The 72089-nt window shown below is 39.3% G+C and overlaps 4 protein-coding genes and 2 long non-coding RNA genes across 7 annotated transcripts; all 6 read left to right on the forward strand.

The window, feature by feature from the left end:
• Window positions 1-31107: 31107 nt before the first annotated feature.
• Window positions 31108-33096, forward strand: LOC104440108. The gene is made up of 5 exons (XM_039309869.1): window positions 31108-31447; window positions 31574-31656; window positions 31995-32073; window positions 32220-32330; window positions 32481-33096. The coding sequence occupies exons 1-5, from the start codon at window positions 31108-31110 to the stop codon at window positions 33026-33028; spliced, it is 1161 nt and encodes a 386-aa protein (XP_039165803.1). The 3' UTR covers window positions 33029-33096.
• A 607-nt stretch (window positions 33097-33703) lies between these two features.
• On the forward strand, window positions 33704-37174 carry LOC104440198 (ankyrin repeat-containing protein ITN1-like). The gene is made up of 3 exons (XM_010053166.3): window positions 33704-33746; window positions 35425-35882; window positions 36430-37174. Exons 2-3 carry the CDS (start codon window positions 35430-35432, stop codon window positions 37048-37050), a joined length of 1074 nt encoding a protein of 357 aa, XP_010051468.2. The 5' UTR covers window positions 33704-33746; window positions 35425-35429; the 3' UTR covers window positions 37051-37174.
• An 11294-nt stretch (window positions 37175-48468) lies between these two features.
• On the forward strand, window positions 48469-49905 carry LOC120291429. Of its 2 annotated transcripts, none has more exons than XR_005549467.1 (3): window positions 48469-48596; window positions 48771-48822; window positions 49729-49905. It is a non-coding gene; the product is annotated as an uncharacterized LOC120291429 (long non-coding RNA). The 2 variants fall into 2 exon arrangements; XR_005549468.1 differs by having other exon boundaries at window positions 48471-48596; window positions 48698-48822.
• A 2809-nt stretch (window positions 49906-52714) lies between these two features.
• Window positions 52715-53740, forward strand: LOC108958743. The gene is made up of 3 exons (XM_039309870.1): window positions 52715-52772; window positions 52974-53024; window positions 53172-53740. The coding sequence occupies exons 1-3, from the start codon at window positions 52715-52717 to the stop codon at window positions 53738-53740; spliced, it is 678 nt and encodes a 225-aa protein (XP_039165804.1).
• Window positions 53741-54221: 481 nt separating this feature from the next.
• On the forward strand, window positions 54222-56602 carry LOC120291374. The gene is made up of 3 exons (XR_005549381.1): window positions 54222-54324; window positions 54665-54712; window positions 56538-56602. It is a non-coding gene; the product is annotated as an uncharacterized LOC120291374 (long non-coding RNA).
• Window positions 56603-60674: 4072 nt separating this feature from the next.
• On the forward strand, window positions 60675-61259 carry LOC120292019 (ankyrin repeat-containing protein ITN1-like). Its single transcript, XM_039309871.1, has one exon. It carries the CDS (start codon window positions 60675-60677, stop codon window positions 61257-61259), a length of 585 nt encoding a protein of 194 aa, XP_039165805.1.
• Window positions 61260-72089: the final 10830 nt, after the last annotated feature.

Consider the following 72089-nt stretch of genomic DNA (forward strand, 5'->3'; position numbering starts at 1 on the left):
TGACATGTGAAAGATGTTGTGCACTTGCGCCAATCTTGGCGGCAATGCAAGACGATATGCTAAGGTCTCAATTCTCTAAAGAATTTCAAACGAGCATACGTACCTCGAACTTAGTTTCCCTTTCTTGCCAAAGCGCGAAGTTCCCTTCATTGGTGACACCTTCAGAAAAACATGGGCAGAAGAACAGCCCAAGTGTCATAACTTGGCACGGGAGGACACTTAAGTGCCATAACTTCAAAATGGTACACTTGAGTGCCAGTTTGGAAGTTAAATGGAACACTAAAGTGTTACTCCGGCGAGAATCTGGCCAAATGGCTTACGTGGCAATTTTCCGGCGAGTTTGGTCCAAAATGGCGTCGTTTTGCACGCTGATGTGGCGAGAAAATGCAAAAACGACGCCATTTCGTGTCTGACGTGTAAATAATAATATAAAAGTTAATTAAATTAAATTTAAACTTAATTTTATTTAAAATATTCAAAAAAATTAAATAAATTAAGAAAAATTAAAATTAAAAAAAAGGGGGAGGTCGAAGGGGGCGGGCGAGGGCCGAGCCCTCGCCGCCTCCCCGCCGTCGCTAGGAAGGGTCGGCGATGGAAGGGGGAGGGTCGGCCGGGGTTGTCGGCCCCGGCCGACCGGGGCGGCGAGGGCTGCGAGCCCTCGTCGGATCGCGACGAGGGCCGCGACCCTCGCCCTAGATCTGGCAAGGGCTCGCGGGCCCTCGCCGCCGGCCGGCCGGCCTCGCCGGCCCTTGGCCGGGCCCGGCGACCTCGGCCGACCCTCCCCACTCCGTCGCGGCCCTTCCCGGCGGCGGGGGAGGCGGTGACGGCCCACGAGCCCTCGCCGGATCTCGGGCGAGGGCTACGACCCTCACCCCAGATCTGGGGGAGGGCTCGCGTGGGGCGAGGGTCACGGGCCCTCGCCGCCTCCCTGCCGCCATCGGAACCCTCGCCGGCGACGGGGGGCGGCAAACCCCGGCCGACCCTCCCCTCCGTCGCCGGCCCTTCTCGGCGACGGCGGGGAGGCAGCGGCGGCGAGGCTCAACCCTCATCCGCCCCCTTCGACCTCCCCTCCCCCCTTTTTTTAAATTTTTGTTAATATTTTTAATTTTTGAATATTTTAAATAAAATTAAGTTTAAATTTAATTTAATTAATTTTTATATTATTATTTACACGTCGACATGAAACGACGTCATTTTTGCATTTTTTTCGCCACGTTAGCATGCAAAACCACGCCGTTTTGGACCAAAATCGCTAGAAAATTGCCACGTCAGCCATTTGGCCAGATTTTCGCCAGTGAGTAGCACTTAAGTGTTCCATTTTACTCCAATATTGGCACCTAAGTGTACCATTTCAAAGTTATGGCACTTAAGTGTCCCTCCGTACCAAGTTATGGCACTCCAGGTGTCTCAACCTCGGAAAACATGTTCACCAACTTGGAATTCCAATAGTCTCCGACTTATCTGCGTAACTTTTATGTCCATTCTGAGCGGTCTTTAATCTGCCTCTGATCATTGCCACGGCATCCACTAACTGCTGGACCAACTCTGGGCCTATGATCTTCCTTTCCCCAACTTCATCTCAACACATCGGTATCTTGTACACTCTGCCATACAATGCTTCGAATGGAGCTATTTGTATGCTCTGCTGATAACTATTGTTGTAGGCAAATTCCACTAGGTGTAGTTGATCTTCCCAACTTCCTTTAAAGTCTAGTACACAGGCTCTTAGCTTGTCCTAGAGGGTTTGAATTGTCCTCTTAGACTGGCCATCCGTCTGAGGATGATATGCCGTACTGTACTGCAACTTAGTACCTAAGGCATTTTGTAAGCTCCTCTAAAAAGCAGTGGTAAATCTCAGATCTTTGTCTAAAGTTATCGTAACTGGTACTCCATGCGGTCGAACTATCTGACGCACGTATAGATCTGCGTGTATGTCCAAACTGAGGTCCTTTCGAACTACAATAAAGTGAGCCGACTTTGTCAGTTTGTCAACCACTACCAAAATCGAATCATTTCCTCTTTGACTCCTCGGTATTCCAATCACGAAATCCATCGTGATATGCTCCCATTTCCACTTTGGGATTTCGAGAGGTTGCAGAAGTCCTCCCGACTTACAATGTTGAGCTTTAACCTGCTGACATGTCAAACATTTGGCGACATGCTTGGCGATGTCCGCCTTCATACTTGACCACCAATTGACGTAGATTCTGATACATCTTGGTACTACTAGAATGAATGCTGTAACTGCTACGATGTGCTTCTGACAAGATATCCTCTCTAAGCTTCACATCGTTAGGTATAACCAAACGTTCTTGGAACCTCAGTATTCCTTCATCAGAAATCTGAAAGTCATCATTTCTTTTCTCAAAGTCTTCATGTAGAATCTTCTTCACATCATAATTTGTTGGTTGGAGTAATTTGATTTTGACCTGGACATCCGGTTCAATTCTAAGGGTGGCCATAAGACTTGAAAGGTGGTCTACCTCAAATTTGAATAATGAATCTCGAGCTCTCTCAATTAGATTCCACTCCTTAATCAATATCTGAGCAACTGAAGATTTTTGGCTCAAAGCATCGGCGACTTTGTTCGCCTTTCCCGGGTGATATAAGATATCATAATCGTAGTCCTTCAGTAATTCCATCCATCGGCGCTGTCTCATGTTCAACTCCTTCTGAGAGAAGAGGTACTTGAGACTTTGATGGTCCGTGAAGATTTGAAATTTTTCTCCGCACAAATAGTCTCTCCAAATTTTCAGGGCAAAGATAATCGCCACGAACTCTAAGTCGTGCGTCAATAATTCTGTTCATGAGGCCTCAACCGACGAGAAGTGTATGCAACAGCTCGGCCATGTTGCATCAGCACGCAACCCAGTCCTCTAAACGACACATCACTATAGATCTCGAATCCTTCAAGACCAGATGGAATGGTCTGAACAGGTGCGGTAGTTAGCTTTTGCTTAAGCTCTTGAAAATTACTCTCGCACTTGTCTGTCCACACAAATTTTTCTTCTTTCTTCAAGAGTTTCGTCAGTGGTGACGCTAATGATGAGAACCCTTCCACAAACTGTCTATAATAACCCACCAAACCCAGAAAACTTCTAATCTCTATCACGGTAGTCGGTCTAGGCCAATTAATCACGGATTTAATCTTGCTTGGGTGCACAGAGATTCATTCGCCTAAAATCACATGTCCTAAGAAAGCAACACGAGTTAACAAAAAGTCGCACTTGCTGAACTTGGCATACAGCTGATGGACTTTTAGGGTGCGTGCATGACAAAATTTCTGGAACATAAATCAATTTTCTGGCAAGAAATTGATTTCTCAATTTCTATTCCATGGACAAGTTTCTGAGTAAAGAAACGTGTTTGATAATAATTCAAAATTTCTATTTCTAAAAAACAAATTCGTTCGATAACAGAATAAAATTTCTATTTCATGGAGTGGTAATGACCGGCGTCCGGTGGTCGGAGTCCAACATTCGGCAACCGGCGTTCGGTGACCGGCGACGAGCGGTCGAAGTCCGAAGTCCGATGCTCTGCGTCCGGCGCCAAGTCTGGTGACCGGCGACGAGTGCCCCAAGTCCGGAGTCTAGCACCTGAGTCTGGCGATCGGCAACCGAAATCCAACATCCGAAGTTCGACGTCTAACATCTGACCTCTGGAGTTCGGCGAGGTGGCCGTGGGCCGGAGTCGCGGCGGGTGGCGGGCGCCGACATCCGACAATCGGTGGCGAGCGGCGGACGGTCGCCGATGAATATTCGGTGGTTGGTGGTAAGCCTCGGCATCCAATGATTGGCGATGAGCAGCCAACGATTGGTGGGCATCCAGCATCCAGCGACCGACGGTTGGCAACGCGCGGCTGGAGTGTGGTGGCCGCCAGTCGAGGGCTAGTGGCCGGAGCCGGTGGCGGTCGGCCAGCAATGGGCGGTGAGCATTTGGCATCCCACGGGCAACAAGTGGGTGATGGGTGGTGACAATAGTGAACGATGAGAAAAATTTTGATTTCTCATTTTTGTTCCAAAAATAGAAAAGCTAAAAATTTTAATTTCTGATTTCTGCTCCAAATCTATTTCTAGAATATAAATCAGTTCTAAAAATAGAAAAATGAAATTACGTTACCAAATGGATTTTTGTTTCAAATCTGATTTGGGGAACATAAAAACAGAAATTTTGTCATGCGCGCCCTTAGCGTCTGAAGCACTAATCACTTCTCGAGTACACCGAATATCATTGATGAACACGATCATGAACCGATCTAGATATTCCTTGAATATTCGGTTCATCAAATCTATGAAGGCAGCAAGAGCATTCGTCAACTTGAATGGCATCACTGTGAACTCATAGTGACCATACCAAGTACGAAATGCTGACTTGGGAACGTCCTCCTTCTTGATCCTCAGCTGATGATATCCTGTCCTCAAGTCGATTTTTGAAAAGATCGATGCTCTTTGTAATTGATCAAACAAATCATTGATCATCGGGAGTGGATACTTGTTTTTAATCGTTACCTGATTGAGTTGGCGATAGTCGATGCACAAGTGCAACGAACCATCTTTCTTCTTGACAAATAGAACTGGTGCTCCCCAATGTGATGCACTGGGACGAATAAATCCTTTATCCAATAGCTCTTATATTTGCTCCTTTAATTCCTTCAACTCAGATAACACAATCCGGTAAAGAGCCTTAGAAATTAGCTATGTCCCGAGTGCTAACTCGATCACGAACTCAATTTCTCGCTTTAGCGATAATCCTAGCAATTCCTTTGGAAAAACATCGGGAAATTCTTGCACCACGACAATGTCTTCCATCTTCAGCTCCTCAACTGTCGTATCCATAAAACTTGCCAAGTAACCTTGGCAACCCTCATCTAATAAACGAGTTGCCTCAGGTGACGAGATCAAGATAATCGAGGGTCCTCCTCGATTACCGGCAAACTCGAAGCTCTCACCCTCTAACGGGTCAAACTGAATTGACTTGCGATAACAGTCCATTTTAGCTCGTTGCTTGGTGAGCTAGTCCATGCCAATTATCAAATCGAAGTCATACATGGCTAGGACTAACAAGTCTATTTTCCCCTTGTGCTCACCAATTTCTAACTTGCAACCAGAACAACCCAAAGTAGCTATCACCTTATCCTTCAATGGTGTAGATATGCTAACAACAGATTCTAATAATGCATGATTCAATCCTATCAACTTAACATACTGCTCGATAATAAAGGAATGAGTTGCTCTTGAGTCGAATAAAGCATAAGCAGGATAGTCATTCAATGTAACCATACCTGTGATCACGTCAAGCGTAGCCTCTGCTTGACCTTGAGTGATGGCATACATCATACCTTGAACTGATGGTCTCAGCTGTCCTTCTTGTGGTGCATTCTACGGCCCATACCCTCTGATTTGACCCATAGGTGGCGGCAGCAGCAATTGCGGTTGTCCTCTTGGTCGCCTAGGACAATCTCTAGCTAGGTGAACCTGCTTGGCCCTGACTTGCCAACTCCACCCTTCGAGGGCACTAGTTCGGTCCATGTCGCCTTCCACAAGCATGACACAAATCATTCATGCTTGGCCCTGACTTGCCAACTCCACCCTTCCTACTAGGCGAGATCTGAAATCTTCCTCCGACCATAGGCCTCTTCCAATGTCGAATTGCATCTTTATTATAATTAAATCTCGACCCAGATGTGACGGCTCTTTCATTCTAATCTCTCTCAATCATCTGGGCCCTCTCGTATAAATCATTGTAACTCCTCAAATTCAGCGAAATCAATGTACTTCTCAAGTCCGGCCTGAATTTGTCTCTGAACCTTCTCACTCGATTCGCTGGATTCTCGATTAGTTTAGGAGCATATTGCGATAGTTTAGCGAACTTCACCTCGTATTGATCGACAGTTAGGGAGCCTTGGCGAAGACGTTGAAACTCTGCCATTTTCATCTCTCGCAGTCTCTGAAAAATATTTACCATTAAAAGCCTCAAGGAAGGCATTCCATTTCGGGATGACACCTTTTGGAAATACTGCTCCTTGAGTGGTTCTCCACCAAGTATTTGCAACTCCCTCAAAGTTAGTTAGTTGCAAGAACTACCTTTTTAGTTTCATTGCACATCAATAGTGCAAAAGCCTTCTCAAGTTTTTGGATCCACAAAGCAGCAACTTCGAGGTCTCCTGCCCTAGTGAACTGAGGTGGATTCAACCTCAAGAATTGTTCCACCAGCTTGTGAATCGGTCTCCCAATGACTACGATTCTTGGCGGACCTTCAATAGGTGCGGCGGCAGGTGCAGCGACAAGTGCAACAACGAGGGTGGCTTCAGCGGCAGTGGCAATAGTAGCAATAGCGGTGGCTACAACGGCGGTAGCTTGATTCTAAGCCTGCTACCCAATCAAGTCCCTCATAGTTTCTAGTGACTGCAAAATCCCATCTACTCAGGGATCTCCAAGGTTTGCTACCCCAGCACCAACAGGACATGGTGCTACACCACTCGCGCTAGCCTGTGTTGGCGCTCAACCTCGGCTTCCTCAGGTACCGACTCTGGTTGGCATTCCACCTCGAGTCACAGTCCTAACGGCCCTTTTGGTAAGAGTTCGCTACTCCCGATTACTCATGGCTCAGCTTTAAATATTGAAGCCTACTTCTAATTCCATACTAAATTAGAAACAGAGTGATCTAAACCACAATAAATTTTACCAAACAACTATCCTAGACATGCATCAGTCATGAATTTAAAGGCATCTTCTACTTGCTATCCCATAAACCATCGCATCTTATCACTTCAATCCCTAACCATTGCTCTGATACCACTAAACTGGGATGTCACGCCCCGATCCTCGGGCACACACCCATCCCTTACCTGGTCGATTAAATAGCGACGTCCCAAGACGTATCGCCGACCCTTTCATTTTATATACGCATGCGGAAGCATATAAATAATCCCAAAACAATAAAACAATGTGATAGGAAAGTAGAACCATTTTTTCACAAAAGATCTTTTATAAACACAGATTTATACGCAGAAGCCTACAAAAAGGGAATCGACTTTCACCAAAATAGAATTGCCCTATGACTAGCTAGTCAGACAAGGACGCCTATTCTTCGGGCTTCACCTTCTAACTTCGGGCCTCGGGTCCACCACCAATGTCAACTAGGGACCTGAAAATTGTTATACAATAACCAGTGAGACAATGTCTGAGCAAGTTCAACCCCCTAAGACCTTATTAGGAAGAAAATACACCTTAGGGACTGCTTAAGCACAACCACGAGTCAGAGAACTTACCTTGGCCTCAGTCTCCTTCCTACAAGTCAATATCATTTAATATTTCAATAAATCATATCAACCATCAAATCACTCAACCAGATTGAATCATCGATCAATCGATCCAGTCGATTACATGTCACCACGACCATCTCTTGGTCAGTCCCATTCAATACTATATATGAATCCGATCAAAATCGAGGACTCCTCATTGTAATTGAAATATAGATAGTATATTATCCTATCTCCATATGACATATAGCGCCATCGAGCGAGTATGCATAACGTTCTATCTCCAAAATGACGTATAGAGTCATCGAGCTGTTATAAAATACCTGTGCATAACGTTCTATCTCCAAGACGACATATAGAGTCATCGAGCCGTTATAACACACCGTTGAATCATACCGTCCTTTCTCTAACATGACATATAGAGTCACTGAGTCGGTATACAAGCAATTCCTTCTCAAGATGACATATAGAGTCATCGAGCTAATATAGTATAACGTCCATTCTTCAAGATGACATACGAATCATTGAGCTGTTATAGTATTTTTGTTTTGGAGACAACCAATTTACCATTTTATCATACTCGATAGAAATACACATGTGTGAGTACATAGCTGACCTTAGCCAAAATACAAGATTTTCACTTTTGAACCTCTCACTATTTTCGTAGTCCAAAAATAGACTTTTGGCGCTGTAGACCGACGCCCGGTAATTTTTCAGTTAATTACCAAATTTAATTAATTTAGGAATCAAATCTTAAAATCACAATTAAATCAATTCATCATAAATTAGAGCTCAAATAATTAAACGAACCACACCACAACACTTGGCATAAAATTCCGATCACCAGGCTATCTCGGGTTAATTTTTGAAAAATAAATAAATAATTAAATAATTACGAGAATATTAAATAAATAGCAATAAATCTAACTTATGCCCATAATGCCTAATTGGATGCTGAAACGAACTCGAAAAAATTCCAAGGTTCGTTTATTAAATAATAGAATGTGTCTACTCGCTAAGTACACTAACTGACCACCTAACATGCATAGACAATTAATTAAATTAACTAATCTAATCTAATCTATATACCTAATCCATCTTAGCTTAAACTACTCAACCCCTAAGCATAATTAATCTACTAAGCGAGAATTAGTGAGTTCAACTCACTTGTTTGGCGAGCTGGTCGGTTCAAATCAACGAGAACCCAATGGGGAACAACTAACTCCAAAGCGGGCCTAGCTTTCGAGGCTAGGAACAACCTCAAAATGGGCTTAGACCACGGCTGGAAACCCACAACTTTTGCTTATGATTTGAGCTGCAAAAGAGAGAAACTAAGGCTGAAAGGGGTGGCAAGGATCGGCGAAGGTAGCAAGGACTGGTTTCAGGTCTAAAAGGAACTCGGCGGGCCTCCGATGGCGGCCCACGGTGGTCCAAATGTCCACAACCTGTTGGATGCACGGCTAGGTTGAGATGCGCGGTGGAGGTGAAGCAGCAGCGGTGCGTCGGTGAGGCGGAGAAGGCAATGGGCGGCGTGTGGCTCTGGGGCAACTTCGGTGGGCTTCTTCAGTGGCTGCTGGTTTCGAAAAGCTCCAAGGGAGAGAGAAGGAAGGCTGGCCGGTTGTCTTGAGGGAGAAGGAGGAAGAGATAGGGAACCAAGGGGGCCACAAGACTTATTCCTCCACCAACTTGTCCCCTTGACCAATTCTCAGCCAAGGCTAGCTTCCATGGCCACAAATCAATCACCATGGCTTTAAACACAACCCTTGAAGTGGTCCAAAAGGGCTAGGCAAGGGGGGCATACGAATTTGCTTGGAAATTCATCCAATTGAACTCTTATTCTTGCTCAAATCAATCAAATTCGGCCTCAATAAAATCAACCGACACCCCATCGATCAAATTTGTATTTTTCCTAACAAATTGATCCCATTTGCTTTCCAATTTCGTGGTCAAAATTTGTCCCTAGCTTTTTCTGGTCAAAAACGGTCTTAAGACGACTTTTTCCTAAAAAGTCTCTGGTTGCAAAAAAATCTTCTAAGACTGAGTCGATGTTCCTAGAATTAATTGTGACACGACAAAACTTTCAATTTCTGAAATCGGATTCAAATTCGCAGTTAATTTCACTATGGCGTATTTTTAGTGTGACCTAGCCTACCGGATAGTTTTCAAAACTTTTTAGTGCAAATGACCTGTGGTTGATTTTCTTCGAGCCACAATGAACCCATTCGACACATTGGCGACTCTCAGTTGTCGTGAAAATCTTGATGTTTCAAATACAGACATAGGGTACCAAAATGATAGAAAAATCAGTCTAGTGCCGGCTGAGGAGAATTTTCCAATTTAATGGAGTCACCCACGTTTAGCCACACATCTCGGTCGAACCAACCTATCTCTGATCTCTAATCAATTTACATCTGTGCCGTAATGATCTTGACAAATGAACACGGTTGCATAGCTGATTTCTAGTCGAATCCTCAAGTCTATTTGTCTTAAAATCCTTAATGACTTCCATAGGTAGTCTAGTTATCTCACGAGTGATCAACTCTGAGAATAGCATTATAGGTGCATCGATGAAATGCCCGATTTATTCAATTGAAAGTAGAATAAAAAATCTAGGATATCATAATATAAGACCGTCTCAAACATGCACGAGCCATAAAAGCACTTTCAAAGTATGCATATGGCACTCAAACACTTCGCAAACGTTTAGCGCCTCGAGAATCACATATCATCCCATACTACCATATTATCTCAAGTCCAATTATTAACCACATATAGCCGAAACCCTAAGGCTCTTCCAAAAACCTCCGATACATGGTTTCACTCCCTCAAGCACGGCATCCAAAATCTATCGGGCATCCAAAACCCATTGGGCATCGTTTCAATATAATACATCTCGTGAACGGCATACGATTGATGTGAGGGCATCCCATTGACTTGGGGGCATCATCCTGAAATCCATTGGTGACGATATTCCTCATATGACCACACAAATTAAGCATTCAAGTAATCATCTTTATCTTTCTCTTTAGTCTAAGTATGAATGCCCCACAGGCATGCCAAGCGATGTATAACTTAAGCCTGATTGTACATGCGACAATGAAGTATCGTGCATGAAACTAGAAGCGTGGCTTGACCCGTGATGCTCGAGTACCAACCTACGTCAAACCTGGATCGAATGATACACCTCAATATCGCCGAACTAAGAGAGTGACTCGGCCCGACGCATTTCCATGCACGTCCAAGAACCAACGCCATTCTCGATTTGATGGCTCGATGTGAACTCAAGCTTCGACCATGACCTATGGTCATCTATATGCAAAGATCACTTCACATAGCATTCATACAACCATTCATGGCATTCAAATATGAAGACCAAGCATAAATAGCAGTAGCAAACAATCCATAGCAACAATTACAGCAACCTAGCCTAAGTGAACATTTCCACAACTCACGGCAAACCCGAGCAATCTCAACCTTCACATACTTGTTCCTCATTCAATCTTGAGCCATATAACTCAAGCATATCATGAGCAAACCCTACAAAATTAATCACATGAGTTCCTCAACCTAGGATAGTCTTATTGTACTAAATGCGGTTCTACATCCGAGTAACATAACATAATAGCTTAGTTGACGTTTAGGAAATCTGCTTACAAACAACCAAGACAGAATGAGGGCTGTCGAGTGGTGGCTCGGCTCACGGACTGCAGTGAACGGCAGCAACTCATGGATGGCAACAACCAACAACGGCAGGGGCAACAGACAGCAGTGGCAGATGGCCAACGGTGTGCAAATGGCTCGCGAACAATGGTGACCGTGTGCAGCGGTGGTATGCGACTAGGCGGGCGAGCAGATGGGCATGGCCAATCGGAACGGTGAGGGAAAGGAAGAGAAAAAGGGATAGAGGAGAGGGGAAGGAGAGTTGGCTGACTAAGAGGGAGAGAGAGAGGGAGAGAAGGAGAAAAAGAAGAAGAAAATTGAAGGAGAAGCATGTCCATTACATTAAATGCTTCATGTATTTCTGTCCTTCTCTCATCATGACCCTAAGCTTGGGGAGCAAGAAGCAATTTTGGCCATCCATCAAGCCAAGAGACTTATCCAAGATCAAGGGTTAGGATTGCTTCTTGAAATTTCAATTATTGGCTAGACTCAAGGGGCAATTTGGTCCATTCTTCGTAGCCATTCCAAAGTGACGCCAATCTCAATGTCCATGGCTTGACAAATTTTGTCTCATCTCAATTTAACACTTAATAGGCTAAATTGGTCTCACCTATAAGTCTGTTAATGTCTATATCCTCAACTTAGCGCATTTCCTCAATTAATGCAGTAACGAGCTCACTAAAATCCTTTCAATTGGAAATGAATGCCTTGATTACATCTACAGTTGATACTTGCAATTGGACCAAGGCTAGCGGCTAAGTTTTGATCAAAAACGGCTTTAACGGACCTGCATGAATTTAGGTAGCATTGGCAGAATTCACACAACTGGACTCGAACTAAGTTTAACGTTTGTCTAGGGTTTTACGCATTACTTTCAATTGAGCTTTGTCAATCCATAAATGACCCTCGGTTGTCTTGTAATCGAGTAGGATCGATCAACCTGCCCTAACTCATGGTCGTTTGAGGTTAGATTAGGGTCGTTCACGAACAATACATTGACCCTGCGGCGTCACCCGCAATCAATATACACTTGAGCTGAATTAATCTATACCCGTCTTTTGATTGACTCTTGACAGCACATGATCGTCCACAACATTTTTATGGTTGAATGGTCCTTACATAGTCGAATACTCTAGTTTATCGCAACCTTGATCTTGAACTACCTTGCCCCTAATTAGCTAGTTAGCTCGTGAACAATCCCTAGGATTGATTCATGGCCTATCCTTATCATTGATGTACCAATCCCTAGTCCATCCCTCGCGATGTAAATAGAGGTTCGAATCGAGGATGTCACAACTCTCCTCCTAAAAGAAATTTCGTCCTCAAAATTTAAAGGCATACCTAATTTCTCAAATAAATGTGGATATCAGAGCTTGATTGATTCCTTACTTTCCCATGCAGCTCCTTCTATCCCGTGATGTTGCCAAATGACCTTCACTAAGGGAATTGTTTTATTCTGCAACACTTGCTTTTCTTTATTCGTGATCCGCCCAAGTTATTTAACATACGACACTCTGTCATTCATTTCAATATCTTCGAAGTTTAGTGTGGCACCTCGAACCCCCTTAGGTCGCCAGAGGCACCTAATGCTACACCTAATTTCATCTCTTAGAAGAAGCGTCGTAAATCATGGACATTTTTTTTTTTTGAAAATGGTCCCAGCGCGACTCATTAGCGGAAGCAAAATATAACATCACCATCTCCTCCATCAAACATGATACAATTGCACACTACTAATCATCATGAGAAAAGACAAAGCCACGACACTTTATTTACATATTTTCAAGATAGGTTTCCTTGGGTCGGTACATCAAAAGAAAGGCCAGGACATGAAGCCACACTCGGCCATAAACCCAAAAAGAAACACTCGACCCACTACGACTAATATGCAAGATCCCCCATCACTAGTGTCGGCTAACTATCCCAAAAAGTTTCAGCTCCTACTTGACACGCACGGGCCCTCACACCCATCCCGGTGCATCAGGCGGTGGCGGCGGCAACATCCCACGCATTGCCCCATCTCGTCGAACGTGGACGGATATGAACTCCTAGATGACAGGACCCTCAGCCAGGCCCACGTCATACATCACTAAGGCGCGAACTCGAATAAATGTCAGTCCAGGAATGGTGGGACAGTCGATCTCCACATACTCGACCTCTACATCGGAAGGAAGACCTAAAAGACGCCCCGCGTGACAGCAGGGAGCGGCATCCTGCTAATCTGAAATGTTGGTCCCCGAAGGGGTGAGTACAACCACTCAGTAGGTAAATGACCAATAAACCACACAACGCATCATGCCATGCAATCATCACAATCATAGCACCACATGTCATACAGGCATCCATGCACAACATACCGTGGCATCATGCATATGTCATCATACCTCATATACCATCATCATCATATAGACATCACCATCATATCATATACTTACCATCATCATGTCACACATGGCATCATCCTTACCATGCATCCATGCGTATAACATCATCACTATGTCACATGTACCATCATCATGTCATGCATCCATGCATGTAACATCATCATATCACATATACCATCATCATGTCATGCATCCATGGATGTAACATCATCATCATATCACATATACCATCATCATTGCCATGCATCCATGCATGTAACATCATCATCATATCACATATACCATCATCGTTGCCATGCATCCATGCATATATCCGCATCATCATGTCATGCATATATCACCATGCATCATATCATGCATATATCATCATGCATAATTCAATTTCAATTTTTATCTTGGACCGCCACATTTCTCTTTCCTAGGACCAATGTTTGCATCCCACATGTATCCAAGATACAATTCAGACCATCCGGCTCCCCCACTCTCCATGCATCTCGTACCCCAACTGGCATCACGAGGACCCTCCGGCATTCAGCCATTCAAGGCCACCGGGCAATCGGCCGCACCCTTCAAGCCAGGCATCTCGCACCCAAACCGGCATCGCGAGGTATCCCTCGGCACAATACCTGCCGAGCTTCCGGCTCCCCCACTCTCCGGGCATCTCGACACCTCTCGGTACTCCCGAGGCCCTCCGGTATCCGGTCATTCATGACCACCGGGCAATCGGCCGTACCCTTCTAGCCAGGCATCCCAACACTCCCGGGGCATCGTTGGCTCACACCTCCGACGGCCTTCTCATTTATCTCAATTCTTATCTTCAATTATAGTTCAATTATAACATGGCATGTGATGTGATGGCAATCAAGATCATATTCACCATTGAATTCATACATGCATCTCAAATCATTATCATACATGCAGCAAGACACCATCATCCATAACAATACAATTCATGGAGTCCATGCAATTTAAATGGTCCATATTTCATGCCTTTTACAAAATTCCAGCATGTACCATTTTTGAAAATATTTAAATTAAATATCCATATGCTTCTAAAAAATCATGAAATCAAGACATGTGATAGATAAGACAATAAGATAGTAATTTCATGAAAAGAACATGCCCAATAGAGTCCCACACAAGAAGATATAATTCACACAAATACAGCATGCAAATTCGGATAGAAACTGAATGTGCAGTTTCCGAAATAATTCGATTAAAATACCCGAACGACCTCCGAAAATTATGAAATTTTACCAGGTTATAGTTAAGACACTAAAGTATATTTTTAATCAAGACTTCTAGGCCATATTCGTTCTAGATAATTTTCTATAGTCGTCCGAAGCTTCTGGTTCTCATACCGAAACGTCCAGTGCAGTCATCTTCGAATTACCGAGTTTTTACCCACTTATTTTTCTTCGTTTCCTATGAAATTTGGATATGTTTCACTTCAAAAGGTCCCCTACAACTTTCATTAAGATATATAAGTCAAATTTCCAAATAATAGTCACCATATGGGTCCATGAAGTCTCGGGTGTCCAGTACCGCGTCTCCAGATTTACCGTCTTCAAGAGTAAGTCGATTCACTAGGCTACACTTGTTCATTTTACTTCAAATTTGAGTATGTTAGTATTTAAGATGTTCTATACAAGTTTCATGAAGAAGTCGAAGAGATATTCTTGATAAAAATCAACATGCAACCACAAATCTACCAAAAGGTCAGCAAAACAGTTCCAGATCTAGTGTCTCCGTAGGATGAGTGTTTAACCCGTTAAATATCCACCATTCTGTACCAAATTTTATTATGTTGTAGTTTAAGATGTTTGCTACAACTTTCATGTAGAAATAAAAGTCAAAATCGAACTCGAAACATGCATGCAAGCTCTCACAAGATTCTGGCTCAGGCGGTTCATACGAAAACAGCATGCAAACTCAAGAACAAGTCACATTCTAGCTTCGGTTTTGCCTATCCTATGATCCGAAACCTACCACCAACAAATCACACATGCAAGGCACACATGCAAGGGTGGAAATCAGTCCCAACTTGCCTCAAAGACCAAGCGGACAGCGGCACACCGGTGACGGACAGACGGCGTGCGGGCGGCGACGGGCGACTCCTTCTTCCTCTCGGCCTCACTCTCTCTCGCAACTCACTCTCTCTCTCTCTTTTCTCACTTGGCCGAATAACACCAACCGGCCACCCTCTCTCTCTCCTCTTCCTTTTATTTCCCCAAATCCTCATCATTAGCAATCATCACTTGCCACTTCCAATGGCCAATGCATGAAGGCCTCCTCTTGCCACTTGTCTTGACACATGCATAATGGGCTTTGAGCTTGGGCTTGGATTGGAAGAAGTGGGCCGGCCACTCCTCCCCCCTCATGGTCGACAGCCACACCTCCTTGGGCCCTAATTGGGCCGGCCATTCGGTCCACCAAAAGCTTAGGCCATTGGGCCTAAGGCCCAACCTAATTAAACCCACAATTCCACTTTCAATTATTCATCTTTAATTATTTCTTTCATAGATTTCAAATTTTAAATTCCACATGGCCAAGAATAAATCATCCTCATTAATTTATCCTATAATACTAATCTAAAAACTTATGAACACAAGCGCATATCACTTAGTCTTAAAAGGAGACTAATGGCTAAAGCATAAACCATAGGTAATTTCGTTACCTAATTATGGGCTTTAACACACCTTAGAGCTTGTCTTGAATTTTTGGGATGCCACATTTAGCACGTGCGTCGGATCCAGCTTATACTTTCTTAGTATGGATACATGGAACACGTCATACAATTGAGCAAGTCTGGGCGGAAGTGCTAACCTATAAGCTAAATTCCCTAGTCATTCTAAGATCTCAAAAGGTCCTACGTACCTCGCATAGGTGACATCTCAATAAAGACGTGGTCACTTACTTGGAATTCTAAAGGTCTACGTCGTCTATCGGTGTAACTTTTCTATTGACTTTAGACGGTTCGAAGTCTTTCTCTGATCACTTTCACTATGTTTGCTAACAGCTGGACTAACTTTGGGCCAGTGATCTTTCTTTCCCCGACCTCATCCCAATAGATGGGGTTCTGCAAGTGCATCCGTATAATGCTTCAAATGATGCCATCCCAATGGTCTGCTGCAATTGTTGTTGTAGGCGAATTCTATGAGATGTAGCTGCTTTTCCCATCTTCCTTTAAAATTGAGGACACACGCTTGTAGCATATCTTCGAGCGTTTGGATTGTCCTTTCTGACTAGCCATCCATTTGTGGATGATGAGCCCTGCTATACTATTGCTTTATTCCCATAACAATTTGAAGACTCTTCCAAAATATGGCAGTAAACTTAGGATCTCTATCCGAAGTAATTGTCACTGGCACTTCGTGAAAATGAATTATATGTCGGATATATAGCCTTGCATATTCTTCCAATGAGAAATCCTTCATACTGCCAAGAAATGAGCTAACTTGGTCAACCTGTTGACTATTACCCAAATAGAATCATGACCTCTTTGGCTTCTTGGAAGTCCCATAATGATTTCCATTATGATGTGTTCCCATTTCCATTCTGGGATTTCTAGTGGTTGTAACAATCCACCAAGCTTGCAATGTTATGCCTTTAGTTGCTGACACGTCAAACATTTGGCGACATATTTGGCGATATCAACTTTCATGCCATTCCACTAGTAATTTTGTTTGAGGTTCCAATACATCTTCATGTTAACTAGATAAATGCTATAGGTACTTCGATGAGCTTTTGATAGGATTTCTTCCTTTAGCTCTACATCATTGAGTACACACAAACGTCTACTGAATTTCAATACTTCATCTTCAGTTACTTGGAAATCTAACTTTTTCTTTTCTGAAATTCCTTCTTGAATTTTCTGGAGTTTGGGATTGTCTTGTTGTAATGCTTTGATCTTTTACCACACTTTTGGTTCAATTCTAAGGGTAGCTAAAAGACTAGAAAGTTGATTTACCTTGAATTTGTACTCTAGATCTTGAATTCCTTCGAGAAGATTCCATTCTCGAATCATCACTTGTACGATAGTTGATTTCCAATTGAGAGCGTCTGCTACCTTGTTGGTTTTCCCGAGATGGTAAAGAATATCACAGTTGCAATCCTAGAGAAGTTCCTTCCAACATCGTTGCCTCATATTTAGTTCTTCTTGGGAGAACAGGTACTTCAGAATTTGACGGTCTGTGTACATTGTGAAATTTTCTCCGTACAAGTAATGTCTCCAAATCTTCAAGGCAAAAATGATTACAGCCAATTCCAAATCATGGGTTGGATAATGCAACCTGTGTGGCCTTAATTATTTGGAAGCATAGGCAACTACTCTTCCATATTACATCAATACACATCCTAATCCTTTTGGAGAGGCATCATTGTAGATCTAATAACCCCCTAAACTAGATAGTATTGTTAGAATTGGGCTGTAGTCAGTTTCTGCTTAAGTTCTTGGAAGCTCCTCTCACACTTGGTTGTCCATTCAAACTGTACATCTTTCTTCAACAGTCTTGTCAAAGGAGTGGCTATACTGGAGAATATTTCCACAAATTGTTAGTAATATCTAGCCAAACCGAGGAAACTTTGAACTTCTATCATTATGGTCAATCTGGGCCAGCTTATAACTGCTTCAATTTTCGTCGGGTCCACTGCTATTTCTTCTTTGGATATTATGTGTCCAAGGAAAACTACTTGGCTTAGCCAGAACTTGCACTTACCGAACTTAGTGTAAAATACATATTCTCGGAGAGTCTGCAACACCATCCTCAAGTGTTGCTCATGCTCACTTGGATCCTTTGACTATATTAAAATATCGTCAATGAACACTATGATGAAACTATCCAAGTAAGTCCTGAACACTCTATTCATGAGGTCCATAAAAGTGGTTGGGACATTGGTTAATCCAAATGGCATCACTGTAAACTCATAGTGGCCATATTAGGCTCGAAACACTGTCTTTGGAATATCCTTCTTCTTGATCCTTAATTGGTGATAACTCAATCTCAACTCTGTCTTGGAGAACACTAACGCTCCTTGGAGTTGATCAAATAAATCATCAATCCTTGGCAATGGGTGCTTGTTCTTTATAATAGCTTGGTTGAGTTGCTTGTAATCGATGTAAAGACGCACAATCCATCCTTTTTCTTCACGAACAAAACTGGTGTACCCCATGGGGATGCACTAGTGAGGATGAACCATTTATCAAGCAATTCTTCCAATTACACCTTTAGTTCCTTAATTTTGACAATGCCATTCGGTATGGGGCCTTGGAAATCAACTCTGTTCCAAAGGCTAGCTCAATAACGAACTCTATTTCTCATTTTGCGGGCAATCCTAGCAATTCCTTTGGAAAGACCCACGGTGATATCTTCCATCCTTGGTTCGTCAATGGTCATATCCATCATTGTCACTAAAGAACTTTGGCAGCCTTCCTCCAGAAGTCAAGCTATCTTAAGTGCTGAAACTAAAGGTATGGAGGGTCCTCCTCCGTTTACTATGAACTTATATTTAGGATAGTTGGGGGGCTAAACTGAATCACCTTACTATGGCAGTCTATAATAGCTCGTTGCCTAGCGAGCCAATCCATCCCTATGATGACATCAAAGTCATACATAGCCAGAATAGATAAGTCTATGATTTCCCCATGACCACTTAAACTGATCTTACATCCTCGACACCCTATGATGGTCAACACTTCATCTCTCAACAGGGTAGAAACACTAAGAATCATTTCAAGTGGCTTAGATTCTAACCCAGTTAAATTTCCAACTACTCAACAACAAACGAATTGGTGGCTCTTGTATTAAATAATGCGTAAGCAACACGTTCTTATAAGGAGACCATACTTGTGATCACGGTCTGGGAGTTCTCAGCTTTTTTTTAGGTAAGAGCGTAAACTCTTCCTTGGGCTAGAGGTCGGTTGGGGCTATTCTGCGGTGTAGCTTCGAATTGTGGCCTCACTTGCTGATGTTACACTTGCAGCCCCGGCTAAAGCTGAGGGCAGTCCCTTATGCAATGGCCTTGTTGGCCACAACCAAATTAGGCACGAGAAGAGAAAGTGAGGTCCTGCGATGCACCTCAGCACATGTGCACACCGGCTTCCCACAAGCGTGCATGTACGCATACATACAAACTCACATAAGTATATACGGACGGCAAAGTACCAAAGAGTCGCATCATAAAAATATCATAAATATCTTCATTGTATAGTGTTTTTTCCCAACAATCAATCTGTTTTCTCCGACGGAACTGTGTAATGTGCCCAACTGTAAACATATTATGAAAAAATATTGCTGGGTTTGTTTTCTGTACATGTTGAGATCGCAAGCGTATTAACGAATGCTAATATCTCGAATCTTGGGTGCATGCTGCAAGCACATTGAGCTGCTGCTCTAGTCATCACATACACATTCATTTTGGGTGGATAGTGTTACTGATTGGTTCATCTTCATATCCGTTGAGTTGTTGATGTGGTCACCTTGTTGTGTTCGTACCAATGTGTTATGCTACAGATTATGTCTATTCTGTGCATGCTTGCTGTTCATATGCCCTGGTATGTGGAATTGTTCAATTGTGTCATTGATGTGCTGTTCATTCATGCTAAAGCAGTTACTGTACAAATTTCCTCTTTCATTTTTTTCTGTCTATTTTGGTGAGCCCCTAGTGTTATGACTGAAGAATTTAGAGTTGTAACAGCGTGTATACGCATTCAATTTGGATGGGCAGTGTTACTGATTGGTTCATCTTTGTATGCGTTGAGTTGTTGATGTGGTCGCGTTGAGTTGTTGATGTGGTCACGTTGTGTTTGTATCGATGTATGATGTGCTGTGTTACGGATTATGTCTATTATGTGCGTGCTTGCTGTTCATATGTCCTGGTGATGAGAATTATTTAATTGTGTCATTGATGTGCTGTTCGTTCATGCCAAGCGGTTGCTGTCCAGATTTACTCTTTCATTTTTTTCTGTTCCATTTTGGTGAGCCTCTAGTGTCGAGGCTGAACAATTCAGAGTTGTAACTGCCCAGTATGAGGAGACCATTGTTCAAATGCTTTTAGGTTTTTTTGTTTCGTAAAAACTGAATGTTGGTGTCTTTTAAGACATTTATGTGATTTCAAACTAATCTAAAGGAATAAAAAAATTTCTCGTAGAAAGTAAGTTATTAGCTACATTTCATAAGGAAACTGTTAATTTCACGAAGCTATATCATTGTCTGAAAATTTTTTTGCTAAATAAATGTCTTGCGTAGCAAAATTATTTTGTTCAAACGATCGGAAAAGAAAAATATAATATGATTTTTTTCATATGCACTCATCTACCAATAAAGAAATGTCTTGTGGAGCACAGTAATACCGTGACTATCTGAGGCCACCGCTGTATGCGAGTATCATCAGGGATAAAGACGCGATAGCCAAGCACCGCCGTGAAGTGAGCTGCCGGCAGAAGACTCGAAACAAGGAAAAACGCCAAAATAGGGAGTTATCAAGTCCGTCTCTGCAAGGGCAGTTTTTGGCCAAACCCGCGCTTCCATGGCAGTCACTGAGGTGCAGGACGAGCGTCAAGAATTTCGGGAATGGATGAATAAAGGTTTGAACGAGAACAGCAAGCTCTTGAACGAGGAGCTAACAACAGAGCCTCTCAGCCAAACTCGTCAGAGCTGATGCCGACGATCGCATGAGGTCGAGTTGGAGTTGGCAATGGTGGCGACGTTGCTCTAGAAACTCAGCTGGCGTTACAGTGAGGGAGCTCGGCGGAATGGTGAGGTGAAGGAGAAGAATCATCAGAGCTCCCTGACGCCGGTAGGAGAGCTCGTGAGATATAAAAGCCATAGAGAGGACCCTTCGGTCCTGTTGGCGTGTGTAGAGAAATCCAGGCGCGACAAAGGTGGAGGTCAGGAGAGGAAGAGAACCGGTTTCCATGAGTGATTCCAAGTCCGAGAGAATAAATGGAGAGGGAATTCGTCTCTCTCTCTCTCTCTCTCTCTCTCTCTCTCTCTCTCTGTGGACACTCAAAAAACCAACGTCATAAACATTGCAGAGGGGAGGGATTCTCTGGAATTTTGCGGAGAAGACGCACAATCAGGAGTTCCTTCCTCCTGTGGATCTCCTCCTCTGCGGCTGCATTCAATCTCGCCTACCCCCTGCAGATTTTACCATGACCAGATCTTCTCTCTGAACCTCCCTCTCCCGACTGCCACTCATGAGCACCTGCACTGCAAGAAATGAGGCACGCACCTGCGCGTGCGCACAGAGGGAGGGAGAGAGAGAGAGAGAGAGAGAGAGAGAGTTCTGAAGAATTATAAGCTGGGTTGGATCTGATGGGCTGGAGTGATGGGCTGAAAAGCCTAAAGTGATGTAATGAATGTGGATTTATACACACTAACTATTTTATATTTTATATTTTATATTTTATTATTATTGTTATTATTTTTTAGTAAAAGCAATGTTCAACTTACTGGCGAAAATTAAGGTGTCAACCATATTGAGCAGATCGTCGTAGAGGAACGAATAATTTTAGAGTAAGATCTTCCAAAAATAATAAATTTAAAATCTCATGAATTAGTTGGACTTTTCAAATTATTTAAAAGTCATTTGTTCGTTCGTTGCACAGAAAATCTTTCGGCGATGTTTTTTAAGGAAAGATAGTTGAGTATGAGGCTTGATTTCAAGTATCATGGACGTCAAGAGAAAAACTGTAATTACAGGAGTGCCAACTTAGTCGAATTAACATTTCCGCCTTTTGACTCAACCCATATATCATGACACCAGTTTTCTGAAAACCAAATCACCATCATATCTCTCAAGGTATTTGGAAAATTACCTAATCGGTCATAAACATATTTCACAAATATCAATTCAGTCATAAATTTTTGAATTTTACGAATTTAGTCACTAAATATTTACCTAAAATTCTAATGTAGTCATTCCAATTAATCTTCATCGGAAATCGTTGACATAGTGGTCTAGTAATCATTGCCCTTCTGTCGTCACATGAGTAATTTTCGGTGAAAATTGGCTAAAATGATTACATTAAAATTTCGAGTAATTATTTAAAATTAGGGAAAAAAACCATGAAAAACCCCAAACTTTGCCCAAAATGATAGATTTACCCCAAACTTTTTTTTGTGTTACAAAAAACTTTGAACTTCTATCGTGTAATACATTTACCCTCAAATTATAGGGCATTTTGGTCTTTTTACTTTTTTTTTTTTTACTTTTTTTTACTTTTTCTTCTTCCCTCCGGCCATGGCTGGCCGGCGGAGGGAAGCCGGCGTCCAGCAAGGGCTACCCTCACTTGCCGGCATCGGGCAAGGATCGCCCTCGCCTAGGGCTAGCTAGGGTCGCCCTCGCCGGCATCGGGCGAGGTGGCCCTCGCCCGGTGGGGTGAGGCCATCCTCGCCCGACGCTGGAGAGGGCCATCCTTGCCCGTTGCCGGCGAGGGCCACCCTCGCCTGCGTCAAGCGAGGGCGCGAGGGAGTAGCCCTCGCTGAACGCCGGTGGAGGGAAGAAGAAGAAAAAAGAAGAAGGAAAAACATAAAAAAATAAGACAAAAATGCCCTTGATGGGGTAAATATGTCACAATTTGAAAAGTTTGGGGTTTTTCACGTCACAAAAAAAAAAGTTTGGAGTAGATATGTCACTTTGGGCAAAGTTTAGGGCTTTTTGTGGTCTTTTCCCTTAAAATTAAATTGGCATCCATACAACATGTCTAAAACTAATTGGACAATTTCTCCCAAGAGATTTAGCGTGCATTTGGTTTGCAAAAATGTTCTAATAAAAACTGTCTTTTGTTTCATCTTCTACTTTCTTGAATGTAGGAGTTTTCAACGGGAATGCAAATTATATAAATATTTTTGGTGTCCTGTATAAAATAAGGTCAATTTTGGTCGTTTTCAATTTTAAGGTTCAAAGTTTAGAAAACACAACAACCAAAATATCCACAAAAAGTATTTTATTGAGAATTTTAGAGATGAAAACAATAAATTAGAGAATTTCAATTGTATAACTATATTTTGCATGAAAGCTATCTCTTTATAAAGATTCTACCTTAAATCAAATTGAAGTTCTTAACTATTGCTTTTGGGCTCGACAAAAGTGATGTACTCATTTTGCTGATGAATTATACGACTAAAGGCATGCAAATTAAGTTGCCCAAATAGTTTTCCAAGCCTAGGAAACATTTTAGCTTGATAAAGACTCAACTTCATCATGGTGTCAACTATCAAGGGATGGAATTAATTCAGAAAGAGGGATAGAGTCATCAAATTGAAATTTTTTACTTTTTCTTTTGGGCTTGACAAAAGTGAAGTGCTCAGTGAAGTGCTCATTTTGCTGATGAATGATACAAATAAAGGCTTGCAAATGAAATTGTCCAAATAGCTTTCCCAAGCCCAAGAACGAATTTAACTTGGTAAAGACTCAACTTGATCTTGGTGTCAAGTATCAAGGGATGGAATGAACGTTGTTGTAAAAGAGAGAGAGAGAGAGAGAGAGAGAGAGAGAGAGAGAGAGAGTTATCAAATTGAAGTTCTTTACTTTCTTTTTGTGCTCGACAAAAGTCAAAGGATCATTTTGCTGATGAATTATATGACTAAAGGCTTGCAAATTAAGTTGCCTGAATTGCTTTTCCAAGCCTAAGGAGCAATTTAACATGGTAAAGAGTCGACTTGATCATGGTGTCAATTGTCAAGAGATGGAATGAACTCTATTGTAAGCAAGAGGAACAGAGTCATCAAATTGAAGTTTTTCACTTTTGCTTTTGGGCTTGACAAAAGTGAGATGCTCATTTTGCTAATGAGTTATACGACTAAAGGCTTGCAAATTAAGTAGCCCAAATAGCTTTTACAAGCCCAAGAAGCAAGTTAACTTGATAAAGACTTAACTTGATAAAGACTCAACTTGATCATGGTGTCAACTATCAAGGGATGAAATGAACTCTCTAGTAAGAAAGAGAGATAGAGTCATCAAATTGACGTTCTTTACTTTATTTTTTGTGCTTGACAAAAGTGAGGTGCTCATTTTGCTGATGAATTACACGACTAAAGGCTTGCGAATTAAGTTGCCCAAATAGCTTTTCCAAGCCCAAGGAGCAAATTAACTTACTAAAGAGTCAACTTGACCATGGTGTCAACTGTCAAGGGATGGAATGAACTCCAAAGTAAGAAAAGGGGGATAGGGTCATCAAATTGAAGTTCTTTATTTTTGATTTTGGGTTTGACAAAAGTGAGATGCTCATTTTGCTAATGAGTTATACGACTAAAGACTTGCAAATTAAGTTGCCTAAATAGCTATTGCATGCCCAAGAAGCAATAACTTGGTAAAGACTCTACCTGATCATTGTGTCAATAGTCAAGGGATGAAATGAACTCTATAGTAAGAAATAGAGATAGAGTCATCAAATTGAAGTTCTTTACTTTCTTTTTTTTGCTTGACAAGAGTGAGGTGCTCATTTTGCCGATGAATTACACGACTAAAGGCTTGTGAATTAAGTTGCCCAAATAGCTTTTCCAAGCCCAAAGAGCATTCTGACAAAAAAAAAAAAAAAAAAAAAAGCCCAAGGAGCAACTTAACTTGGTAAAGAGTCAAGTTAATCATGGTATCAACTGTCAAGGAATGAAATGAACTCTAAAGTAAGAAAGAGGGACAGAGTCATCAAATTGAAGTTCTTTACTTTTGCTTTTGGGCTTGACAAAAATGAGGTGCTCATTTTGCTAATGAGTTATACGACTAAAGGCTTGCAAATTAAGTTGCCCAAATAGCTTTTGCAAGCCCAAGAAGCAACCTAACTTGGTAAAGACTCAACCTGATCATTGTGTCAATTTTCAAGGGATGAAATGAACTCTATAGTAAGAAATAGAGATAGATTCATCAAATTGAAGTTCTTTACTTTCTTTTTTATGCTTGACAAAAATGAGGTGCTCATTTTGCTGACGAATTACACGACTAAAGGCTTGCGAATTAAGTTGCCCGAATAGCTTTTCCAAGCCCAAGAAGCAACTTAACTTGGTAAAGAATCAACTTGATCATGGTGTTAACTGTCAAGGGATGAAATGAACTCTAAAGTAAGAAAGAGGGACAGAGTCATTAAATTGAAGTTCTTTACTTTTGCTTTTGGGCTTGACAAAAGTGAGGTGCTCATTTTGCTAATGAGTTATATGACTAAAGGCTTGCAAATTAAGTTGCCCAAATAGCTTTTGCTAGCCCAAGAAGCAACTTAACTTGGTAAACACTCAACTTGATCATAATGAACTCTATAGTAGGAAAGAGAGATAGAGTCATCAAATTGAAGTTCTTTACTTTCTTTTTTGTGCTTGACAAAAGTGAGGTCCTCATTTTATTGATGAATTACATGACTAAAGGCTTGCAAATTAAGTTGTCGGAATAGCTTTTCCAAGCCCAAGGAGCAACTTAACTTGGTAAAGAGTCAACTTGATCATGGTGTCAGCTGTTAAGAGATAGAATGAACTCTATAGTAAGAAAGAGAGACATAGTCATCAAATTGTAATTCTTTACTTTTGATTTTGGGCTTGACAAAAGTGAGGTGCTCATTTTGCTAATGAGTTATATGACTAAAGGCTTGCAAATTGAGTTGTCCAAATAGCTTTTGTAAGCCCAAGAAGCAACTCAACTTGGTAAAGACTCAACTGGATCTGGGTGTCAATTGTCAAGGGATAGAATGAACTCTATAATAAGAAAGAGGGATGGAGTCATCAAATTAAAGTTATTTACTTTTGCTTTTAGGCTTGACAAAGTGAGGTGCTCATTTTCTGATGAATTATACGACTAAAGGCTTGCAATTTAAGTTGCCCAAATAGCTTTCGAAGCCCAAGAAGCAACTTAACTTGGTAGAGACTCAACTTGATCATGATGTCAACTATCAATGGATGGAATGAACTCTATAGTAAGAAAGAGAGACAGAGTCATCAAATTGAAGTTCTTTACTTTTGCTTTTGGGCTTGACAAAAGTGAGGTGCTCATTTTGCTGAAGAATTATACGACTAAAAGCTTGCAAATTAAGTTGCCCAAAAAGCTTTCCCATGCCCAAGAAGCAACTTACCTTGGTAAAAACTTAAATTGATCATGGTGTCAACTGTCAATGGATAGAATGAACTCTATAGGAAGAAAGAGGGACATAATCATCTTAAAGTATTGGTTTCATTACTAAGGATTGAACCTAATGGTATGTGGCACAAGAACATGAGGCTACTTGCCCACTAGTCATCTTAAAGTAATTAATTAGCTACATTTGATATGAGAAAGCGATATCAGTGTTGAAAAACTATTAATAAATAAATGTCTTTTGTAGTAAATTTTTCTTTTTCAAAAGATTGAAAAAGAAATAATATGATTATTCGTATCCACTCATCTCACCAATAAAGACATGAAGGCCATCACAGAGATTTGTATATGCTATAAGCTAAACATTTTTTATTGACAAATACTATGTAAAGAAAGAATTATGTCGATTTCTTTTTCACTTTTCAATGATAATTATGACCAAAGAAACGTGCCAAGAGTCACCGGACCGTTGGCTAACGTTTATGCCTGGACTCATTATACTAGTCACACCGCTCTCGCTTTAATAGACGAGTATTAATAAGTATCTTAATAACATTTATTTTCTTCAATGTTAAGAGCATGTTTGAAACTTTTTTTTATTATAAAAATTTCCTATAGATGTTTAAGAAAACTTAATAAATGAAGAATTAAAACAACCTATATTTTTTACATCAATTACAGGCATGTAAGCATGTTTCTACTTTAATTTTCTTGTGCATTGGAAAAAGGTTCATTTTGAAAGCTAAGCTAGTAAGGTAATTATACCTCTACGTAATTATAGGGTAAAATTGTTGTTTCTGAAAACTTAACATTGATGGAGAAAATAAAATAAAATTACTCATAAATCATAATTAGACAAGAGTAATACATACACACACATACACCCATATACACAAACACATACATAGAGAAAATACCAAATAGTGTGTGTGTATGTATTTACCCTTGTCTAATTTTGATTTATGAGAATCACATTACAAGTATCACAAATATCTTCACCGTATAATATAATTTTTAATGATCAATTTGCTTTCTCTAGCTATTCTGTAACATAATACAAGGTGGTAGTTGTAAATAGGATAAGATATCCAAATAATTAAAATATTATCTTTATTGCAGAAATATAAAAAATAAGAGGATGTATATCGAAACCATAAACTCCAATTTAAAGATCTCTACCATGTGGGAGCACATAAAATTTTATGCGACATCAAAATTTCATTTATTTTTCATTTTGAGTTCAAATTTTTTCAGAATCTCCGCTATCATATATATACATGTTTTAATCTTAGGCCAAAGTCCAACTTACACTTGAGGGGAATATTTGAATGTTTATATATTGAACAATAGCTCCATTTATCTACATAAGCTTTTTCATTTGAATAGTTGGTAGCGGTTTTATAAGATATTATAGAGGTGTAAAAAAATGTTCATTGCAAGTACAAACAAATGACATGTACATATAGATAAATAGATCACTTCATTAAAAGATTACTATATTAATTTTGAAGGCATGATTAAATGCCACTTGTGTTGATTCACATTAAGTATGGCAAGTCACTCGCCCTACTAAAGAGTTTTGAGTGGGGATGGGATGAAACTTCCGATTCCACCTATAGGGCGAAAGAATATGCTCTGCCCCGCCCCAAGAACTAGCCCAAAGGGTGATCCTATATCTAAAATATGGAGAATGAGATTTCTAGTATTAACCTTGTTCCTTTACATAAATTGTATTATTTTTGTTTTATAATATTTCTCATTTTCAAAATTGCTTTCAATATAATTTAAATACTTCAAACCCTTTTCTCATCAATTTTTCGTGGAAATATTCCAAACTAAACTTTATGGTAATGGATCTAAGGATTCCAAATTCATATATATATATATATTTTTTCCCATATGATTTATTCAACTTGCAAATTTTTTCGAGAGTTCATAGAATTATGCTTGTTAAAGAATTTAATTGAAATTTTTTTATCTTGAAATTAATTGAACCTGCCCTGTCTTGTCCCAGCGCCACCCACCCCTATTTTACATGTAGCAGTATTTCCCGTTCCAACTAATAATTAAAAAAAAAAAATTAATGAAGTAATTACAGCTTACACCGGTGGAGTAAAAGAAATTTTCCACATGAGGCCTTATACAACTGTCGGTTTTGATGGTTAGTAAAGAGAGTGAGTGGTTAAAACTCTTAAATCAAGGATGGACAAAGATTGTTTGCGTAATTTTCTTTTTACACTCGCACTACATTCGCTAACATTTCATACAAATGATATAACTTCTTATCAAAAGAAGAGTGAAAAAAAAAAAAAAAAAACCAAAGAGCACCTCATTCGCAAGTATGATTAGCGTAAGCAACTCAGGCGATAAACTGGGAAAAGAGTGACCGTAAGGGGATAGAAATTATATAATATATTTATGCTTTCTGGCAAGATCCTACAGATACAAAAAGAGCGGGTGAACATGCATGATCTTCTGAGTCGTCCGCATCAAATGCATTCGAGTAGAAAATCCGTGGAAGCGCTGGCTTGTGTATAGCAGTCTTTTCCAGAGGTTGAGCCTAGCTCCGCTGACAAAGTAAGACGGCATGAAGGACACTGCTCTCGATACCGATCCCTTAGTATTGGCTGGACTGAACAGCGCAACCCTGTTGGCCTGTTAATCCACAGTGGCAACGAAAAACAGCGATTTTATCAACGGCCGAAGAGTATCCAAGGTATACTACTTCAATTCGGACTCCTATAGCCACGACCATCCATCTTAGGCTCAGGCGATACGGAGACTCCAGCGGGGATTCGTAAACGCCTAGTGATGACGAGTTTTCGTGGCTACCGCTCTCCCTGTTTTCTTTGTGTGTTTTCTTTTCCTCCGTATCTTCTGTTTCTCTCCAGATTTGGTTGGGCTGTTGCTTTCCATCCCAGCGAATGTTCAGTTTTGAGCAATCAGCGATGGTGGTAAGCTGGGCGTTCTATTCTAGCAAGAACAGGGCGAATCACAGCAGCGACACAGAAACAGAGCAGAACAGAGCAGAGTAATACCGTGGCTGTTCAAGGCCAATTCGATGATTACGGGAGGTGCCACTGTATGTGTGAGTATTATCAGGGATGATGGCACAAGAGAAAAGCACTGCCGTGAAGTGAGTCGCCGGCAGATGGCTCGAATCAAGGAAAAACGCCAAGACAAGGAATCCATCTCTGCCAGGGCAGTTTTAGGCAAAACCAGTGCTTCCATGGCACTCACTGAGGCGTGGGACGAGCGTCTGGAGCTTCAGGAAGGGATGAATAAAGGTTTGAACGAGAAGAGCAAGCTCTTGAACGGCAAAACTAGAGGATCCGAAAATGGAGCCTCTCGGCCAAACTCATCCGAGCCGACACCAGCGATCGCCTAAGGTCGAGTAGGAGTCAGAAACTATGGCGACGTTGTTCTGGAAGCTCAGATGATGTTACAGTGAGGGAGCTCCGCGGAATGGTGAGGTGAGGGAGAAGAATGATTAAAGCTCCCCGATGCCAGAGAGAGGACCCTTCGGTCCTGTTGGCGTGTGTAGAGGAATCCAGGAGAAAATAATCAGTGGTTCGTGAGCTCCACGTCATCTGCTGACGTGGCGCTCGCGTACCACCCAGATATCGACACGCGTCCTGTGAGGGACCCGCCGGAAAATGGAGAGGCTGGTTCTCTCGGCTGGCTTGGCTCGGCTCGCTGACAGAAGAAAGGACAGACAGCTCAGTGGGTCAATAAATGCGTAACACTCCCGCTCAAATAATCTCTCTCCTCACTTGAATTTGCTGGGTTTTTCTCGCTCTCTCCTCTCTCCTCACAAACAGATAACAATCGAGACCTCCTCTGTTTCTTCTCCGCGCATCCCACCCCTTCCACTTCCGCCTCCGTCTCCGGCTCCGGCTCCGGCTCCGCCTCCCCAAAAGCCTCGCCGCCATCTGCCTCTGGCACGTCGCCTCGTCCAAGAGCGCCGCCAGTCGCAGCTGTTCCCAACCCCCTCCACCTCCGATCGTTTCCAACGCGGAGATCGAGCACAAGTTTTGTGCTCGCGTTGGTCTCTCGGCAACTTCTGGACCTCCGTCCGATTGCGTCCCTCTGACGAACTCGTCATCAGCTTCGACTCCGTGCATTGCGTTTGTCAAGCCGCCGTTCCCCGCCGTCGCCCGGCGCTCGCTCGCTCGCTGGTCCTGTCGCTTCCTCCGTCTCTGCTTCGGCGCTCGCTCTTTGCTCCGTTGCTCGCTCCATCTCTGCTCCGGCGCCGCTTTCCTTAGCGCATTAATCTGCTTGGGCGGCCGAGATTTGGGGGATCCCATTTCTGCAACCACCTGCAGAGCAGCGTCGACGCCCTCCAGACTCTAGGATCTTCAAGATGATATGCTCGTTCCAATTATCTCAGACTCTAAGATCTTCATGCTAAAACAGTTAGATGAATATACGCCATGATCAACATGAGAACGCAAAAGTAATGGATGATGGGAATGCTTCTGTGCACTGAAGGAGCCTTCTTGCCTTGATCAATCGAAAGATGTTCTGCTTGTTTTGTGGTCCTGTTTGAATATTGCATACTCAGGAGCTCCAGTTGCATGTCCCCATCCTCTGTTGCAAACATGGCCGATGGATTGCAGCATCCGTCGGTGATTCAGAAAATTCACGGGTAGTCTCACTTTATATCTCTTCTTTCGCGTGCCATCTGCGCGAGAAATTACGGAGGACGGCGGCGTCTTCGGCCTGAGGGACGGGGAGGACGAGCAGATGCCAGAGACGGAGGACGCCATCGGCGGCGGCGGCACGGAGTCGAAGCTGATGACGAGTTCGTCAGAGAGAGGGACGCAATCGAACGGAGGTCCAGAAGTTGCCGAGAGACCAACGCGAGCACAAAACTTGTGCTCGATCTCCGCGTTGGAAACGATTGGAGGTGGAGGGGGTTGGGACCAGCTGCGACTGGCGGCGCTCTTGGACGAGGCGACGTGCCAGAGGCAGATGGCGGCGAGGCTTTGGGGAGGCGGAGCCGGAGCCGGAGCCGGAGACGGAGGCGGAAGTGGAAGGGGTGGGATGCGCGGAGAAGAAACAGAGGAGGTCTCGATTGTTATCTGTTTGTGAGGAGAGAGGAGAGAGAGCGAGAAAAAACCCAGCAAATTCAAGTGAGGAGAGAGATTATTTGAGCGGGAGTGTTACGCATTTATTGACCCACTGAGCTGTCTGTCCTTTCTTCTGTCAGCGAGCCGAGCCAAGCCAGCCGAGAGAACCAGCCTCTCCATTTTCCGGCGGGTCCCTCACAGGACGCGTGTCGATATCTGGGTGGTACGCGAGCGCCACGTCAGCAGATGACGTGGAGCTCACGAACCACTGATTATTTTCTCGGAATCCAGGCATGACGCAGGTGGAGCCCACTAGAATAGGACTAGTCTCTATTCCCAAGGATAAACTATTTTACACTCGAGGAATCCGACTGCTATAAAGTGGGGAAAAAAAAAAAAAAAGATACGCTTGCTTGTTGTAATTGTGAAGGCTCTCCTTTAATTTAAGGCAGGTAATTGTACATAAGGAAGGACTGAGCTCCCCCTAGGGAAACTAAAACTCTGTGATAACTGAATATCTTACCCATTTTTAGCATTCTTTTTTTACTTCGTTGTTGAAAGACTAATCAGGAGAGCAATCCAATGTCGCCAGAACCAAGTGAGAAACAGCGAAAGTCGGATCATGCAGAACCATCAGCAGGTATCTGTTCAAGTTCCAAGCGATAAAAATTACGGCATAGGCGATATGGTCTTAAAATATTCTGGAACTCGTATTTTCTTCATAATTCTATTTCTTTGCTTTATCATCGAATAAACATAACCCTGACCTTGGCTATGAAAAAAAAGAAAAAGAAAATCAGTTTGAGAAGGACTTTGTGCTCACTCTTTCTCCAACATTTATTGAAGATGTTCGTTTAAGCGTTCCATCAGATCCTTCTCAATCAAGAGGTGCTTCAGGTGCGTTATCCCTCAAAGGAGTTATTTTCAGTGTGAAATTAATATCTAGGGGCAGATCTTCATGAAATTATTCTTTTCTGGGACATTTCTCAATGTCAGCAAGCATAAAAGAGTTAACTGAATGATATGAAAAGTTTGCATCTATTGCAGAAAATTTCGAAGAGGAAGTGGATGAACCCTATTACCGACTGCTGCAAGCTGCATTCAAGGGCGACTGGGAATCCGCTACAAGATTTTTCAAACAAGATGCTGCTTCAAAAACGGCCAAAATAACAAGCAGATCAGAAACATTGCTTCACATTGCCGCTTTGAGTGCACGTGACCAATTTTTGGAGAACCTGGTTGAGCTCTTGTATCCGAATCCAGAAGCGCTTGAAATGGTTGATTGTGATGGCCGCACAGCCCTCCACAATGCTGTTCTGTGTGGAAGGATAAGGATGGTGAAGACATTAGTTAGAAGTAATCCTAAGTTGACGCAACTTGCAGATAAGGAAGGACGCGTTCCTTTGAGAATATCTGCTCTGGAAGCTTCCATGCATAAGGATATCACCTGGTTCCTGGCGAAAAATACGACAGACGATGGGCCAAGTCATCCCTTCAGCAGTCCCGATACAATTGAGATATTAATAGAAATCACCAACGCTGGTCATCATGGTAAGATCACCATGACCATTTATCTCAATTCCATCTATTTTTAGCTTCGTTCTAGACTGGCTTAGTTTCCTGATCAACTTTGCTGGTGAATGCCAATAGATATCACCCTTTATCTAGCCAGGCAGTACCCTTCCATTCTGACCATGAAAAGAACAAAGCGTGGGCAAGGAAGCTTTAATATACTCTTTGCGTTGGCGATGATGGAATCCTACTTTCGCAGCGGAACCAGGCTCAGTGTTGTGGAAGCATTGATATACCGATGTCCGTACTTTCTGCACTCGCATTCATTACTGATTCCCTTCAAAAAGATCATACCTGGCTCATCACCTGCTCTTTTGTTTCTGAACTAAAGGTATTCCGGTGGATTTGAGTTACAATCCAACAGATAAAAATTCGGATCCGGATGGGTATGCATTTTTGTTGTTGGGCATTATTTTAGGACCTTTCATGATTTTGAGCTTTTAGTCATTAGACTGATTCCCTCGGTACTAGCCATTGTAGGATATATTCTGGTTCCTTATCGTAGCTTTACTTGAACAATGGCTTGAAATCGAACCATCGATCAGGAGATTATCTCTTGAGAACCACATATGATTCAACCAAGTGCATAAGTATCGTATAACTTAATTGGCTGGACAATGTAACAAACGAATTACAAGGTCTTACAATAATTTCATATCCAGTAACCGGATTTTCTTTGCAACTTGATTGTAGGGCTTCAATGTCTTACAAGGTCACTTTGGAATACCGTCAAAATTGTAGGTATGCTTCCATTTTATCAAGATACTGTCTCTATATTTTTCCTTCTCTCTCCAATTAAAAGTCTAAATAGTCCTACTTAATTCTTTGCCAAAAAAAATAAATTATTTGCCATAATTTGGAAAATTGTAGGTATGCTTCCATTTTATCAAGATTTTGTCCCTCTCTCTCCACTTTTTTTTGCTTGTTTTGACTTTTTTATAAGTAGAAAAAAGCTCCTACTTAATTCTTTGCCAAAAAAAATAAATTATTTGCCATAATTTGGAAAAGAATTTATGTTGGGCCCATTGCATGTCTTAGAGAACTATTACACATTCATCATTGAATGAGTACATATATATTTAGAGTTAGTTTTGTAATTTAGTTTTTCCACGTATCAAACATCCAACAATAAATGTGTAACTTATTCTCTACACCGTTGATGGATCTAATAAAAACCTTCAAAAAAATTATTCAAACTCAAACAAAGTTATATATGATTTTCCTTGTTAATACTTTTATACTTTGAAAGAGTTCAGATATTATCAAATTCTAATTGCAAGAGTGGCAAAATCATAAAAAAAAAAAATGAAGAAATACGTGGTTATAACTTATCAAAGAAAATATATATATATATATATATATATATATTAAATATTAAAATGATTGCTTATATTGCAAATTAAAATGAATGAATGAAAAATATTTTTATCATTCGTGCAAATGGTTAGATATAACTTACCGTCGATAAAAAAAAATATTTTCCAGTGACTAAATATTTCAAACAATACAAGGGATCAATTTTAAAAAAATATTTTTCAAACCATTCATCTTCCATGAAACAAACATAATTTAAATATTATTTTCTTTGACTGCTACTTCATCTCAATACAACACGAAATAATATGTTGAGAGGGTGCAGGAATTGGACATGAGATTGGAGGCAAGCCCCTCACGTTATTGATTTTGTTAGAGACAAACAAAATGGCGAAAGAAAATTTTTTTGCTGCATAAATAACAATTCAAAAGATTGTACGATGAATATGATCTTTTTTGTTCCTAGTTGCTACACGTATTTGAATAATATTATCTAAGTTAATCTTATATATGTAAAGACTATTGTGATTTACTTTAGCTTGATAGTCGTCATTAGTGTGGTTATTTTCAGAGTTGTTCTATCAGGTTATCTCTTATAATTGTATTCTCTTTACTATGATTAACATTATAAAGCCTTGTTTGAACTTCAAGGAAGATTACTTTCTTCAATTACCTTCTAATCACTTCTACTATCTTCTACTATCTTCAAATCCAATATATATATATTTCATCCAGACTTGATATAAGCCTTTTCTTGGAAAATGCCAAAAATGATTTTATGCCTTTTTATTTTTACTTTGCATCAGCAATTACTAAAACCCACACTTTGAAATTGAGGACTGAATCCCAAATGAGCAAAAAAAAAAAAAAAGCTTACCTAAAAGATTAAAAAAAAAGAAGAGAGAGAATGAGATCGTTTTCCCAATCACCCGGCAACCCAAGCTTTAAATGAGGGAAATTTTGACAATTAGTAAACTGTCGTTAGATGCAATTTGGTTTCTAAGAAAAATTTGGGACCCAGAGCTGGAGAGCTTTTTTCCTAATCCAATGGCCGCCCCTTCGTTTTTCATTTTCTTTTTCTTTCTCTTTTGTTGACATTTTGTAGTTCCTATGATCAAGAGAATTTACGAGGTGAAGATGAGACACAAGACATCAGTTGAGTTGGCAAAACAAGTTTTAACGGCGATGTCTCAAATGAAGACAACTGAGATCCCTGATTTTTTCCTGGAAAAGGGGCCGCGGAGGAACCCACTGGCTCAAGCTACAGCCAAGGGAAATAGTGAAATCGTGAAGCTATGTATTCAATATTTTCCGAAACTTTTTGTGAATTCGCCTTCTTGGAAGAGTTTGATCACTTGTGCGATCGAGTATCGCCAAGAAAGGATTCTCAACCTCTTTTTGAAATTAAGCTCGACCGCTGAGTTGTCATTAGTCCTGGGGCCTACATGGGCCGATTCAGAAAATATGATTAAAGCAGCAGCATCGTACTACCCTAGTTTTGATGCTAAGACTAAGGTGGCCGGTGCAGCTTTTCGAATGCAAAGAGAAATCCAATGGTACGAGGTAAGTATCTTTCATTTCATATATTTAATAACGATGCTTGATGATAATTATCATAGGATCACGCTATTTTCACTCCCATTTTAATTAAGACATTCCTTTTTTAAATTGTCACAGCAAAATATCCTCCTCTTCAATGCAGTGTTTCTTTTCCTTCAATCTAATTACACCTTCTTCACTTTCAGACTCATATTAAAATATTTCAGAAGAAAATTTTTAAGTATATTCTAAAATTTTGATCCTCTTGTTATACGATTGAATCTATTATCAATATTAATTACTCTCCTCATGGTAAAAGCAGTACAGTAAGAAGTTTTCTTCTTCTTCTTCTTCTTCTTCTTCTTCTTCTTCCTTTTTGTGCTTATCTTTTGTTTCGACATGATCTAGATATTAACATGTGACTTGACCTTTAAGCAATTTCGCATCAAGTGTTGGTTAAGTTATAATCTCCTCTATATATTCCCTCGTTTGTTTTTTCTTGAAAATTTTCAATACTTTATCTACTTACCGAAACTCATCCGAAACTCCTATTTGTGAGTTATATGCATAGGTTGTTCAAAGCTGCATTGTCCCTAGCATGAGAACCGCCTACATCGGGAGAAGCACCGACGATAGGGCGGAATCATATTGGACTAGATTTGTGGAGAACCACCAAAACTTGCTTGAGAATGGGGAGAAATGGATAAAGGACACATCAAATTCGTGTATGCTCGTCTCAACTCTAATTGCCACAGTATTGTTCGCTGCTGCATTCACTATACCTGGAGGCAATGACAACAATACTGGAGTACCCTTGTTGTTAGGACAGGACTCCCTCTTGGTTTTCGTAATTTCAGATTCGTTAGGTTTGTTCTCCTCCATGACAACTATCTTGCTATTCCTAGCCATCTTAACCTCGCGGTATGAGGCACAAGATTTTCTGTACTCATTGCCTAATAGCATCATTATGGGCCTTGTTTTTCTCTTCCTCTCCTTGGCTTTCATGCTGGTGGCCTTCGCGACAACTCTCACTATTTTGCTGGATAAGAGACTGGAGTGGGTTCTCATTCCTATTATTTTGCTGACCTCTATCCCCGTGGCTTTATTCTTAGTACTACAGCTTCCCTTGCTATACCAAATGATTAAATCCACTTACGGACGAAGCATCTTTCGTCCCGAGAGAATTTGGTAGTGAGGTGTAATTATTGGACGTGATCATGTGATTGACAAATTTGATTTGAGGTTGTATGTCTTCATTATAATTGGTTGTTTAGAGCAGGGCCAATCCGATACTGAATGTATTTCCTCAAAGTATTTGAACAACTACTATGCATTATGTTTCCCTACCTTGTTACCAAAGATCTATCTATAGAATGAAATGATCAATTTAAACTGTCAACCTATAGATACTTCAAAATTGAATCTAAATATACATAAACATTTTTTTTTTTAAATTCGGTACCAAAATATGCTCAATCTTGGAATATAAATTTTTAAAAATTAGTTCTTTTTACCCTTTTGAATTAAAATTTAGGTGCAGAATTTTTTCTATCAGCTTAAACATCCAGCTTCTAGGTATTTCAAAACATAATCTATATAAACAATTATCTTCAATGTCTATTACCAATATATGTGCAATCATGTAATATAGCTTTCATAATAGAATGAGAGATGAACAATTATTTATAGAAAAAAAACATATACACATTTTCAGTGATAAGAATGATACCAAATGTAGACTTTATTCTTGTGAACTATCAAGTAACTGGAATCATATCGGTTATAATATTTTGTTTATAGTAAGGGTTTTGCTAGCACAACAATTTTTGGGCTATTATGAGAATAACAACTTATTGTAAGTCACAAATTTGTGAAGGAGTATACTTCATAATAATTTATAATTATTTGTTATTTGATTTTTTGTGGACCATAGACTATTATTCTCACGATAGATTAAGCATTATCACTCAATCATTTCTCTTATATTAATTGTGAAATAGATGGAATAAAACCTACTATAAATCTTTCTCCATTCATCAGTTACATATAGATCTTTCATAATAGAATCTAGGTATACATTAACAATACTTTTAAACATTTATTACAAAGCTCGTGCAATCATGTAATATAACTTTGGTCACGGAATGACTTTTTGAGCATTTGATTTTCTTTATAAATGCTCTTCAGATGAAAGGTTGGATAATCAAAATAATCTACATATGAAGAATACTGATAATAGAAATGATACCAAATGTACTACTTTATTCCTAAGAACTATAGAATTGGAAATATACCAATAACAGAACTTTGTCCACATAAATTGTGAGATAAGAAAAACGGAAGATGAGATTTTTTCGTCCAGCCTCTGTGCGTATGATGGATGACCTCCGCATCTCTGGAGGAGAGTGCTCGAAGTGTATTCTGCCGGATGAAGCTGAGGGGATTATTGATTTTGAAGCTTAAATGGGTTGGGCATAACATATCTAAGTCATAATCCCTAATTTTGTGAATTAATTTTTATCAGCGAAATTCTAGTGTCAAGTAACATTTATTTCTTCTAAATCAGTGACAATTTATTATAAAAATTCTCATAAGAATTAGATATGCAAAATTTAAATATTTGCTAGAATTAGACATTTGCTCACATTATAGGTTTGCTAACTGACATCAAAAGCAAATCAGTGCATGGAGCTTGCACAAGAGTGTGCCACGTGAGTCATCATCATGCTAGTTTTACCCACTTTTGAATTACCTCATCTCACCTTGAAACTTTGTGAGCACCTAAGTTTATTGTAAGCTTTCCAATAAGATATCATTTGGCCAACACCCTTGTTGGTCTCAAACGAAAGAGCATCCTTTTCGTGGAAAACACATCACGAAATTAAAACCTAAGGATCTAAATTAATCAATACTTATACCTAACAATAGTGAGTTGAGCTTTCCGGTGGCATGAGAGTCGCAAGAATCCAAAAATGGACTATAACAGTACTTGAATTCACATTTTATGTACTTATGGTAAAAAAAAAAAAAATTATACGCAGCACCTCAACACTTTTAAGGCACATCGAGTCTTGTTGAAGAAAAAAAAAACCTTAGATGCACCCAATGCATGTGAGCCCCTCTCACATGTACCATTGGATGAAGTGGGCCTCATGTGGAACCCACTGGTCTAACGGTGAATGTGGGCTAAGTTCACATGATTCGAATGCTCCATTACTGGTTCATTGCACAAGTGATCGCGACAAGATTCTAATGTATTTAGAAAAAAAAAAAAGAAGTCCAAAGTTGGGCTCTAAATCAAAATCTGCGTAGCTCACATGACAATCCATATCAATTAAGTCATGTGCAAAAAGTTGCATCAATGAATTGGTCCAATTAGCCTCGTACAATACTAAATGAACATATTGAATGTGTTGGCACGAGGCGTTATTACTAAATAATGCTTTGATTGGGTCAAAGACACGGCATGACATGAGCCGTCATTATATGAATGCAGCACCAAATGTTAGTTTATCCCTCTACAGATAGGATCTCAATTATACTGTAATCACATCCACAATGGGTGGATGATATTACTACATCACTTGACTTATCGAGAACGTTTTTTCCCAAATGAACATTAGCTCTCAAGGAACTGACGAAGCAACATACTTTTATTCATCTACTCAAAATTCTACAAGAGAGGGAGGTGCCTTGCTCCATAGTCCAAACAGAACAAGAAGTTAGAAAGCACTACTAATCATATTTCTATGCCTATGACTCACTTCAACATACGAGCAAACCAAATACAACCTTACAAGAAAAATTCATGAAAACCATTGATGACGAGCATATAAGCCGAATTGTTATTTCCTTTCATTTTTTTGAAGAGGCTTTTTTTTTGGTCTTGAAGAGGCCTGAAAAGGTGGTGACTGTTAATGGATGGATTCTCAAAGAAAATGAAATTAGCCACTTAGCCAGTGCCACCAAGAACCCCCTTTAGCTTCTTAACCTGGGCATCATCAAGGAAAGTGGTGCCTTCCACCACCTCAGAAGGAAAATTATTAGCGAACAGAGCAAAGTCCAAGATTTGAAGCCCAGGGCTCGGACTGAGCAAACTATGGTATGAGTTGGACCTATGCCATCATTCAATTGGAAGTGCAATAGCCCCAGAGGGAAAATCATGCTTTTCCCCTTTGTTGAGGTTCCTCAAGGAGATGGGTGTTTGCCGATGACGAGATGAACCCGGCACAGATCTACCCTCGGAGGATGATGAGGACCTCTGAGTCGCCTGGGTGCATGCATTGGGATGACCCTGCCAGGGACCATATTGAAATTAATGGTTGCAACCAATTTGATAGGGACTATGCAGCTGCTAAGCATATTCACAGCTTATCTTGAAAGTGGCAAAGAAGGTTCAATCTATGCTAGATTGTTTGTAAGTTCTATTTTGCAAGTTTACTTAACTACAATAGAGCACTACACCTATAAACCAATAAGTACATAACATTACTTGTCACAAACAATACTTCTCTATCTCTCATTGAATGACATTCTCGTCCAGTCAATACGAAAATGCTGGATTTTTCTCATAGATTTTACACATAATTTTTATTCCATTTGATTAAAGAAACAAATAAAAGTCATTCCTTTATTGATACCTGAATTTTAGTTGGCAAGTCCAACATGCATTTTTTAAAATAAAAACAAGAAATATATGAAAATAATAAAAAATATTAAATAAAAGTTCGATCCATCTCACTACAGCCTCGCGTCCATATATACGTATCTTGTACATATATGCATTCGGCGGGGTAGAGTAGAATCGAGAGAATGCACATACACGGAACTCAGCAAATTCTCTCTCGCATCATCAATTTCCAGGAGCTTCTAGGTCGCCATTCCCTCTTCATACTCGGCCACCTCCACTCCACTGGTGGCCGGCACTCATCTCCGATTGCCGACCGCTATAGTCTCTTTGCATTTGAACCTCAGAGAATAAAGCAGAGAGTAGAGGGAAGGAATTCTCATGTTGAGTTGTGATTCTCTCTCGATTTCCTCTACGCATCCTTATCCCTCTCTCCGTCACCAGTTGTCGTCGCAGGCCATTTCCCCAACACCACCAGCTTTGCAGCCACAGGAAGTGCTCTGTTCGCTTCTGTTTTTGGGCCAACTTCAACGAAGTGCTTGATTCTCCTTCTCCCTCCTTTAGCCTGCTCCAGTCTTTGGTGCAACAATTACTGAAGCTTCACTCCTCTCATTTGATCACCAATCGCAGTTATCTATTACTCTTCGTCAAGGTAAATCCACATACTCTGTTTCTGTTGAAGGTAAAGACTGAGTACTCAATTTCACCAACGTGAAACCTGGTCGCATTTTAGGCTTTCCTGATGACCTTCAGCATGCTGCGTTGCCTCTTTGTGATAAGATCTCTCCCTTATGTCTGCATCTAGATCCTTTGACAAAAATATCTACCACCTGTTTGATAAAATTTTCTGAACTAGATCAGTGCGTGTTTCGATTCAGATTCGGATTGAGAGCTTCCCTTTGCTTGATCGATACATCAGTTTTGTTGCATACACTTTACTTGTATTTCGTTTCCTTTCATTTCAAAATTTAGTAGCTATTCGTTTTAGGTGTGAAGATGAATCAGAGTGAAAGAAAGAAAGGAAGATGAGAAATGATCGAGAGGTTTTAGCTTTCTTCTTTCTATATTCAAGACAAAGTGTTTTTCTGAGAACGTACTTTCCAGTTGCTCTGTTTTCCTATATATAGTCCGTACACCTAACGAAGAAGTAAAAACAGCTAACAAAAGAAAAAACCGACTGATACAAACAGAAAAAGAAAACTGTTGCTCATTCTGTTAGACAAGCCAAAACTGAATAACAGTTCTTCAATAACAGACCTCCACTCAGAGTGGAACACGTGGAGCACGTGGAGTTTGGAAGTTTCATCACCGACTTCATAGCTTTCCCCATTGATTGATCCTGAACTCCACTCCCATACGTGGCTGGCGTGATCGATGACTTGCTTACCAACTTGCATACTCCACTTCCCTGATCTTTGTCACAGCGGCAACGCCTTCATTCCTTTCCTTCGTTTCCTTCGTCGAAACAGCAACAGAGCATGCTTGTGCAGGGTGTGCTTGTGTAGGCTGTGCTTTGAGGTTCTTAACAGGATTTGCTATTGAAATTCTCGGATTAGATGCATATCCAGTGTGTACATCAGGTGAATCTGATAACTAAGTATTCCAGAACTTAGACAGGGCATCTTGAACGAAAATGAATTGATCCGTGCACATTTACTTCTTATGCTTCACAATATCAACGTCTATGTTTATTGTGCCCAATTGCAAAGACATTATGAAAAAGTATTGCGGGTTTGTTCTCTGTATGTGTTGAAATCGCAAGCATATTGAACGAATGCTAATAGCTTGAATACTGAGTGCATGCAGCAAGAGCATTGAGCTGCTGCTCTAGTCATCGTATACGCATTCTTCTGGGTGGGCAGTGTTACTGATTGGCTCATCTTCGTATGCGTTGAGTTGCTGATGCGCTCATTGTCTGTGTTCGTGCTGATGTGTTGTGTTGCGAATTATGTCTATTCCGTGCGTGCTTGCTGTTCGTATGTCCTGGTTTGTGTAATTGTGCCAGTGATGTGCTGTTCGTTGATGCCAAGTACTAGTCGGCCAGATTTCCTCAATTCACTTTTTCTGTTCTAGTTTGGTGAGCCTCTAGTGTCGTGACCAAAGAATTCAGAATTGTAACGGTCCAATATCAGGTGACCATTGTTTCGATACTTTTAGGTTATGTTTATTTCATAAAAAATGAATTATTTGAAAATTAATTTCCTAAAAATGTTGGTGTCTTTCAAGATATTTATGTAATTTCAAACTAATCATAGGAGAAGGAATAAAAAATTTTCTCATAAAAATAAGTTATCAGCTACATTTTATATGTGAAATGTTAAATTAAGGAAGCTATATCATTGTCTGAAAAGTTTTCACTAAAGAAATGTCTTGTATAGCAATTTGTTTTGTTCAAACGATCGAAAAAGAGAAATATAATGTGATTTATTCGTGTCCAGTCATCTACCGATAAAGAAATGTCTTGTAGAGCAGAGTAATACGGTGGCTATTCAAGCCAATTCGAAGATTATGGGAAGTGCCTCTGTATGTGTGGATATCATCGGGGATAAAGGTGCAATAACGAAGCACCTCCGTGAAGTGAGTTGCCGGCAGAAGACTCGAATCAATCTATTTTCTCAGAAGGGACTATATAATAGATTATATACCAATATTTAAAAAAGAAGTAGTTGTAATTAGACTATGGAATGTCCAAATATCCAAGAGTAGTATCTTTATTACAAAATATAAAGAATAAAAGAACACGAGTATGTATATGAAACCATAAACTCCAATCTAAGAATTTCTACCATGTGAGAAACACAAGTTATTAGAATATTTAAATAATAACCACCACATTAATGTGACAACATATGTTTTTAAAATAATTTACAATGCTCCTGCAATATTTAATAAGTATCAAAATAGGAAATTTTGAATTCAAATTTTTCCAAATCCCTTATTTGCCTCCTCTAGTATATATTTCAACTCTTTAGTATTATACCAAAATCTAACTTACGTGTGAGGAGCAGTATTAAAATATTAAAGGAATGCATTCATCTATCGGTTTTAGTTCTTTAGGTTAGAATAGTTGGTAGCAGTTTCACAAAATTTTACAAAAGTATGAAAGAATTTGTTGCAAATATTGACAAATAACAACATACTCATTCATGTAGATATATAAATCACTTCATTAAAAAACAAATATTAAGCTCGAAATGCTGATTAACTACCATATGATGGGGAGAATTTTCCTGCCTTGCATATGGGGCGGGGTGGGGATAGATACGATTGGCCCTCCCCCTGAACCCATCTGGCCCCGATCCCTCAATGAAGATTTTAGTATTAACCTTGTTCCTTTATATAAGTCGTATTACTTTAGTAATATAAAGTTTCTTATTTTCAACATAGATTTTAATATAACATGAATACTTTCAATACTTCATTCCCCTTTCTCATCAATTTATTACAGCAAATTCTCAAACTAAATTATATTCTGAAGGATTTAAGAATCCCAAATTCGTTTTTTTCGCATAAATGATTTCTTTTCAACTTGCAAAACTTTTTGAGAGGCTTGTTGAAGAAATAATTTTTAATCTTGAAGTTATTATCAAGGAGGGCAAGTGTGACGGGGATATCCGCATTCTTGCTGGGGGTTGGGGATGGAGCTCGTAGATGTCCCTGAGCAGGAGATGGGCCTATGGTAGGGCATCTTTAAGAATACTGGAACCAGGATGCAATCGCCCGCATCCGCTTTGCAATCGTGCACCTATCCAGTCCCATTGCCACCCCTAATTCGCATGCAATATTATTTTCCATTCCAGCTAATAAATTATAAATAGAAATATTAATACAGTAATTATAGTAGACACCAGCAGAGAAAAAGAAAAATTTTCCACATACAGCTTTATACACTGTTGATTTTGGTGGTTAGGGAAGATAGTAAGCGGTTAAAACTCTTAAATCAATGGTGGATAAGACTGTTTGTGAAAAAGAAAAGTTACACTCACACTGTATGCGCTAATATTTCACATTACTTATATAACTACTTATCAGGAGAAGAATGAAAAAAACCAAAGAGCGCCTCGTTCGCAAGTATTATTAGCGCAAGCAACTTAGGCGCTAAACTGGGAAAAGATTGAACCTAAGGTGATCAAAATTAGATGATAAATTAATGCTCTTTGGCAAGATCCTACGCACCCACGTCGGTATGGAGTTCAACTCCACCGGAGCACCTTCAGATAGAAAAAGAGCAGGCGGACGTGTCTGATCTTATGAGTCGTCCATATCAAATACATTCGAGTAGAAACTCAGTAGAAGTGCTGAAATTTGCATAGCAATCTCTCCCAGAGGTTGAGCCTAGCTCCGCTGAGAAAGTGAAATGGCATAACAGACAATGCTCTCGAGAGAGACGGGGGAAGCGAACGGATCATCCCCTCCGTCATTTGTCTTCTCTATTGGATATGCTTTCAGCCAAGGTCTCCTGATTTTGTGTTGCGTTCTCTACAGCTGAATCAAATCGTCCCCAAGTGCTCTCTGCCCATGATTCAATCCCATAACAGGAATTTACACCGCTGTTTTATCGAGTACAACTCACTGGTTTTTCAATGCACCTTTACGTGCAATTGAAAAAGATTACGATAAAAACTACTGGCAATTGATGAAGTGATAGTAAGGCGAAATCGAATATTTTCTAGGTTTTAATAGGACCTGAAGGAGGAGGGGTCGGTGAGCTTAGTGTTCCGGGATTTCGACATGCACGGAAACCGAGCTGGTGATTTCGCCGGTAGCGGCAGCAAAATGGCGCTCATTTCATCATCTGTGATGTCTGGCTTTCTCTTCAACCTCAGCTAACTAGAACTGGGAAAGCATAGTGAGATGAAAATCCGGACATGTGATCGACTTTGAAAATCAAACGGAAAAAAAAAAAAAACGGCCTGATGGTATTGAAGCGAGTTTGATGTTGGCAACATGCCATGGAGGCGACTAAGCGATTTTAGAGGCTCTACAATAACAAGATGTGATTTGCCTTGACTGAATAGCCTAATATTATACAGTGGCAAAGAACAAACATCGATTTTATCAACGGCCGAAGAGTATTCAAGGTAGACTACTTGGATTGGAGCTTCTACAGCCACAACCAACCAACTGAGGCTCAGACAATATGGAGATTCTAGCGGGGTTTCGTAAACACCAAGTGATGATGAATTTTCGTGGCTCCCACTCTCCCAGTTTTCTTTGTGTCATATCTCTTCCTCGTATCTTCTGTCTCTCTCCAGATTTGGTTTGGCTCTTGCTTTCCATCCCAGTGAATGTTCCGTTTTGAGCAATCAGCGATGGTGGCAAGCTGGTGGGCGTTCATATTCTCTCGACAACAGGGCGAACCACAGCAGTAGCGACCCAGAAACAGAGCAGAAAATCAAGTAGCCAAAGGAAGACTTGAATCAAGGAAAAACGCCAAAACAGGGAGCTGTCAAGTCCGTCTCGGCAAGGGCACTTTTAGGCGAAACCAGTGCTTCCATGGCAGTCACTGAGGCGTGGGACGAGCGACTGGAACTTCAGGAATGGATGAATAAAGGTTTGAACGAGAAGAGCAAGCTCTTGAACGCCGAAAATATAGGATCCGATATTTGATATTTCACCACCTCTCTCTCTCTCTCTAGACTTGTCCAGATCAGGAGCCATTTTTGCCGGCTTCCTGAACAGCTGTAAACGGTGGCTTTTGTCTTTGTGAAATTTCCTTAAGGAGCAAGTTGGTCAACAATCATGGAGCAGTCGACGTAGAGACATGAGAGGAAAGTAAAGAGGCCACAGAAAGCCTCAAGATTTAGAGAATCTCGCAGATATAGAGATGGGAATCAGTCCGTGAGTGTAAGGAAAATAAAGAGAGTCGAGTATTTGTAGGAGTCGATGTACTCCGAGCATTGCAGGAGGTAGTTTGCTCCAAGTGTTGTATTGTGGTGTGAGAAAAATATTGCAAGAGGGAAAGTGAGTTTTTGTGATTTATACTAGTATCACGTTTCCACAAATTCAACATCCAGAAAACAGAGCCTCTCCACCGAACTCGTCGGTGCCAACACCAACGATTGCCTGAAGTCGAGTGGGTGTCGGCAACGGTGGCGACATTGTTCTGGCAGCTCAGCTGGTGTTACAGTGAGGGAGTCCAGAGAGGTGAGGGAGAAGAATCATGAGAGCTCCCTGATGCTGCTGGAGAGCTTGAGAGTGTTGGGGAGAACGGGCAACAATTTAGCTCTAGTAACAAGTTAACAACCAATCATCACAACTTTACAATAAGTAAGTATAATGCCAAAATGATAAGAAGATAAAATCAATAACAACATTAAGGTTTATGTGCAAACCCAATGTGGAAAAAATCACAGACCACCCAAAAACTTCCATTAATCATCAAGAAGGATACATGAAGTGTTCTTCACTAGAGACTTAATATTAATAATACAATGATATTTCCTCACCATAAATGTTGATTAACATAAATGAAGTAAAAAAACTCTAACTGTAATTGAAAAATTCGGAGGGGGTTCTCAACGAACAAAACTGACCAAGGGCCATCACACGAATAATATACTCAAATTTGAGCTAATTCCGTCATAGAATCCAGACAGCAAAGCAGCAGCCCTCTTTTCCCTTCTTCTTCAAGCTCTTTCGATGCCCCCCTCCCTCTCGGTGTACTCTCCGTTTTTCTCTCTCCTCTTCTCTCGGGCTCGCCCACGCACGAAGCAACTCTTTTCTTTTGTTCTTTTTGCTTTTTTGACTTTTGACTCCTTCTCTTTTCTTTTATTAATGTTAGCTGGGCCCACAAGGGGCGGACCCAGCCCATGGAGAGCTGAAAAAGGCAACCCAGAGACTGTTGGCATGTGCAGAGGAATCCAGGCGTGAGGAAGGTGGAGCTCAGGAGAGGGAGAGAACCGGTCTCCATGAGTGATTCAACTCCCCCTCTCTCTCTCTCTCTCTCTCTCTCTCTCTCTGTGTGCAGGAAGGTGTGTGCCTCATCTTTGCAGGTGCTCCGGAGTGCCAGTCGCGGAAGGGAGCTTCAGAAATAAGATTTTTAGCGAAAATAGGCCACATTAGAATTTTGCGAATATCTATAACTAACTTGGCAAACTAGGCATCGATACCATAGATTTAGGACATATTAGACAATTTCCCCCAAAGTATTTGGTTCACAAAAATGTTCTAATGAAATCTGTTTTTTGTTTACATCTTCTATTATCTTGATAATATGCTTGGTGAGTAAAAAAAACAAGAGTTTTTAATGAGAATGAAAATCATAAATACTTTTTTGGTGTACTGTAAAAAGTAAGGTCAATTTTGGCCGTTTTCGGTTTTAAGGTTCAAAGTTTAGAAAACTGAGCAACCAAAAATTTCCACCAAATGTCCTTACCAAAAAAAAAAAAAAAAAAACATTCCACCAAATGTATTTCAGATGAAAACTAGAAAATGGAAAATTTCCATTGCATAACTAATTTTGGTCAAAAGCTGTATTTTTATAAAGATTCTGCCTTAAATCAAATTAAAGTTCTTTAATTTTGCTTTGGGGCTTGATGAAAGTGAGATGCCCATTTTGCTGAGAGCTTTATACGGCTAAAGGCTTTCAAATTAAATTTTGCTTGCATGGCCTTTTGGAGCTCAAGAAAAGAAGCAACTTAGCTTGGTAGGGACTCAACCTGATCATGGGGTAAAGGGAATGAATGAACTTTATTGTAACAAAGAGTGACGAAGTCACCTTAAAGTAAAGGTTCCATCACTAGGAATTGAACCTAATGATTTGTGGCACGAAAGCGTGAGGTTGCTTGCCCACCAATATAGGACCAGTCTATATTCCCAGGATGAATTATTTTACACTCAAGTAATCCAATTGCTATAAAGTGGGAAAAAAGGAAAAAGGATGTGCTTGCTTGCTGTTGTAGAGGCTTACCTTTCCTTTAAGAAAGGTAGTTGTATAAAAGGAAGGAATGAACATCCTAGGGAGAGTAAAACTCTTTGATAACTGAATATCTTACCCAATTTTGCATTCTTCATTTACTTTCTTGCTGAAAGACTCTAACCAGGAGAGCAAGTGATGGCGCAACCAACTGAAATACAAGGAAATTCGAATCAAGCAGAACCACCGACAGGTATAGGCGATGTGGTCTTAAAATATGCTGGAACTTGTATTTTCTAATGGTTCTATTTCTTTGCTCTATCATTTGACAAACATAACCCTGAACTTGGCTAGTGAAAGAAAAGAGAAAAAATAATCAGTATGGAAAGGATTTTTGTGCTCACTCTGCCTCCTGCATTTATTGAAGATGTTCGAGTACGGCGTTGGATCAGTTCATTCTCTAATCAGAGGCGGTTCGGGTGCGTTATCTTTTAAAATTGTTATTGCATCGTAAAATTAACATTTGGGGTGGATCTTCATCAAATTGTTCTTTTCTGGGACACTTCTTAATGTCTGCAAGGAAAGCGCAGTAACAAAATGGACTGAAAAGGTCGCATCCATTGCAAAAATATTGAGAAAGGTCCTGGCGTGGGCCGCGACGCTCTTGCGATGGCTGCCAAGGGCATTGGGGGAGGCCTGCCAAGCCCTTGCCAGCCACAATGAGGGCCACGGGCCTTCGCCGGCTTTCAATCCAAAAAAAAAGTACAAAAAAAATGAAAACAAAACAAAACAAAACAAAACAAAATTATAATTATTATAAAAATATAATTAAAAAAATGTTCATCTTAGCTTTGGCCGTGCTAGGTAGGATAGCCAGTATATTCGTCAGTAGTTTCCAACTAAAATTGATCAGATGAACTCAATTTGCAAAACATGAAAATGTTTAAGACTTAATTGGTATAATTAAAAGGTTTAGGCTTAAATTGGCACAAACAAAATAGACTTAAGACTATTTTGGTAATTTTCTCATGGCTTGTTTGTTTTTTACTTCTTTTATAAGGAGAAAAGCTCCTACTTAATTCTTTGCCATAATTTGAAAAGAACTTGTGTTAGGCACATTGCCTGTATAAAAAAAGAAAAAAAAAAAAAAAATCATTGCACATTTATCATTGGATGAGTAACATGCGCGTAAAGTTTGTTAGTAATTCAATTTTTTCACATGTCAACCAACTAAGAATGTGTAACTAAGTTGTATATGATTTCATGTGCTAATATTCTTAAATATTTTGAAAGATTTTCGATATTCGCGAAATTCTAATTGCAAGAGTTGTGAAATTGTAAATTGAGACAAGATTTGATGATAACCTAAATATTTTCTTGGACAGATACTTCATCTCAATACAGCATAGAAGAATACGTTGAGCGGGTTGCAGAAGTTGGGCATGGGACTAAGGGCAGGCCTCTAGCGTCATTGACTCTGAAATAAGGTTGCAATATATGATCGCATGGGTTTATCATTTAATCGCATTAAACATAGTAATTTACACTTTTATTTGGCAATAAGTTGTTTGGGAGAGCTCGGTTTAAAAGAATATTTTAGTGAGAGCGAATTTCGTGGGTCCTAATAAAATCGTCCATCCCACAATTCCAACCCAATTTATATATCCTATGCCAACAAGCAATTGGTTAGATAATAAAGGAGTTTTCTTCTCTTCTTATAATCCCGTAATCCAGACTTGTTGGAAGCACTTAAGAAAATAAGATACTAAATAGTAAATACATTAGGCCGATATGGGACGCTTGAAGATTACTCAAGAAGGTGGACCACCGGAAGCGCACCAAATTAGTCCAAACACTAACTGATCGCTAAAAAAAGTCCTTTAGTTCCCAAAATTTTTCACAACTTTTGCCCATAATTGCATTTGTCATCTTCACCCAACTTTTGTACGCACCCGAATACCCATTAGCCTTGTCCCTGATTCTTCTATTTTTGTCTAAGAACAAAAAGAAAACAGAAGTGTAGTGTGTTGCGTATTTTTATCAGATTAAAAGTGATTTTTAAATAGAGTCAATTTTAAATCTATTCGCTATGTCATTGGGGTGTAACAAGTAAACTCAAACGCCACTTTCCATTATGTGATCTCATGTGGAAATTTTGATTTTGTTAGAGACAATAGAATGGAGAAAGAAAAAGTTTTTGCTCCTGCTGAGCATAAATAACTATACAATGTATTGCTCGAATAATATAATACTCCATGAAGAAATGGTCTTCCTAATCAGGCCAAGTTAGGACTTCGATAGTCCTAATATTGCAATATTACACATTACACGGAATTGAGCTGGAGTCTAATAACAAAATGGTTTCTTCGAGACGGCTATATCTAATGGGTGAAGGCTTGGTTGTCGTAGCTTTATGTGCATTATGACTCCATTTGGCAATTGGGGAAAATTGGGGGAAAGATAATTGGAGTAGAAAATTTGGAAAATTTTCCTTTTGGTGAGTAGAAAGAGGAGGAAAATCTAAAATTGTGAGAACTTTTTTTTTTTTTTTTTGTGCATTTTCCATACGCACATGCTTCCAAGAATAGCGTAAGGCACTAGCCACAATGGTCTGTGTTAATGAAATCAGGAGCAGGACATATGGGGTGTGGTCGATGCGTTAATGAAGATAAAACACCAATGTTGTTTATCCACGATCATCTTTTGTTTGTTACTTAACATGCTTGAATATAGGCAGAAGAGATTGGATATGGAACCTACCGTATCTCCCACTAACAAGGAAGGACCTGCACTCCTTGGAGTTTCGGAGGGATTTTCGGCAACGGAGTTTTGCATGACAAAGTCAATATTTGTGGGTCCACGTTCCCGAAGCATTTCAGATGACCCCAAAAGGTCATCATTCTTCTCCTAATCAATATTTGTGGGTCGACGTTCATGGTATTTTTTTTTTCCTTCATTCAACTCAAATGATCATGCTCCATTCATTTTACGAAAAATATCTTTTGAAAAAAATATTTGTTTCACTTTCTAGAGTTTGATTTGCTTAGGAAAATGAATCCAACGGAAAATGTTTTGCCAATCCATAGAAAACCTATGATTAAAGTCAAGAAAATGATTTCCCTTTTGAAAAATCAGAAAACATTCTCCAAAATATTCTAAGTATCGCCGATTAGACTTAAAACTATAAGCTTGGGCATGAAAGCTTTATCATTGATCCCCGAGTACTGGCATTCAAGACCAAATCTCTAATGGACTGGCCAGGGCCCCTTGCACCATGCTCGGATCCATTGAGGCCAAGCTCAAACCCCTAGTGCATGTGCCCAATTCCTTGGCACTTGAGCCGTGGTCCATAAAGGATATGCTTAGGTCATTGATACTTAAGCTTTGGTCCACAAAGGTCAAGCGTGGGTTTATTTTCAAATTTTAATCAAACACCGGAAAATATTATCATTTTATTGAAAAATGACTTTTTGGAAAACATTTTCCAGAATTGTCACATTTTTTTTTGCAAAAGGAGCAGAGTACTATAATGTTTTCTAGACATTAACTTTGCTAGCATTCGAGCTACTTGTTTTTCAGGTAGTTTCAAAAACGAGTCCGTCCCTTGGTAATGCTATTTGCCTTATAGTGGATAGAACATTAAGTGATCATTGATCATGCTGTTTCATGTGGACATTTCGATTTTAATGTTTGAGGTTTAGAAAACACAACAACAAAAATTTCTATCAAACGTATTTCTTTGAGAATTTTGGAGATGAAAACAAAAAATCGGAGAATTTACGTGGTATAACTATATTTTGCATGAAAATTGTGTCTAGAAATATTCCACATTATACTAAATTGAAGGTCTTTGTTTTAGCTTTTAGGCTTATGAAAAAAGTAAGGTGCTCATTTTGCTCATAGTTATATATCACTAAAGGCTAGCGAATTAAGTTGCCCGCATAGCTTTCCCAGGCCCAAGAACCAACTTAACTCGGTAAACACTCAATGTGATCATAGTGCAAGGGAAGGAATGATCTATATAATAAAAAAGAGGGATAGAATCGTCTTAAAATAATGGTCCCATGACCAAGGACTGAAACCTAATGATCTGAGACACTCAAGCCTAAGGCTACTTGCCCATTAGTAAAGGTCTAGTTAATATTCCCAAGGATAAACTATTTTACACTCAACTAATCCAACCACTATAAAGTGGAAACAAAGATATGCTTGCTTGTTGTAATTGTAGATGCTTACCTTTACTTTAAGGGAATTACTAGTATATAAGAAAGGAGTGAACTCCTCCTAGGAAGACTAAAACTCTTAATCTTACCATTTTTGCATTCTTCCTTTATTTTGTTGTTGAAAGACTCTAACCAAGAGAGCAACCCAATGGCAACGCAATCAAGTGAAAAACAACGAGATTCAAATCATGCAAAACAACCTGCAGGTACATATTCATGTTCCAACCGGGAAAACATTAGATATCAGCCATCTTAAAAGATGCTGGAACTTGTATTTTCTCATGGTTCTTTTTCTTTGCTTTATCATCGAACAAACATAGCCCTGACCTTGGCTAAGAAAAAGAGAAGAAAAAATATTCAGTGTGGGAAGGATTTTGTGCTCACTCTTTCTCCTACACTTATTACAGATCTTCATTTAAGCGTTGTATCAGCTCCTCGTCAATCTATAGGTGCTCGAGGTGCGTTATCCCTCAAAAGAGTTATTTCATTGTGAAATTAATATCTGGGCCAGATCTTCATCAAATTGTTCTTTTCTTGGACAATTCTCAATGTCTGAAAGGAAAACGTATGAATAAGATGGCCTGAAAAGTTTGCATCTATTGCAGGCAGATACTATTACCGACCATTGTTGGAAGCTGCATACAAGGGTGATTGGGAATCTGCTAAAAATTTTTTTGAACAAGATCCTGCTTCAAAGAAGGCCAACATAACAGACAGATTAGAAACAGCGCTTCACATAGCTGCTTTGAGTGCACAAGACCAATTTGTTGAGAACCTGGCTAAGCTCTTGTCTGAATCTCCAGACGCTGCAGACGCTGCAGACGCGCTTGAGATGGTTGATTGTGTTGGCCGCACAGCCCTCCACTATGCTGTCCTGAGTCAAAGGATAAGGATGGTCAAGGCATTAGTTAGAAGTAATCCTAAGTTGACGCAACTTGCAGATAATGAAGGACGTGTTCCTTTGGAAGTATCTGCTCGGCAAGCTTCTATGCATAAGGAGATTCCCTGGTTCCTCGCGAAAAGGACAATAAACGATGGGCCAACTCACCCCTTCACCAGGCCCGCTGCAATTGATTTCATTTTGGACCTCACCTACGCTGGTCATCATGGTAAAACCACCATCACTCTTTATCTCAATTCCATTTGTTTATTCCTTTATTCTAGACTTAGCTAATTTTCCCGATCAACTTTGATGGTGAATTCGGATAGATATCGTCCTTCATCTAGTCAGGCGGTATCCTTGGTTAATGACCATGAAAAGTACAGAGCATGAAGGCAAAACTATACTGTACTCGTTGGCATTGATGCGGTCTCACTTTCCAGGCAAAAACAAGCTCGGTGTTTTGGAAGCATTGATATACAAATGCACGTACTTTCTGCACTCACATCCCTTCGTTACTGATTCCCTTCAAGATGATCACACCTGGTTAATCACCTGCTCTTCTTTCTCTAAATTGAAGGTATTCCGGTGGACTTGAACTACACACCAGCAGATAAAAATTCGGATCTGGGTGGGTATGCATATTTGCTGTTGGGTATTATCTTAGGGAACTTTCATGATCGTGAACTTTAAGTCAATATTCTTAAATTTTGGAAGCATTGATATACAAATGCACGTACTTTCTGCACTCACATCCCTTCGTTACTGATTCCCTTCAAGATGATCATACCTGGTTAATCACCTGCTCTTTTTTCTCTAAATTGAAGGTATTCCGGTGGACTTGAACTACACACCAGCAAATAAAAATTCGGATCTGGGTGGGTATGCATATTTGCTGTTGGGTATTATCTTAGGAACTTTTCATGATCGTGAACTTTAAGTCAATATTCTTAAATTGATTCTCTCCGTACTAGCAAAAGAAACTGGAATTGAGTTTCCTTTTAGGATATGTTATGGTTCCTTAACCTAGTTTTACTTGAACGATGGCCTGAAATTGAACTACTTTATGGATTAGCTATCCATTGGGAGCCATATATAACTCAACCACGTGCACAAGTATCGTATAACTTAATTAATCCAACAATGTAACTAACTAATCATGAGGTCTTACAATGATTTTTATCTGGTGAATGTGTTCTCTCTGTAACATGATTGCAGCGCTTCAATGTCTTACAAGATCACTTTGGAATGCCGCCAAAATTTTAGGTACGCTTTCATTTTATTAAGATATTGTCGTTATCTCTGTCCCTCTCTCTCTAACTACAAGTCTATGGCTTGTTTGTTTTTTACTTCTTTTATAAGTAGAAAAAAGCTCCCACCCAATTATTTGCCATAATTTGGAATAGAACTTGTGTTAGGCCCACTGCTTGTGTGAAAGAACCGTTAGATGTTCACCATTGGATGAGTGCTATGTGTGCTTGAAGTTAGTTTTGTAATTAATTTTTTCATGGTCAACCATCCAATATTGAAAATGTAACATATTCTTTACAACATGATGCACCTAATAATAGTCCTTCAAAAAATAATTCAAACTCAAACATAGTTATAAATTATTTTCTAGGTTGACATTTTTATATTTCGAAAGATTTGAGATATTCTCCAAATTATAATTGCAAGAGTTGCGCTTTAAAAAAAAAAAAAAAAGAGTGAAAAGAGAATACTTGAAACTACAAATTGAGGTGAGATGTGCTGTTAACCTAAGAATTTCTCACTTATGGCTAAATGCTCTAAGCAGATAATATGGAATAAGAGTTAGTAAACCTAGGACTTCTCCTTCAATCTTGATCGGTGAAATCATGTTCGCTTCATCATCTCTATCAAGATGTAAATCTTCCTGGAAAAATAAGAACAATGACCCTATATGTATTTTTGTATGTGCTTAAAGCCTAAATATTATTTTCTTTGACTACTACTTCTTCTCAATACAACACGAAAGAATACATTGAGAGGGTACAAGAATCAGGCATGGAACTAGGGCGAGCTCCTAGCGTCATTGACTATGAAATAAGGTTGCAACAGAAGAAGGCATGGGTTTATAGTTTAACCACATTTAACATGGTAAATTTACATTTTCATTTGGCAACTATAAAAAGGCGTGAAGAATAGGAAAAGAAAGCAGGTAGGAAAAATCAAAATAATTTGTTTGGGAGGGCTTGGAATAAAAGAATATTTCAGTGGGAGCGAATTTTGTGGGTCCCAACAAAATCGTGCATCCCAGAATTCCATCCCAAGTTATATATCCTATGCCAACGAGCTGTTGGTTAGATAGTAAAGGTGTTTTCTCCTTTTCTTATAATCCAGCATTTCAGGCAAAAAAAGGTTTTGCTCTTGTACTGAGCACAAATAACAAAACAATGGATTGCACGATTAATTGATTTTTTTATTTTTTATTACTAGTTGCTATGCATATTTGAAAAGTAATATCCAAAATAATCTTATATATGCAAAGAATACTGTGATTTACTCTAGCTAGACATATGTTATTAGCGTGGTTGTTTTCAGAGCCGTTCTATCGGCTTAAGTCTTATAATTATATTCTCTTAATAACGATAAACATTGTAAAGCCTTGTTTGAACTTCAGGGAAAATCACTACCCTCTAATCACTTCTACTTTCTCCGTATCCATTTTTGTTTTCATCCAGACATGATATAAACCTTTTCTTGGAAAATGCCAGGAATGATTTTATACCCTTTTTGTGCTTTGCATCAGCAATTGCTAAAACTCACTGTTTGCATTTGAGGACTGAATCGCAAAGGAGAGAAAAAAAAAATCAAAATAGCTTTCCTTAACACACACACACACACACATTATAAAAATAAAAATAAAAATGAGATCATTCTCCCAGTCACCCGCCAACCCAAACTCTAAATGAGTGAAATTATGACAATAAGTAATATGTTTGTTAGATGCAATTTGGTGTCTTAAAAAAAAAAAAATTGGGACCCAGAGCTGAAGAAATATTTTTCTTAATCCAATTGCCGCCCCTTGGTTTTACACTTTCCTTTTTCCTTTATTTTTGACATTTTGTAGTTCCCACAATCAAGAGAGTTCACGAGATGAAGATGAGACACGCGACAGCGGTCGAGTTGGCAAAACAAGTTTGCATCGCTATATCTACTATGGAAACTACCGAAATCAACAAGTTTCTTCAAGCGGACTTGTTGGATCGAGCTGCAGAAAACGGAATCAGTGAACTCGTGAAGCTATGTATTCAGTCTTTTCCGGATCTTAATCGGATTTCACGTCGTAGTAAGAAGTTGATAACACTTGCTGTGAAGTGTCGCCAAGAAAGGACTCTCAGCCTCTTTTTGAAGGTAAACTCAACTAATGAGTTGTCATTAGTTCGAGCGCCTACACGGAAAGAATCGGAGGAAATGATGATCGCAGTAGCAGAGTACGCAGGAGAACAGTACTACCCTAATTTCAATGCGCTAACTAATATCGCTGGAGCAGCTTTTCAAATGCAAAGAGAACTCCAATGGTTCAAGGTATTTTTTCATTTCATATATTTAGTAACCGTGCTTAATGATAATCTCCTTGACAAGTTTCTTAAAATATAATAGCTAGAACTTTATTTAGATAGTCTTGAGAATATACATAGAACCTTCTTTTTTTTCAATAGCGGTTGGGTGATATCCGGTCAAGTGTTTGCTCACCAGGAGGTCTACTTTCTTGGGTGATTTTAAGGGCAGATTGCGCCATAAATGCTTCCAATATGACTTGAATCCAAGACCACAATGACAAGAAGGAAACCATTTGTTATCTAAGCCACACTTTGTTGGTACATAGAACTTTTAAATGCCACATGCTAAACATAAATTCTTAAGGTACGTCGAGAAGCAACACTACATCCTTAAAACAATTTATAGAAATTAAGGGAGACTAATTAGAGAAATTGGGGCATTGAAAACTGATGGAGACTAATCATAATTAAATTGCATTTCAATTTTACTAATTTAGCTATGGTCCACCACTTAAATTCAACCGACTCTTTACATAGGTGTCTATTACAATGCAATTAGGGATTATTATGCAAATCATTGCATGTATAACCAATATACATTAACGTGGAGCCCAAAAAACATTTAAATCAGTTTTATTGATACTTTCACAATAGCTTTGTTCGTTCCGTTGTATCATATTTTGTATCTAAGATTATAGTGTAGTTCACATATAATTAAATGTATGTGGATGGATAATGATTTAATAAAAGTACTATGAATCGTATCTTCTATTTTTTTTTTTTTATCATAAGGTTAGCTAAGTTCATTTATGGCCACTTTTTTCATTTGAATAGCTATTAAATTAAGAACACTTCTCATTAGTTAATTTAGCTATTAACTAAAATTTTAATCATGCAAACGTTTTATACCCCAAAAAAAAAAATTGATATCTTGAAGATTTTACTATATATTTACCTTTATTTCATTTCAACTCTTTAGTCTCTGTCATGAAAAATTAAACTTGGGACAATTAAGTACAACAAGAGTCCTAAAATTTACGTCAATCTTGCACTTAAGTCCTAAAACTTTGAATTCATACTTAAGTAAGTCCTAGCGTTTGTCTCTGTCTTTCACGTTGGCCCTTTGTTAGTTCCATCAATTTTTAATGGCCGGAAAATTTATTCTTTTTAATTAATTTTCTTTATATTTTGAACAAGTGGCATTGATATGGTGCAAATAGGTGCCACATCATAAAAACTAAAAGTATGAATGACCAGAGTCTCAAAAAAGTCCAAATAATAGAGAGAGTGATGATCGAAGAGGAACAGGAAGGGGTCGCCCCTTTGTCACTAGCAAGGTTTAGGGATCGTCACGAGGTAGCTTCGAGTGCAACGACCCTTGCCGGACCGCCAATAAGGATTGGCCACCCTTGCTCAATGCTGGCAGCGACATAGCTCGCCATTACTGGAGGAGGCGTGAGTGGCCCTCGCATGGGGCATCATCGTTGCCACCACTCTAGGCCCATGGAACACCCTTGTAACCTCACTAGCTGGTCATATCCAAACTTTTGGCATGTATAACTGATTCTAGCTTAAAGCAATTTATATATAATTGTTTGGATCTGAAACATTAAATTTTAGTTTCTAAGGGTTGGAAATTACCTTGGAAATTACCTACTTTCTAACTGTGTCAATCCTTTGTCAATCCTTTCGTATAGCATGTTATTTAATTTACTTTTGAACAATCAATTAAGTAATCAATGCACTTGATTACCATTTACTGGATGCTTGAAAATGAAATTTATAAAAACAAAACGAATATGTGCGCCAACGATTAATGTGAAGATGATAAGGGATAAATAAAGAGATTGATAGGGTTAGTTCTAATGTATGAAACAGGATGGCCAAGGCCATGACAACTTCCCAATCAATCACATCAATCAATCCAAGAAATAAGAGGAACAGATTTGCAGATTTGAGAAGAATGCAAAATACATATAATCCTACTAGAGAAGGGAAACAAGAGAAATATGAATATGAGAAATTGTCCGATCAGTCTCAAATCTATCGTACGGATATCATCTTAAACTTTTCAATATTTTTAATTTCGTCTTAAACCTTTGTGCGAAATTTTAATGTAATTCTTACAATCAATTTTCATCTAAAATATATAATGTGGCAATATGCCAAAGAGGACTGCCAGCAACAACTAGATAGCAATTTTTGGAAGAATTGACCAAAATCGAGACATTGGAGTTTCATGCAAAAATTTATGACTAAATTGATAAAATTGAAAAATTTAGAATTAAATTGATATTCGTACAATATATTTATGATAAATTGGTTAATATTTCAAGTATGCATATGAATCAAGTACCATAGTTGAACAAAGCATCCCAAGTGGAGAAACAATGCACCTTTTTTCTTTCAACATGTCTCAAGCCAATAGATGAAGTCTTTCAAAATGTCGAATTTGACATCAAAATTGAAAGAATCACATTCCTTCAATAATGGAACAACAGAGCCTCTTCACTAGTTGCGTTTAACAAACACCACGGAAAAGGGTAATATCATCTTCATTGTCTTCTACTTCAGGGTCATAACGGGGATCATCACGTCGGAACACTGAAATTTCTCCAATTGTTCTTGCAGTTATGTGTCTGTCTACTGAAATTTTCTAGTTTGACATCACAATGGTCGCCACTAGGTCCACAATGAAGACAACCAGCCATAACCTAGGCTTTAATACCAACTCATACCAGAGGGTCAGAGATTTAGAAAATAACACAAGCACGATGAGAAAAACGCTTACCACCTAAAGAATCCCCTCAAGATACTGGGCATATGATTGGATAAATGCCCACCATCTGAGGAATCCTCTTGAGAATATAAGGCATATAAAGAGAAGAAGCCCACTTCCCAAGGAATCTGCCTCAAGATACGAGGTATGTAATTCATCATTCAGTGGAGTCCACCAAAGAGATATAGAGTTAGCGAAACTCTAATCCAAGTGTTTGATTCCAGAAATTCAGAAAACTTTCACTCACTATTAATGGAGCCTTAGAGGGGTTTGTCTATGTTCATAACTTCAAACCACCTTCTAAGCATAGGCAAATTTTAAGACATTTTTTTTCCCAAGAGATGACCAATAACTCTAGACAAATCATAAATACTACCATTGACTTTTGACTCAAATGACTAAAAAAAAAAAAAAGCATAGGGTTCAATAAAGCATGTATCCGAACAAAAAATAAAATAAAATAAAGCACATAGAAGAACTAAAAGTCTCATTCTCGGATTTTTAAGCTTTACTAGCATAGTAGTCTTTGGGCTATTGTAAAAACAACAGCTTGTTGTAAGTTATAAATTCTTAAAGGAATGAATCCCAGAACAATTCATAATTATTTATTATTTGATTTTTTGTGATCCAAAACGGACTGTTATTCAATTATTTCTCTATTGTGCTTTCCATGCATATATCATTTGACTAAAATGAAGCACAAAATCATCATAGAAACTCAGAAGAAAGTCCTTGTAATTCTACCTACAAAGTTGGACTTGATCTCTACGCAATTTTGCATCTATGTGTTCGATAAGTCTTAATCTCCCTAAGACATTCCTTTGTCATTTTTTTTTTTTGAAAATTTTTAGTACTCTATCCACTTATTGAAACTATTACTTGTGAGTTTTATACGTAGGCCGTGGAAAGCTGGATTATCCGTATCATGAGAGATGAACACCACAAGGGGAAAACATTTTGGAATCTATTCATGGAGAATCACAAAACATTGCTTAAGAATGCAGAGAAGTGGGTGAAGGATACAACAAATTCATGTATGATCGTCTCAACTCTAATTGCCACTGTATTGTTTGCTGCTGTTTTTACTGTGCCTGGAGGGAATGATGACAAAACTGGATTCCCATTGTTATTAGGAAAGGACTCTCTCCTGGTTTTCACAATTTCAAATGCGTTAGGTTTGTTCTCCTCCATGACAGCCATCTTGCTATTTCTGGCCATCATAACTTCGCGGTACGAGGCGCAAGATTTCCTTTACTCGTTGCCTAAGAAGATCATAACGGGCCTTGGTTTTCTCTTCCTTTCCTTAGCTTTCATGCTGGTCGCCTTTTCTGCAACGCTCACAATTGTGCTGGATAAGAGAGTGGAGTGGGTTCTCATTCCCATCACTTTGCTGGCCTCTCTCCCCGTGGCTTTATTTGTTGTACTACAGCTTCCCCTACTACTCCAAATGTTTAGATCCACTTATGGGCAAAGCATCTTTAGTGCCGAGGACATTTGGAGTGAGGCATAATTATAGAACGAGATCACGTGATGGACAATTTCTATACAAAATTATCTTTCCCTACTTTGTTATCAAATATCTATTTATAAAATGATATGATCAAATTAAAGGCAATTATGTTATAGCATTTGGTACCTAAATGTGCTGAATTCATGGAATATAACTTCTCAAAAAATTAGTTTTTTTCGTTTTCTTCTTATAATTTAGATGCACGAATTTCTTTCCTCAACTTGAGGGTGCGAATGACAACCATTCTATTCCTTAGCCCTATTTCTAGTCAAAAACATATTTTTCTATTTTTATTCTCTAAACAAATTTCTAAGCAAAAATACGAGTTTGAAAATGACACAAAATTTTTGTTGATATGCTTTCTTAAATAGTTCCCTCCTGGGCGGCTTGGCAGCGAGAGGTAGTGGACAGCGAGTGGTAGCAAGAGGTGGCAGGTTGGTAGTTGACTAGTGGTAGGATGAACAATAAGAAAAGTTTTTATTTATCATTTATGTTAGAAATATCAAAGTAAAAAATTATGCTTCTCATTTCTATTATAAACCTATTTCTTAGCAAAAACGTTTTCTCATAAATATAAAAAAAGAAATTGTGCTACTAAATGGAATTATATTCTAGACCTTGTTCTCATAAGCAAAGAAAATAGAAAAATAGAGAAACAAAATGATTATTATTCACACTATAAATATCCGGCCTATAGGTATTTCCAAATAGAATATGAATGTTATATAAATGATTATTTTAAACATCTATTACCAAAATATGCTCGATCTTGAAAAAATATCTTTTTAGACATTTAATATATCTCAACATAATAGTTCAGCCTCAAAATCAGTCTTATTTTTTGTTTTTTATAGATGCTTCAAAATAAAACCTCTATATACACAAACAATTATTTTAAATGATTGACTATCCAAATAGGCGCAATTGCGAAATATAAGTTTCCTTATAGAAATAAACTTTCAAATATTTAATTTTTCTATATAGGTGCTGTCAAGATTAACAATTGATAATAGAAAAAAAAATGTCACAAAAATTTTAAATTATGTCCACCGTAACACATTTACTCTTTTTTTTTTTTTTTTTACTTCAAAACGTCTAAATTCGTACTATGTGACACATTTATCCTTTCGTGCACAACGGTGATGGCATGCTGTCACATGATTTAAGTGAAAGTAAAACACTATTTTGATCATGAAATTATCTGACTTGGCTGAACGTATGAGAACAACGGCATTTGCCTGAGTTTCTCTTAATCGATTTTGGGGCTTTGGGGTTCTTTTCCTATTGATCTGGATTCATATTGTGCTTTTCATAATTGGTAATTCTAAACTAGGAAGGGTGTTTTGTTGTTTGTCAATGATGTCCAATTCAATTAGCTAAATTGGAGGAATGATCTCAAATTCATTCCAATTACCTATTTCCTTTTGCTACGGTTATCAATGGATTCGATTGAGAGTAGCAATGACGTTTGTCCATTATCGGGTAACCATGGACGACATGTCAACCTATACACAGCTTGGACCCCCACAAATCCGGGAAGGAGGTGCTGTCGTTGCTCTTTCGTTGCCTTGAATTGGAAACAATGTTGGATTGGAAGGCCAAGATGACTAGAAGATTGTGATTGTAAGTTTGGAAACGAGTGCTCTAGTCATGGTGGTTGCTGATGATTCCTTTACCCTCTTGCTTTGCTCAGCATCGATGGGTCTTAATACATCACAGGCGTGGGGAAAGAAAAGGCGTCGATGCTGCAGTGATGAAAGAAGTGCCCTTATTTTCCTTCTATTGCACGCGAGATGATCCATCTCCTAGCAAATCTAAAGTTATTTTCTCATATGTAATCACGGTCAAAATGAGAGAAATTAGCCTCTTTCGTGTTGATGTTGACTTTTGTTGCTCGTCTGCTATGATCTTTTGATTTGTTCACTTCATCGACAAAGTTGGTGGTTCGAGTAATGCACTTTTGATGTTGACGATGGAATGGAGAGTCGAGAATGACAAGATACTCGAATTCTGAGATGTAGTGGAAGCTGTGGTGTCTGGCTGTACACCTTTATTTCAGGAAAAAATTCTTAAAAATCAAGTTCTGTAGTTTTCGACAGAGTGCTAGAAATATCTAGACACACAAAGCATGCTGACAAGCTTTGTCGGGATAGGTATTGGAATGCCTTCAAGTTTCATGGCTTTTAACAGTGTGTTAGATCGAGTTAGGGATGGCTATGTAACAGAATTTCCAGAGAGGTCTTTTTCCTATGACTGGACTATTGTAGTTTTTGCCTTGTATTAATAAGAATCACACAATGAAGGAAGGTGTGCTTATATTTGTTTAATGCAACGGATTTAAACAATTCATTGATGTAACGAGGGCACCTGACCAATTATCATACAACGTTAGGGATGGCTATGTAAGAAATGTATTTTAAATTCATAGTGTTGCATCTATAACCATTTCCCATCAACTAATAGTAAAATGGTAAGTTTCGTGAGAAAATATTGGGTACGGCTTGCATTCCACTGTATCAAAATTCAAGTGTACTCACCAGGCGACGCGTGTCTCTCGGGCCCTACCGCACCAGTGACACCCTCATCCTCACCCTCTCGCCTCTCTCTCTCCTCTCTCGTCCACGCCTGGGACGACGCCCTGCTCTATCTCTCCCGATTATCATCAAACCAACATCAGAGAAAATCCGAACTTGCAAACAAGATGATTGGGAGACTATTAGTTCCCTTCTTGTTTTCTCTGGTTCATTTTGGTTCACGAAGCTTTGACCTTTCGTATTCAGTTCCGAATCTCCCCTTTTTGCTCGCAATTTTTCTGGTTGTGGGTTAATGATTCCTTTCGAAAACCAATTTTCTGCTTTTCTAAATTTGGTGGGTATCTGTGCTGCATTTGGATCTTTTACGTGGGAAGAAGGGGACTAGGGTTTTCATAACGACGGAAGCAATTCATAAGTTTTTGTGCATTAGTTTCCAGGACTGGAGCACTTCGATGTCGAGCTAATGCGACCCTTTTTGTGCCTTTAGCAACGAATGTTTACTTCAGTCCGGGTTTAAGAGTTTCGTCTGTGAAAAAGTTTCGCCTTTTTAGAGTTATCGATGCTAATAAGCAGGTCTTGGAGCAATCGCTGCCATGGACGAAGATCCAGATGATCTTAGGCCAAATACTCTTGACGAGGATGGGGATACTTTTGTGAGTCTCTACCGGAGAAGATGCTGGAAGTTGATGTGTTTGATTCCTCGAGGCGGAAGCGAAGGCGGAGGCGATGGACGAGGCAGGGCGGAGACGGCGGCGTGGGTCGTCGGACGAGAGAGTCGAGGGGAGAGAGAGAAGGGCGTCGTCGCAGGCGTGAACGAGAGGAGACAGGGGAGAGAGAGCAAGAGCGGAGAAATAAAGAAAAAAAGAAGAGAGGCAGGAGAGGAGAGAGGCAAGAGGGGGAGGGTGTCACGAGTTTTGGAGCGATGGGGCCCAGGCGACACGTGTTGCCGGTGAGTGTATTCGGATTTTGTCATGGTAGAGTCTGAGCTGTACCCAATATTTTCTCAAGTGTCCCAAGATGTGCTAATAAAAAATTAAATTCAACTAGTTCTTTTTTCCTGAATTTTCCATATCTGCAGCTGGTATCAAATAATTCAGTGATATAATGAGCGTGCATGACCAATTATCATAGCCATAATTGAATAATAATTCATCGTTGAATCTAAAGGCATCTCCATTGTCAAAAAGGGTTGAAACTGTACACCAAGTAGAAAAACTCTTTCGGATTACAACAAAAAAGAACAAGTAACCAAGATTCTACCGTTTTGGAATGAAAAGATGTGGCTACTGAGAATCCTATTCCCAAAAATGAAGGAATTTTGCAACCACAAAAAAATTCATATTATTCTCGTTATATCATTTTGAATTAGCACGTACATTCACCATTTTACTCTTAGTTTGAAATAGCCTTAGGGACGCCTTGGTAATATTTGCAAACAATTCTAAAAGATCATTACAAAGCAAAAGAGATTTGATAACAGAATGTTATTGTCAAAAGGAACTATGGCGCGCGTAAGCACACAAGGAGACGAGAAGATGGAGAAAGATTGGGTTTGGGGAAAGTCAATACAAAAGCAAAGGAAGAATCGAGCTGGACAATGTCAAATTCAGATAAGTAAGTTGCTCATCATTATGGCTCGTAATCGGACATTATCTTTTCTTTTCTACTTCAATAAGTAAAATTTTATTCAGTGAAAAACACGTAAGCAAGGAGCAATCCCGTCACAAGATAAAATATACAAGCTGAGGAACTAGGAAGCACAAGGAACTCTATCAATAAGATAAAGTTGAAGAACAAAGTGCCAGTATCCTGCTTTTGTCCTTATCAGGCAAAGAGATGAGTATCCTGCTTTCTGGAACAGCTGAACTTGACACTTGTACAAATTGTCCAAGTTCTGAGCACAACTTAGACCATTCCAAATGTTTGGAAAGAGAGAATAAGTAGCATTGTTACGATCATTACACAGGCAGGTTGCAGGAATTGATCTACTTCAACTCACGAATGCTCCTGATCGAAGGTAAGAGAAAAACATACGCATGATAATGGACATGGAAAATAGTAGGTGATTCGTCGAGAAGCCTGCCAGAGGAAATGCGAGAACTTTAAGACGAAACTGTGATGTGGCGACTTTGAATAAATCGAGCTTCCGCAACCGATTCAACTCTCATCTCTGATTCTTCTCCAACAATCGTGAACTATTCTTGAAGAAATGCCCCTCATGCCTTACGTCCTGTTACATCTTTGCATCAATAAAATCCCTGTTCATTTGGTTCTAGATGTCATGTCCTAAAAAACCAATGTTCCTTCGCAAATTCAGAGAATTATCGAATTAAAATCAAGCTTCTTTCTAGAGATCGAATCCAGCAGAAAAAACCCCAGAAAAGGCCCAAATCTCCTTTAGTAAGCAAATGAGCCTCGGCCTAATCGAGCTTCCTTGACGGAGAGAGAATCGAGCGACATACTAAGCCCTACGCCCCAAATCGCCTTCAACGAGCAAATAAGCTTCAAACAGATCAAGCTTCAGCAATGCATCAAGCTTCCTTAAGAGAGAGAATCGATCGGCATTAACCCGAAAACCCTAAATCAATTCCTATGGAGGAACAAAGAGAGACACTACCAAATGGCCTCGTCCTTGTAACTTTAGCCACCTAAGATAATTTTGCGACCTAATGGCGCCACATCACTGCCGATTGCCTTTCAATGTCTGTGTAAGTCGCCACATGAAAATTTTAACAGCGTTGATTAATGGAATCATAAACTATAGGAAAAGGAAAAAAAAAATAATGAAGGAAGAAGTAGAGCGAGAGAGCCTCGCATAAAAATCATTTATATTGTCCGAGAATGAAAACCTTCAATATAATTTTTGATCTATGGTAGAGATTTTTGTAATAACATAATATAAATATATATGTGTGTGTATTATTTCAACCTGTGTTTAAAATGCATGGTTACCATTTCAATTGGCCTTGCCAGTCTTTGCCAATTATGCTTGGATTGCCAAAAGTCTACCGCCTAGAAATCCAACTTTAGTAATTTTCGTACCCATAATTGGCAAATTGATTTTGAGTGGAGAAATGGATCGGAATACAACAAAAGAAGAAAAAAAAAAAAAGAGAGAGAACCGAAATCAGTGCAGGCCCTTTCTCTTTCTTCCTTTTAGAGTAACTATAGATTTACTCATTTATTAAGCATCATTATTAAAATGAACATTTAAGATATTGCATTTGGGATAATTAGACCAAAGGTGCTGAACATTTATCGATTACCTATCGTCCATTATCTTTCTTTTATCAATCAGTTGGGTTCTTAATTTTATTTCAATTAGACTACGTAAAACAGAGGCTTTAATTTTTGTACCGATCACTTGGTATCATCCTTAAACTCATTTTAATCAAATGGATTTTCAATTATATCTCTTTCTTGTTCATGTTAGCTTTTGTATTCAAAGAATAGACAGAAATGCTTGAAGTGATGGTCAAATTATCATTGCACGTACGTTGACACCCTACGTCATTGCCGAGGGTGGCCGGACCTTGTTTGGCTCGCACTCTCGTTCGCGCACGCGCACCATAGATACAGAGTAGTAGGAGATCAGTATCCTTTTCCCTCTCAACTATAAGATTAACGCGTAAGTATCATGATAGATAATAATTCTGATTAGTCCTGAATTTGGTGGAAAAGAGAATGAAAGAAAAAAGAAAAAGTGCATGTTGTTTACAGACAAAGATCGGCACTTTGGCGCTTTGCACCTGGCAAACTGAAGATGGTAATTTTTGGTAATAAAAAATCCCGAAAAAATTATCTTTATATTTTCATGTTTATTAGTATTTATATTAATCCTAGAAAATCACTTTGTGACTGTGGGTTATGACCGTTGATTTGAAAAAAAGGCATGATTGTTCGCATCTCCTCTTTCATAATTACTGTTTATGTTTTCAGGTGATTTTCTGAATCACTTTTCTTGTTGGTCGAAAAAAATTTATTTCCCTTCCGCCTCGTCATTATTATTATTTTTTGGTTGTTGTTTGAGAGACCATGCGAAGAAGTTTAAGAACTACGTATTCCTTACTGCTGCATTTACGGTGGAGGAACGGCATTTATTCACGAACAGAATCGCAAATTTCAGTCCGAGCTTTCTTCACTTCATCCCCAGTTCTCCTGTACCAAGTGTGCGTGCACAAGAAGTGGTGACGATTCTGCAGAAATTATAAGAAATGAACTGATATACCAAGTGCTCCCACTCTCCCTGTTTTCCGTGTGCGTTTTCTTTTTCTTGTATCTTCTGATTCTCTCCATATTTAGTTTAGCTGTTGCTTTCCATCCCAGCGAATGTTCAGTTTTTGAGCAATCAGCGATGGTGGCAGGCTGGGCGTTCAATACTCGCAACAACAGGGCGAACCAGAGCAGCGACACGGAAACAGAGCAGAACAGAGCAGAGTAATACCGTGGCTATCGAAGGTCAATTCGACGATTACGCGAGGTGCCACTGTATGTGTGAGTATCATCGGGAATAAAGGCACGACGACGAAGCACCTCCGTGAAGTGAGTCGCCAGTGGAAGACTCGAATCAAGGAAAAAGGCCACGACAGGGATCTGTCAAGTCCGTCTCTGCAAGGGCAGTTTTAGGCTAAACCAGTGCTTCCATGGCAGCCACTGAGGCGCGGGATTAGCGTCTGGAACTTCAGGACTGGATGAATAAATGTTCGAACGAGAAGAGCAAGCTTTTAAATGGCGAAAATTGAGGATCCGAAAACAGAGCTTCTCGACCAAACTCGTCCGAGCCTATACCGGGATCGTCTGAGGTCGAGTAGGTGTCGGCAACCATGGAACGTTGTTCTAGAAGCTCAGCTGGTGTTACAGTGAGGGAGCTCGTTGGAATGGTGAGGTGAAGGATAAGACTCATGAGAACTCCCTGATGCCAGAGAGAGGACCCTCAGTCCTGTGGGCATATGTAGGGGAACCAGGCGTGACGAAGGTGGAGCTCAGCAGTATAGGACTGGTCTATACTCCCAAGGATAAGCTATTTTACACTCAATTAATCCAATTGCCGTAAAAATGGAGAAAAAAGATATGCTTGCTTGTTGTAAATGTAGAGGCTCACCATTACTTTAAGGAGGAACCTAAGGAACGAATGAACTTCTCCCCCCCCCAAAAAAAAAAAAAAAAAAAACGGAGGCTAAAACTCTTTGATAACTGAATATCTTATCCATTTTTGCATTCTCTGCTTACTTTGTTTTGAAAGACTCTAACCATGAGAGCAACCCAATGGCGAGACTACCAAGTGAAGAACAAGGAAATTCGACTCATGCATAACCATGGGAGGTACATGTTCAAGCTCCGGCCGAAAAAATATAACATGAGCCTCCACAATTACAGCAAAGATAACTTGCCCAAGGAGCAACTTGACTTGGTGAAGACTTGACTTGTTCAAGGTGTCAATTGTCAAGGGATAGAATGAACTCTTAAGAAATAGGGACAAGGGAATCAAATTGAAGTTCTTCACTTTGGCTTTTAGGCTTGACAAAGTGAGGTACTAATTTTGCTAACGAGTTATACGACTAAAGGCTTGCAAATTAAGTTATCCGAACAACTTTTGCAAGCCTTAGGAGCAACTTAACTTGGTAAAGACTCAACTTGATTATGGTGTCAACTGTCAAGGGATGGAATGAACTCAACAATAAGAAAGAGGGACAGTCATCAAATTCAAGATCTTTACTTTTGCTTTTGGGCTTGACAAAAGTGAGGTGCTCATTTTGCTGATGAGTTATGACTAAAGGCTTAGAAGCAATTTTGATAGAGACTCAACTTGATCATAGTGTCAACTATTCTATAGTAGAAAAGAGGGACAGAGTCATCAAATTGATGTTTTTTACTTTCATTTTTGGGCTTGACAAAAGTAAGATACTCATTTTGCTAATGAGTTATACAACTAAAGGCTTGCAAATTAAGTTGCCCAAATGGCTTCTCTAAGCCCAAGAAGCAACTTAACTTGATAAAGACTCAACTTGATCATGGAGTCAACTATCAATGGATGGAATAAACTCTATAGAAAGAAAGAGAGACAAAGTCATCATATTGAAGTTCTTTACTTTTCTTTTGAGAAGCGAGGTGCTCATTTTACTAATGAATTATATGAATGAGGGTTTGCAAATTAAGTTGCCTGAATAGCGTTTCCAAGCCCAAAAAGCAATTGAACTTGGTAAAGACTCAACTTGATCATGGTGTCAACTGTTAAGGATTGAAGTTCTTTACTTTTGTTTTTTGACTTGACAAAAAGTGAGGTCTTCATTTTGCTGATAAATTATACAACTAAAGGCTTGCAAATTAAGTTGCTCGAATAGCTTTCCAAGCCCAAGAAGCAACTTAACTTGGTAAAGACTCAACTTGACCATGGTGTCAACTATCAAAAGATGGAATGAACTCTATAATAAGAAAGTGGGACAGAGTCATCAAATTGAAGTTCTTTACTTTTGTTTTCATGCTTGACAAAAGTGAGGTGCTTATTTTGTTGAGGGAAAATTCCGAATAAGGGTATGGAGTGGATATTATATTAAATAAAGACTTGAAGTGTTTTTCATTTTCCTAAATAAGGGCCTAAAGTGATCATATTAGTTTAAAAAAGGCCTGAACTCATCAATTGGTGGAGCGAAATTTCTTCTTCTAAATTTTTGAAATTTGTTTTCCTTTTTTCTTTCTTTTTTAATGTATTTTCCCTATATATATATATATATACAAAGAACACATGGGAGGGAGGGCTCCCTCTTGCCTATCACCACTGCCATTGCCCCCCCCCAATAATGGGTTGACAGCCACAAGCCGGAGAGCTCCTCTCACCTATATTTTAGCTTCTTTTTTAACCTTTTAAAATTCGAATCTAATTTAATTAAAATTTAAATTAAAAATGCATTTAGATGAAAATAACCTTAATCGGTTAGAATATTTTGCTAGCCGACGAGCTAGTGAGATTAGGCCCTTATTTGAAATAATCATAACTATTACAAGCTCTTATTTAAGAAAATAAGGGCACTTAAGGCCTTTAGTTGAAACAAATTTCACTTCGGACCCTTATTTGAGAAAATAAAGATACTTTGAGCCTTTATTTGGAATTTTCCTTTTTTTTTAGATAAGTCATGAGTAAAGGCTTGAAAGCAACTTGACTTGGTAAAGACTCAACTTGATCATGGTTGGAATGAACTCTAAAGTAAGAAAGATGGACAAAGTCATCAAATTGAAATTCTTTACTTTTGTTTTTGGGCTTGACTAAAGAGAGTTGCTTATTTTGTTGATGGATTAAACGACCAAAGACTTGCAAATTAGGTTACTCGAATAGCTTTTCCAAGCCCAAGAAGCAACTTAACATGGTAAAGACTCAATTTGATCTTGGTGTCAATTGTCAAGGGATGGAATGAATTCTATAGTAAGAAAGAGGGACAGAGTCATCAAATTCAAGTTCTTTACTTTTGCTTTCAGGCTTGACAAAAGTGAGGTGCTCATTTTGCTGATGAATTATATGACTAAAGGCTTTCGGATAGCTTTTGCAAGCCCAAGAAGCAACATAACTTGGTAAAGACTCAACTTGATCGTGGTGTCAATTGTCAAGAGATGGAATGAGCTCTATAGTAAGAAAGAGGGACAAAGTCATGAACTTCAAGTTCTTTACTTTTGCATTTGAGTTTGACAAAAGTGAAGTGCTCATTTTGATGATGAATTATATGACTAAAGGCTTGCAAATTAAGTTGCCCAAATAGCTTTTCCAAGCTGAAGAAGCAATTTAACTTGGTAAAGACTCAACTTGATCACGATGTCTACTGTCAAGGGATGGAATGAACTCTAAGTAAGAAAGAGGGATAGAGTCATCAAATTGAAGTTCTTTACTTTTGCTTTTAGGCTTAACAAAAAGTGAAGTGCTCATTTTGCTGATAAATTATATGACTAAAGGCTTGCAAAGTAAGTTGCCCGAAAAGCTTTCCCAAGCCCAAGAAGCAATTTAACTTGGTAAAGACTTAACTTGATCGTGATGTCAACTATCAAGGGATGGAATCAACTATATAGTAAGAAAGAGAGACAGAGTCATCAAATTGAACTTCTTCACTTTTGCTTTTAGGCTTGTCAAAAGTCAAGTGCTCATTTTGCTAATAAATTATATGACTAAAGGCTTGCAAATTAAGTTGCCCAGTAGCTTTCCCAGGCCCAAGAAGCAACTTAACTTAGTAAATGCTCAACTTGATCATGGTGTCAACTATGAATGAATAGAATGAACTCTATAGGAAGAAAGAGGGTCAGAGTCATCTTAATG

This window comes from Eucalyptus grandis, chromosome 3, assembly GCF_016545825.1.
Source record: "Eucalyptus grandis isolate ANBG69807.140 chromosome 3, ASM1654582v1, whole genome shotgun sequence".
NCBI classification, from domain to species: Eukaryota; Viridiplantae; Streptophyta; class Magnoliopsida; order Myrtales; family Myrtaceae; genus Eucalyptus; species Eucalyptus grandis.

Excerpts from the sequence above, each read along its gene's own strand:
- LOC120292019 (XM_039309871.1), top strand. The coding sequence starts at position 60,675 with ATGAGAGATGAACACCACAAGGGGAAAACATTTTGGAATCTATTCATG.
- LOC104440108 (XM_039309869.1), top strand. The coding sequence starts at position 31,108 with ATGCCAGAGACGGAGGACGCCATCGGCGGCGGCGGCACGGAGTCGAAG. Across the intron at positions 31,657-31,994 it reads CGCGTGTCGATATCTGGGTG|ACTAATCAGGAGAGCAATCC; the intron begins GTACGCGAGCGC and ends CGTTGTTGAAAG. Across the intron at positions 32,331-32,480 it reads TCAATCAAGAGGTGCTTCAG|AAAATTTCGAAGAGGAAGTG; the intron begins GTGCGTTATCCC and ends CATCTATTGCAG.
- LOC104440198 (XM_010053166.3), top strand. The coding sequence starts at position 35,430 with ATGATCAAGAGAATTTACGAGGTGAAGATGAGACACAAGACATCAGTT. Across the intron at positions 35,883-36,429 it reads GAGAAATCCAATGGTACGAG|GTTGTTCAAAGCTGCATTGT; the intron begins GTAAGTATCTTT and ends TTATATGCATAG.
- LOC108958743 (XM_039309870.1), top strand. The coding sequence starts at position 52,715 with ATGGCAACGCAATCAAGTGAAAAACAACGAGATTCAAATCATGCAAAA. Across the intron at positions 52,773-52,973 it reads TCATGCAAAACAACCTGCAG|ATCTTCATTTAAGCGTTGTA; the intron begins GTACATATTCAT and ends CACTTATTACAG. Across the intron at positions 53,025-53,171 it reads TCAATCTATAGGTGCTCGAG|GCAGATACTATTACCGACCA; the intron begins GTGCGTTATCCC and ends CATCTATTGCAG.